The sequence below is a fragment of the Mytilus trossulus genome, chromosome 14 (assembly GCF_036588685.1).
Source record: "Mytilus trossulus isolate FHL-02 chromosome 14, PNRI_Mtr1.1.1.hap1, whole genome shotgun sequence".
Taxonomy (NCBI): domain Eukaryota; kingdom Metazoa; phylum Mollusca; class Bivalvia; order Mytilida; family Mytilidae; genus Mytilus; species Mytilus trossulus.
In genome coordinates this window covers 58229316-58301404 of record NC_086386.1, presented here as the reverse complement: position 1 = coordinate 58301404, position 72089 = coordinate 58229316, and the positions used below count along the sequence as shown (strand labels likewise).

The 72089-nt window shown below is 30.3% G+C and overlaps 1 protein-coding gene across 1 annotated transcript; it reads right to left on the bottom strand.

Annotated features, from left to right (window-relative positions):
* Positions 1 to 18284: 18284 nt before the first annotated feature.
* LOC134697071 (transmembrane protein 272-like) lies at positions 18285 to 61514 on the bottom strand. The gene is made up of 4 exons (XM_063559103.1): positions 61299 to 61514; positions 21086 to 21260; positions 19860 to 19919; positions 18285 to 19539 (listed from the first exon to the last, which is right to left on the bottom strand). Exons 1-4 carry the CDS (start codon positions 61512 to 61514, stop codon positions 19100 to 19102), a joined length of 891 nt encoding a protein of 296 aa, XP_063415173.1. The 3' UTR covers positions 18285 to 19099.
* Between the last annotated feature and the right edge of the window lie 10575 nt (positions 61515 to 72089).

The window sequence follows — 72089 nt, the reverse complement described above, 5'->3', positions numbered from 1 at the left end:
GAATATTAGACTACCTTTTCAGCTTTCCGGATGTCTTAGTTTATACTTTTTTTGTAAAGAAATATAGATAAAGACATAGAGCAATGATCAGTCAATTATTGTAAATTAACTAACAATTTTCGAAACGTTGAGTGTATTTGTTATGAACCATACTTCTCTGTTTAATAAAGGTTTTTTTATGAGGCATTGTTGTTTACGGGTTTGATACATTCAATTAGTGAAATGTTTGAAGAAAAAAGCTGACTTTTATTATCAAACATCTCTATTTCTAGACCCAAAATAACATTGATTACTACATACATTGTACATGCACTTGCATATCAATGTAAATTTTTTAGTTCGTTTGCCTTATTGTGTAATTCCCAGAAATCATTTATCAAATGATCACGTTTTACTGTCTTTCATCAGATTGCATCATATTTAATTTCAATTGCAAACAATATTTGTTACTTGAACTTTCTGTATGGTATCAAAGCCCTCTTCATAAAAGCCGAGATGTTATTACCTGTGTAATTATGTGTTTTCCGCGAACGACTTTTGAAAGTAATCTTCATTTCAAAGGTCAACGTCTGAATCGTACTGATATGATGAAAAGTGCGACTTTTGATGATTTAAATCCGAATGTAATTGTTTATTCTTAATAATTGGAACTGTTATGGCCCATTTCTTGCTGATCTGTTGTCTGACCTTTTTGAATAATCGCCTGTCGTGGTGTCATTTATTATGTCAGTTCTAATGATATTAAAATTGATTTAAGAAAGTGTAAAGATATCAGATTTAATTGATTATAAAAAAAAAGTATATCGAACTTTGTCTTTTCATTTTCTGCTTGCTTGTTAATCAACTAATTGTATTGTTCAATATACATACATTGCATGTTAAATTACCATGAATAGATATGTCGTGACAAAGAAGGACGTTATGTGATTTCTAATGTGAAATTATATCTATCCCTACATACATGTATATATGAAACATAATATGTTCGCGACATTGTCAGTTTTGAAAGAGCAATTGAAGTGTTTTTTTTTTTAAATCAGAGTTATTGGCTTTGTGTTTAAAAAACTGAATATTTAACATGTTTAAAAATCATTGATTTCTTCTTTACAGATTCCTATTACATGTATAACATTGATTTAAAAAAACATACATAACTCCAGGTAAAATCCGTAAAGGAATGTCATTTGTTAGACTGTCAAAAACCAAATTTCAATAACATCGTATGAATTAAAATTATTTCTGGCTTGGAACAGACATTTCATTATGTAGAAAATTAATTTTTAATAGATTAAACATGTTATACAATCATATAAAAAAGTACAATTAATCAAATAATAATGCAAACTATTCGTTTTTTTTTTAAATTTCTAATCATGTACATTGTATTCAATATTTTTCTTAGGGGATGTGGTGGTAAGTTAACCTACTACACACAGAAAATTTTACCTACAAGAAATATAATACAAATTTTATATACATGATTGAAATGCCATTAACTCTTCCTGATAAACAAATTATCGAAAGCAGCAAAATAGATTGTTTGTCGAGTATATCATTGAATATAGCATTCGCCTTTTCCATGTTTAAAGAAAACTTTTTTTTTATACGGAGAAACAGTTTCGGTGTATACTAAACTTGTACCCGCTCTTTATTTAGAAGGGTGACTTGTCGTATACGTCAAACATTAATAGCATTAAGATGAAAGACATAACAATAAACAAGTCCTAAGGTAAAGCTTCATCATATTATATAACATTCATAAAATGTTCCATTATAGTTGAACATTTTGAAGTTTGTTCAAAATCAACGAAAACCTGAGATTCCAAAGGGTTTCACCCAGCTTATTTAAAGTAATATGTTCCTGCGATAGAGAATGCCTGAAACATGCGTCAGTGTGTAGTATTGTAACTTACCTTCTCTGTTTGAATAACTAATAAACGGTATATTTTTTTTCTTCAACTTAATAGCATGTAGCAAAAGGGTTAGTTACAAATGTATAATTATGAGTAAATGCAAAAACATCAGTATTCATCAAAGTTGATATTTCACAACATAATTGAATAGTATACGTTGGTTTGTAATAATATGTTTATGCAAATGTTTAATTAGTTTTAACCCATTAAACACGTTATAGCGGTAACTGATTGTACTATGGTTGGATTTATGTAGAATATACTTTTCGTATTTGTAATACAGGTTGTAAAATTTGATTAATCAGGAAACATAATGCCCTATTGCATCCCTACAATCCGCTCATCTGATGACAACGACAGAATATTACAGTACATAACCCATATAGGCAAGTTTTATCGCAAATTAAATTGGATTGTCATCCATTTGTCATTAAAATAACAATGTTTACTAGAAAATACAACAATACAATGCTCTTTCCAATGTCATATAACAGTAAGAACTGATTTTTTTATCATAAAATGTTGACTTTTGAGTTCAGATCTCGAATTTGATCAAATTGTATTAGAATGACAATGAAAAGGAATACCATGTATATACGGAAACACATATTTTTTTTAAGACAAATAATGTAAGTTGCAGAAGAAAGACCATCTACTTAACAAAAGGAAAGAAAGCATTTCAGATAAGCCATGACTTTTGTAAGACATGTATTAAGAAATACATGGCAGGATATCTTCGAATGAGACAATACAGTTAACACGGGAACTATATATATATATATATAAACATGTGATGAAGAATGGGAATTATCTTAATTTGCAATACTGTGGATTCATTAATGTTCGTTGGATATTAATTTTCGTGGATTTTGTTGTTAAAGGGAAATCACGGATTTAAATGTTCAACGAAATACAATTTTTCTAAAGAATTGTATGCAGACTTTGCTGACACCACGAAATTTGATATCCGCGAATATTCAAGATTTCCTAAAAATCCACGAAAATAAGTACCCACGAAAATAAAGGTCAAATTCCAGGCTACAAAATGATCTTCATTGGTATTGGATATACACGTCGATCTTTATATATGTTGATTGACCTTTTTATATCAATGTTGCTTCAAATCTCTTACGTTTTTATTCATTTTAATTAAATGCAGATATATTAGCAGGGCAATGTATGGTTATTTTTTTTAATTTGATAACATATTAAAATTTCAAGTCAGACATATAATAAGAAGGGAAACATTGGATCAATCATATTATACGACAGAAGACGGAAGCTATCAAATTTCAGCTGAGACAGTATTTAACCAATTCCACCATTTCGCGTTTTTATCTTTTTAAGAAAGACATAGTTTTCAGTTATAGATTAAGTTGGGCAGATAATTGAACAACGCAATGTGAATAAAAACGTATCTAAATTAAGAATCAGTTTCCGAAATAAGACTTCCTTAATGATATACAAAGTAATAAAACTATGTATGTGCCTTACAGTTACGCAATGACCAAAATAAAATGAAAAAGAAAATCATTAAAGCATTACAAAACCGAAAGGTTTACACATACCTCTGAATTATAAATATTTATATCCAAATATATAAGATTAGTAACACAATCAAAATATATGTTACAGTTTAAGGTATATAGTGTTAGTGATAAAATACAATTCAGTATTTAAAAAGACCCGATTGGCAACAGACAATGACAACAGAAAGTGTGCATTGCCCATGCCGTTGGTGTATTTGTGTTAGTAAACGATTACGATGGTAATGCTTGTTGTCTCAATTTTTTAAACCAATTGTAGACAAGTTAAACCTTTTTGGGTTGGTTGTACCATGATTTGTTTAGTCAGTCGATTGATAAAATTTGAGTGCTAGTGCAATGATATTGTAATAATTATGCCAAAACAGTGACCGAGTTGAGATACGCATTGCGTTGTTCTGTTTCATATTAAAGAGACATTAAAATATAATGAGGGTGGGTAGGAGGGGTCCTGATCCCGAATTCCCGGGCTTAAAAACACGAAATCCCGATATCCCGAAATCCCTCAATTAAAATCACGAAATGCCGAGATCCCGATAAAGGTCCTTTCCCCCTTCTATAATGTATGTTTAAACACTTCATCAGATTCATATGTATCTCTAAATGCACATTACATGGACATATGAAGCGGTTCATGTTCAGTATATACTAATAAATTGATGTTCGCCTTTTATGTGAACTTGAATGCTTTCCAAATCTCGCTTTTCTGGAGATTTTGCATAATCATATGTTTTAACACGTTTGTATTTTTTTTAATTTAATAGCTTATCTTCGTTTATGAATTTATATCGCAACTTTTTTATATCCTTTGTACATGTATATACTTTTCTATATTTTTTTTTAGATAAATATTATTTAAAATTGAAACTATTTTTTACACAAAGTGAAACAATATGACTGACCAGGTACATAATAATATTGACGATTACACGAGGGATGTTTATTTTGGAGCATACTACAGCATGTATTTATCATATAATTACAGAATAGCAAGACAAAAGAATGCATTAACATTGAACATTTTTTTAATTCATGCACCTTAAACATATTACAATGAAAACAAACGCATCTCACTTCGAAACATTTGAACATGTTAAAAGGACAAAACCCATTTTTGAATGTTAAGTGCACCTTACTACTCGACACTTTTAACAAATACAGCGGAAGTGTGAAATCACGCTACATATCATATTATACCTTTCATAACTAAAAATATTCACAACTGTAATTGCTGTTTAAGTGGTACAGAACGCAGTTTTAATCCATTTCATAAAGAATAAAAAGTATATTTTCCAAGGAGACCATACAGTTAACATTGGAAATGTATATGCACACGTGATGAATATGGGGAATGACTATGTTTCAACCTTTTTAATTTGCAATAGTTCTAACTGTGCATGTGTACATTCTCTTAGAGGAGTATAGTGAATAAAACATTTTTTCTTGTCTATAGGCTAACATTGCTTTTGAGTTTTGTTTTTAGATATAGGTCCTACAACTATACCATGATGCAGTATGTTTCTTTTAATACAAATAAACTGGGTAGTTGTATATCAAATTTGAAAACAAAACTATACAATAAATGATCTAAAAAATGTAGGGTCCAACTCCCGTTGACAAGAATGATCTTCCGTGGAATTGGATATTCATGTCAATCTGGATATATATGTCGATTACCATTTTTATATCAGCGTTATTTTAAATGTGTTATATCTTTGAATATTTCTAAATCAGATGCAGATATATAAGCAGGCAATGTATAATTAATGTTGTCATTTGATAAAATATTAAAATTCAGAGCCAGAAACATAATTATATATGAAACATAGGATCGATCATATTATATGACAGAAAACGGGGACTATCATATTTCAAACTAAATAAGCTAAGACAGTATTAAACCAATTCCACCATTTCGCGTTTTTTTTATCCACTTAAAGCCAACATAGTTTTCACTTATATATTAAGTTGGTCAAATAATTGGACAATGAAATGTGCATACAAAGTATTTTTTTAATTAAGAATCAGTTTCCGAAATAAGAATTCCTTAATTGTTAATTATATCTAAAGTAAGAAAACTATATAATTTGTTTTTATGTGTTTTCCGAATTTCTAACAGTTACAGTTAAACAATGACGAAAGAAAATCACCAATATAATTTCCTAATTTGTATCACCAATGCATTACAAAACCGTACCGTTTACACATACTCCTGAATTATAAATACTTGTATCCAAATGTATAAGATGAGTAACACAATCAAAATATATATTACAGTATGAAAGAGGGACGAAAGATACCAAAGGGACAGTCAAACTCATAAACCTAAAACGAACTGACAACGTCATGGCTAAAAATGAAAAAAACAAAAAGACAAACAATAGTACACATGACACAACATAGAAAACTTAAGAATAAACAATACGAACCCCACCAAACACTAGGGGTGATCGCAGGTGTTCCGGAAGGGTAAGCAAATCCTGCTCCACATCTGGCATCCGTTGTGTTGATTATGTGATAACATATCCGGTATAAAGTATAATTCGATAGGTCACATTCATGAAAGGGAAGGGGATTGTAGTTTCGACGTAAGGAACATATCCGATATCATTTTTGAAACGGTTATTCCATAACAGTCGACCAACTCGTGATGGCGTCCGTAAAATTTACGAAGGGATGATTTCAATTTTACCATTTGGAACTCTTGGTTTAATAGCTTCCTAGTGAGCAGCAACCCTCTATCAAGAAAATCATGATAGGAAATGCAAGCACGGGATTAGCATATCAACTGGGAGATATATACCTCGTATGCAGGTGCTGCTGGAATGTTGCTACTTAGAAATGGAAAGTTCACAATTGGAAAGCTGAAATCATCTCTTTTGTCGTAAGGTTTAGTTTCCAATCGACCCTCATTGTCAGTTTCTAGATGTAAGTCAAGATATTAAGCCGACTTAACTGTATCTGTAGTATCCTTTATCTTCAGTTCTATGGGATAGGTGCGTTTCACATTGTCACCAAATTTTGAATTATTTAGTGAAAGAACATCATCTATATAGCGGACAGTAGAGTTAAAGGATACTGCTAACCTCTTATCTTTCTTCCCAAGAATTTCCTGCATAAAGTCAGCCTCATAATAATAAAGACATACGTCGGTGAGTAGATGAGCACAGTTTGTTCCATTGCAATGCCGACAGTCTGTTGAAAAACACGTTCTCTGAACGTAATAAATATGTTGTCACTCAAGAAATCAAGCATCTTGATAATATCAGTTTCAGAGAATTTTTTGTTTGAATCAGAGAGGTACTTTACAAAGTAGGACTTTATTAGGTGTATATTGTTTGTGGTAGAATTCAATTTGTACTGAGCAGTAAACAAACAGACCCGACTGGCAACAAACAACGACAACATAACGTGTGCATTTCTCACAAGGTTTGTGCATTTGTGTAAGTAAACGTTTACGGTGACAATGCATGTGTTCTCAATTTTTTTTTCAACCGATTGTAGACCATGTTTTACCATTGATTGATGCGTCAGGCGATTGATAAAATTTGAGTACCTGTGCACAGCTGTTGTCAATGATTGTACTTAGTATGCCAAAGCAGTGAACGAATTCAGGTTAGCACTATGTAGTCCTTTAATCTTATTAAAGAGAAGTTAAGATATAATGTAAACTTAAACACATCTCCCGCAGCATCTGTATATCTAAATGCACATTACTTGAACATATAAAACGGTTCATGCTCGTAATATGCTTGGAAATTTAACTACTTCTTTTATGTTTTCTTATTTTCGCTTTTCTCTGATTTTTTATAATCGTATGTGTCGAAACTTTTCTTTTTTTAGAAACTTGTCCTCGTTAATGAAGACTATGATAATTGTTTTCGACTTATTTGACGTATGCATGGTGATTGTTCAAGTTATTTTTAAACATTTTTGTATACATGTATATAATTTTCAATATTGTTTTTTTAGACGTATATGATTTAAAATTGAAACAAGTTTTACACTAATTGAAACAATATAACTCCCTTTGTACATGATAATGTAAAAGGTAACACGAGAGATGCTTATTTTGGAGCATACAGCGTGTATCATTACAGAACAGCAAGACACAAAAGTAAAATCACAATAAAACTGAACTTAGAGGAATACATTTGGAAAGTCCATAATCACATGGTGAAATCTAATAACAAAACGCATCAAAAACGAATTGACAAGAACTGTAATATTACTGACTTGGTACAGGCATTTTTAAATGTAGAAAAAAGAATGCATTTACATGGAACAACTTTTGATTCCATGCACGTTAAACACGTTTGAATTAAAACAAACTTATTTCACTTCGAAAACTTTGAACATGCTAAAAATCACATAACCCGTTTATCAATGTTAAGTGCACTTTACTACTCGACATTTTTAACAAATACACCGGAAGTGTGAGTTCACGCTTAATATCATATTATACAATTTCATAACTATAAATATTCATAACTGTTGTTGCTGTTAAAGTGGTAAAACGCGGGTTTAATTCATTTGCAAAGAATAATAGAGAAATGATTATGTTGAATTCAACACATTAACACGTTTAAATCTTTTCTCATTGGTGATTAATGGAGATTTTATGATTAAATCAAATGACAAACTCTTATAATCAGATTTTGTTTCCGTGTGCGGATTGACATCACAGCATCACAAATGTAAATGACAGATTATATAACGAGATAAACATGGAAATATAATTTTAGAAAATCTTTACTCGAATATTTTGAAATAAATAATTTTAATTGCATTGAATTTTCACGAAGAATATGCATAGTTGTGTTTTAACCATTCATTTGAAGTGTGTTGCAGTCACATAAAAAGTGATAGGCCTCAAGCTTAAGTACAAGTGCCATATATAGTTTATTCATATGTTTTACTGTCATGCCACCGTCGAAGATCGAGGGGATGAGAAACACGTGTCATTCCTCCATCTCCTTTAATTTACCTTCATATTTCACTAGCCAGTAGTTCAGTAGTTGTCGTTGGTTTATCGATTAGCTATAGGAAGATGTAATGTGAGTGCCAATGAGACAACTCTCCATCCAAATAAGTTTTAGAAAGGTTTGTTTAGTTTTCAATCGACCCTCGTTGTCAGTTTCTAGATGTAAGTCAAGATATTAAGCCGACTTAACTGTATCTGTAGTATCCTTTATCTTCAGTTCTATGGGATAGATGCGTTTCACATTGTCACCAAATTTTGAATTATTTAGTGAAAGAACATCATCTATATAGCGGAAAGTAGAGTTAAAGGATATTGCTAACTTCTTATCTTTCTTCCCAAGAATTTCCTGCATAAAGTCAGCCTCATAATAATAAAGAACTACGTCGTCAAGTAGGGGAGCACAGATTGTTCCATTGCAATGCCGACAGTCTGTTGAAAAACACGTCCTCTGAACGTAATAAATATGTTGTCACTCAAGAAATCAAGCATCTTGATAATATCAGTTTCAGATAATTTTTTGTTTGAATCAGAGAGGTACTTTACAAAGTAGGATTTTATTAGGTATATATTGTTTGTGGTAGAATTCAATTTGTACTGAGCAGTAAACAAACAGACCCGACTGGCAACAAACAACGACAACATAACGTGTGCATTTCTCACACTTTTTGTGCATTTGTGTAAGTAAACGTTTACGGTGACAATGCATGTGTTCTCAATTTTTTTTTCAACCGATTGTAGACCATGTTTTACCATTGTTTGATGCGTCAGTCGATTGATAAAATTTAAGTACCTGTGCACAGCTGTTGTCAATGATTGTATTTATTATGCCAAAGCAGTGGACGAATTCAGGTTAGCACTATGTAGTTCTTTAATCATATTAAAGAGAAGTTAAGATATAATGTAGACTTAAACACATCTCCCACAGCATCTGTATATCTAAATGCTCATTACTTGAACATATAAAACGGTTCATGTTCGTAATATGCTTGGAAATTTAACTACTTCTTTTATGTTTTCTTATTTTCGCTTTTCTCTGATTTTGTATAATCGTAACTTTTCTTTTTTTAGAAACTTGTCCTCGTTAATGAAGCCTATGATAATTTTATTCGACTTATTTGACGTATGCATGGTGATTGTTCAAGTTCTTTTCAACATTTTTGTATACTTGGTACATGTATATGTTACAGGCATTTTCTAAATTTAGGCATTTTGAAAAATGACTGAATTTTTATGCATTTTCTAAAATGCCTAAAGTTGACAGGCATTTTATAAAATGCCTAAAAAAACCTAGTCATTTTGTAAAATGCCTGAAATTTTTAATGAAAATTTTACATATTGCCTGGTCTGTTTCAGGCAAATTATGTAAATATAAAATACATGAAATAGATGATAAAAACTATATTGTAAAGATACAAAAAGGGTTGAGTTAAATAAATTTAAGATTATTCTTTAAAAATGTAACAAGTGTTAATAAGAAAATCTGTAGGCTTCAAGGTGCCTGAATTGCTCATCTTGCAAAATATTGAAAATAAAAGTATGATACACTCAAAGAATATTTTAACAATTGGTCAAGTTAAAAAAAAAAGACATAATGACATATGAAGATTGAGTTAACGACTTCTGTTACCATTAAGTTGCCTCATAGGCCTATTGAATATGCATGAAATATTTGCCACTTAAAAAGCATGCACCATTCAATGTCTGATACTATTACTTGTCATCTGTCTTCAAAAAAGGAGGTTATCAAAAATGATGAAAGAAGGCATGCATCAGACTCAATGTCAAAACAAGCTGTCAGGTTAGAAATCTAACGGAAAGAGTTTTGACAGAGGTAGATATTGGAGTGAATGTATTAGTCACAATTCCCCATGTTGATGGAGGGAAAGGAGACCTGTGTAACCTTATGGATGTTGTTACCGGAAAGGAAGAGCATGGTTATCAACTGGGAATTAAAGATGGAATACTACGTGGACTATACATCAGGAATCAGTTTGAACGGTCTGACAATAACTTTATTGCTATTCAATCCGTAAATTATGATAATGAAGTATCCTTCATTAAATCTGTCAGTAAAGTTTCTTTGTGCGAAGGTCAGGGTTACACAAAATGTGGCCGTAGTGCTAGTGGTAAGACTGGCTGTAACACTTAATGTTGTCTTTGCAAAAGACAGAAAAAATGTGTAACAGTTGCTGTCATCCAATCATTACATGTAGCAGAAATAATTGTCATATTCAGTGTTAATGTAAATGATTTAATTACAATTATAAAACTGTAACTGTTTAAATTGCTTGCTATATTTAGTGATAGAATAAAATCATCTCTTTGATATTTCCAGTCGTTAAATTTTGAGTACATTCCGTTTAGTTTTAGTCTTTTAGGCATCTTGTAAAATGCCTTACGATTTTTTCAGGCATTTTATAAAAATGCCTGAAAAAATTAGTCAATTTGTAAAATGCCTAAATCAAGCAGGCATTTTAGATAATGCTTAAAAATTTCAGTCATTTTACAAAATGCCTAAATTTAAAATGCCTGTAACATATATACTTTTCAATATTGTTTTTTAGACGTATATAATTTAAAATTGAAACAAGTTTTACACTAATTGAAACAATATGACTCCCTAGGTACATGATAATGTTAAAGGTAACACGAGAGATGCTTATTTTGGAGCATGCAGCGTGTATCATTACAGAACAGCAAGACAAAAAAGTAAAATCACAATAAAACTGAACTTAGAGGAATAAATTCGGAAAGTCCATAATCACATGGCGAAATCAAATAACAAAACGCATCAAAAACGAATTGACAAGCACTGTCATATTACTGACTTGGTACAGGCATTTTCAAATATAGAAAAAACAATGCATTTACATGGAACAACTTTTGATTTCATTGACGTTAAACACGTTTCAATTAAAACAAACTTATCTCACTTCGAAAACTTTGAACATGTTAAAAATCACATAACCCGTTTATGAATGTTAAGGGCACTTTACTACTCGACATTTTTAACAAATACACCGGAAGTGTGAGTTCACGCTTAATATCATATTATACCATTTCATAACTATAAATATTCATAACTGTTGTTGCTGTTTAAGTGGTAAAAACGCGGTTTTAATCCATTTTTCAAAGAATAATAGAGAAATGATTATGTTGAATTCAACACATTAACACGTTTAAATCTTTTCTCATTGGTGATTAATGGAGATTTTATGATTAAATGAAATGACAAAATCTTATAATCAGATTTTGTTTCCGTGTGCGGATTGACATCACAGCATCACAAATGTAAATGACAGATTATATAACGAGATAAACATGGAAATATAATTTTAGAAAATCTTTACTCGAATATTTTGAAATAAATAATATTAAATTGCATTGAATTTTCACGAAGAATATGCATAGTTGTGTTTTAACCATTCATTTGAAGTGTGTTGCAGTCACAGAAAAAGTGATAGGCCTCAAGCTTAAGTACAAGTGCCATATATAGTTTATTCATATGTTTTACTGTCATGCCACCGTCGAAGATCGAAGGGATGAGAAACACGTGTCATTCCTCCATCTCCTTTAATTTACCTTCATATTTCACTAGCCAGTAGTTCAGTAGTTGTCGTTGGTTTATCGATTAGCTATAGGAAGATGTAATGTGAGTGCCAATGAGACAACTCTCCATCCAAATAACAATTTAAAAAAGTAAACCATTATAGGTTAACGCAGTCCTTTAACACGGAGCCTTGGCTCACACCGAACAACAAGCTATAAAGGGACCCAAAATTACTAGTGTTAAACCATTCAAACGGGAAAACCAACGGGCTTATCTATATTAAAAAAGAACGAGAAACGAGAAACGCGTAGTATAAAAATCATAAACAAACGACAACTACAATACATCAGATTCCTGACTTAGGACTGGTGCAAACATTCTGGTATGTTGTTTTTTTGTTAATTTTTCGTTACAAATCAGGCTGTTAAGCGCGATGGCGAAATAGGGAAAAAACGAATTTCACTTCATAATATGCGGGTAAATTTTGCACAGTCCTAAACAAAACGATTTAATTTGAATTTAAGATTGGTCATTAAAATCTCAATTTGTGCGTTATATTATTTATTTTAGTTTAGCGTTTATACAGCTAATTAGACCAAATCGTGATTTAAATTATTTTCCAATCGTTGTATTTTTCAAAAAGATTTGAATATGTTTTATTAATGTTACATTTATACAACAATGAACTTATTTGCACGACTAAAGGGTTACATACCATGTTAACATCGAATGAGCACGAACGACGTGAATAACTATTTACAACACTTATATAAAAGAGAAAACGAATATACATGTAATAATGTGTATTACAAAAGAGAGTAATAATAATCCTCAATATATGTGTTCGTTATACTTCACAAACATAGAAAGCTTTTCGATCCTTTACTTTGTATTTATCTATGATTTTAGTTAAGACTTACTGATAACTCGTCAAACACAAACATTTTATTTTACATGTTGTGGACGTTTTTTTAACACATTGCCAAACTATCATTTGAAAATATCAAAATGTTTGTATTCTTGATCCAAACCTTGTTCCTAAAAACAACGTACATATATCTAAAATATAAGATATTAATTTTAATATGTGTATCATATATTTTTCAATTATTTTAAATATTAGTAGGTATACTGAACGGCTTTAGAAACGCAACACTAGATAATTTTTGTGATATTTTTGAATGAATTTGTCAAAGTCAGAAGCGATGACTGCCTGTTACTAACGCCAAAATGATTGTCAGAAAGGTCGACAAATTCTGTCTGACATTTTTTGGGTTCTGTTTTACACGTTCTGATTTTGCATTTGTTCAACCCATTAATTGGTTTAGAGGGCTTTACATGTTTTCCTTCAGTCAATTCTTTGGCAATGTAGTTCATGGTTAACATTTATGGCATGAATCTGAACTCAATGGCACTTGGCAATTTGGTTATCAGTTAACGTTGTAATATCACAGCAACAGTATGCGTAAATATTTTTCAGAAAAGAGAGTTTTTTCATTGGCATATTGAAATGTTTCATAACGTTAAAGTAAGATGTTTTGTATTTTACATCTGACAAATACCGGCTAAATGTTATACTCTGACAAACATGCACACTTTTTTAAATAATCTTACTGATAATATATCATGTATATTCAACATCTTTGTTTAACATTCCACAGATAATTTGTTTTTGTATAAGGTGATTGTTTGTTTAATTTACCCCCTGTAAACTTTTAAAAGCTTGATTGTATCTCATTTTTAATGCAGTCGGGTCTTAGTTTTTAAAACATAAAACAAACAAAAACAGACATTTTTCTTTAATGTTCTTTCAATTCGTTAGAGTATATTTTAGAAATTACGAAATGAAAAATGTCTATGAAATTTAATTGTCCTCTTTCAGATCTTTAATTCAATATGCGTGTCATTATGCTATAACGAAAAACCAACATTTTGCAAAACTGACGCAGAAAGCGACTGTTATGTTTTGTCACAAGTGAATATCAGGAACCAGTTTGCAGATCTAGAATTTAAATAAAACACATTATTTAGTAAAAAAGGTTGAAATCCTCAGATGAAACATGTGCATTTCTTTTGCTTTTCGATCGTAATAGAAATTACTACATCTGTTCCCATATGTGCAGGTTAAAAAGAAGAGCCCCTTGAAAAAATAGTTTATGCATGTATCTCTCATTTAGCTTTATAAAAGGTTCGGCATCTACAACACCAATAAATTTGTACATGTATATACAAAACAAGAGATGTGGAAGTGTTTGACTGACAAATAATGAAACTTACAGCTATCAATCATTTTTCAAATGACTTCGAAATACGACTTTATAGTTCACTGTACGGCCTTAAAAAATGAGAAAACCGATATCGTAATCTCAAATTTGACAGGACTTGACAAGCAAAATTTGTTCTAACACACTAGAAAAAACACCTTAATTTTTAACAATACATATTATGAAAGAACAAATATGTCTCAAACAGAAACCAGCAACCATCTGTTACAAAAGGCATAATGCACCATATTATTTACAGTCAGAAACAACAATTATTATTCACACTAGGCACTAGATAAGTAATTGTGTTTTCTTTCCTGTATTTTAACGAACAAATAAATACATTAATAATTTTTCACCAATCATTGTTGTGCCAATTGTAAACATAATTTCTCATAGTGTATTTTACATTAACTTAAGGAGGTACCCCTAGGTTAAGGGAACTAACTCTTAAAATCATCAGTACGTTTGTGTCAACAACTTTCATTAATATATTCTAAGCTTTTATGTTACATAGATTATTTCCACTCTGTTTTAGGTAAATGCTTAACATACATTGATGATACTTAAATTTTACAAACGCCTAAATGATTTAAAGAGTTATCTCCCTGAACCAAGGTCTTCCCCCTTAAGGTTCATCAACAAAGGGAATTGAAAAACACGAGTAGTGTTATCATTGCAAACATGTACTTTGAATAACACACTTATTCATCTAGGAAAAGGACAAGGCATTGGATACCTAGATATTGAAAAGTTACAAAAGTTTAAATTTGGTGAAAATTAAATTCTGAAATTAATTTTATTGTGTGGAAGTTAGTATATTAACAAAGGCAGTTTTATTTGATACTGTCTACACAGTTACACAGATACAATCAATTACTATTGAAACATGTATATAGTCCATCCTTTCTCTAGTTCAATGGCCGTGCTTTGAGCTATAATGATTTACTTTTACACATTGCAAAATTGTCCGTGTATGATTAAGGTTTCTATTATATGAAATTGAAATTCCAAACCCAAATACAATTGAGAATGAAACATCGTATCAGTTATATTATAAGACAAAATAAACACAATATCCAATCCCAAAATGAAATAAACTGAGACAGTATTTATCTAATTTCTTTATTTGTGGTTTTCATCTAATAAAGACAGACATAGTTTTCAGTGTATAGATCACGTTGAGAAAAAATAAGATGACTAATTTGTACACAAATATTTTACAATATGAAACAGTTGCAATGCTGCATTGTCTCTTATTAATTCTTATGTATTTCATTTATGGTTATGTTGTGAGTTCTCAACAGTTCAGTTTTTTTCGCTGTCGATGATCTATGTCTTTATTTTCGTTCGTTGAGATCATCTAAATCTTTTTTGGGTAAATGTTATCTTGATTTTTGTGTTTAAAATTGTAAGATAGAAATTGATTATTGGTACATTCGTATTGCATTAAAATTGAACGAGTTGTGGTATGCATTTCGTGGTACTTTGTTTCTTTTTGTTTCTTAGACGAATCATGTTAATCATGTTAATGTTAAGAAGTACATGAATGATTTTTATTATCGACAGTTTTCAGCGTGTATCAATAAACAAATTCATGCACATGGAACATATCAATAGAAATGAAATTCAAACACATTTTAAATGGACAAAAATCATGAACGCTCATAACCGATTTTAGAATTTTAAGTATAACCATACAACTCTTCAGCTTTTACAAACATAGCAGAAATGTTAAATCGCGCTTAATATTGTATTATATCTATTTATGATTATACATATGCATAACTGTTGTTACATGTACTGCTAATGTGGTTGAATACGCGGGTTTCCTACAAAGAATAAAAGAAAAATGATTAGATTGAATTCAACACATTAACAAGTTAAAACTGTTATTTTGTCATTGATAACTCGAAAAAGTTTTTATAATGAAATGAAACGACGAATTGTGAAAATCAGGTTCGTATTTTCAGTACAGCAGAATTAAATGTAAATTAGAGACATAAGAAAATATGAAAACTCAGAGAAATTAAATTATAAACAAATTTTCACAATTTTAAGAATGTTGAACTTGAATAAATTGCATTCACTTTATACTAGGGGTTACCTATAACTATGATATATACATTTTAAATCAAGTGTATTTGAGTCGCAGATCAGTGTATATGCTTTTGTAATTTACTGTTGTATTTCGTTCTCGTGTTCTGCTGTTACGATGTTATTGGAAATTGACAGACATGATTATTTCCAACAATCTAGTGTGCCTGACATGTGCATGCATTTCAGTAGTTTTCGTTGGTACATTGCCTGGTATTTTTTGTTTGTGTAAAGTTTTCGGGTTGAAATTAAGCCGTGATGTTTTAAGTTTAACTGTTTAATATATTTCACTTCGAGGTCTTTCATGATGAATTATACGAGACGGGCTCTTCTTCTTGTTACATGATAATGAAGTGAGTGTCATTAATACACGTACTTGAAATCCACTGGACGTTCCGATATCGGAAATGAGGACAAAAAACATGGTCCTTCTTCTGAAGAAAAAACTCTTAGTGGAATTTGATATTCACGTCGCTATTTATATTTTGTCGCTTGTTGGTTTGAATCAGAAGTGATTCTCGTGTTTCTTAAATTACATCTATGGTTCTGTGTTTGATTGGTTTACCATAAGAAATGTTTGGGGCACTGTATAGTTTTATAATCGGTGTGACCCATGGCTCCGTGTTGAAGTACGCACTTTGACTTACAAATGTTCACTTTACAAATTTTGTCTCGTTGCATTCATACAACATCTTCGTATATCTATTAGTTTCAACGATATTTTGAATTGATTATAGATCTGTTAAGAAAGAGGATCTAGTTATATCAGCAATTAAATTGGCCGTGTATGATTTAGGTTTTTACTCGATAACATATTGAAATTCCAACCACAAATCGTATTTAGAATGAAACATTGTATCAATCATATTATGCGACAAAACAAGCAAACTGTCCAATCTCAGAATGTAATAAGCTGAGACATTATTTATCCAATTACTTCATTCTCGCTTTTTGTTTATCTATTTAAAACATATATGGTTTTCAGTTTATATGCCAAATTAAGCAAATAAGATTAGAAGTACTCAATGTGTACCAAACTCTTTTAACAAAGGAACCAATCAATAACCTATGTCGTCGGTAACTATTTTCAACGTTTAACAACTATATAGGTGCGCTTCGATGTTAAAATAGTTACAGGACAGGAGTTATTTCGTAACCACGAAACATATTAGAAACGCATGGGAACAAATCAAAACTGTATCGTTGACAACTGTTTGTAAATGTTACATACTTATTCCCAAATTGATACGACGAACAACTAAACCAAAGCTACATGTTTTTTACAATTAATGCTGTGTATTGTCTGTCAACTACAAAATGATCACTGTATTAACAAACGACACTGTCATCGAGTTGAGTGAGTTGGTGTTCCTTTGTGATAAATCTGTGTATAAATCAAGGATGCATCTATGCTGCTTCTGTGTAGGTCTTAAATACTATTTTTTTCTCAATTAAATGATAATGTTATCTAATATTTGCTTGATATTTTTTCATGCGTTTATGAGGAAGACATTTGAAAAACATCAAAATTGACGTGTTGTTTTAAATTTTTAAGATAGAATCATATTTTGCTTTTTGTCCTTTTTGGATTTTTTTAATTTATTTTAAGTCTTTATAACATATTCTTTAACATTTTTTTCAGCCACATTCTTGACTTGGAACAAATATTTTCTTAGATAGAAAATGGTGGATAACACCTGCTTCTATAGCTAGTTAAATCTCTCACTAGTATAAAAGTCGCAGCAAAATATATGTCGATGCAAACAAATTAGCAAGAAATTATTTGCATCTATAATCCCTTCAAATACATAAAGATACACACTCATCATTGATTTATTTATTTGACATAGATGTATAAATTAGACAATGAAATAATAAATTATACAACAATGCCATATTTGTATAATATATAAGGTGTGTTTTTGGTTTTGATAGACTGTTTTCTGTAAAAATAGATAAATGTATATTGGTTGATAAAAAACCAGGAGCTCGTTTGGATTTAGCAATAATAAAATATATCAGTACAATGTATGATATACACATGATATATGATATTAGACAAAAAACACATTCAATATAAGTAGGGTGTACACGTCCGAATGTTAAGCCACAGCAAATTGGTCAAACTAACACATCAGAAATATATCTATCACATATATATATACAATCGTTGTACAATTCGTAACGGGAACCATTCATACATTCAAGTATAACAGTGATGTATCAGATTCAAAAAAAATGTCAACTCGACTTACCGCCAGAATACAAATACATGTATATGACAATTGTGTTAATGTTTCACTTAAAGTTGACTTGCCACTCTACACATGTATTCTTTTAATTTCTGACAACCGTAACTTGCATTTGGAAAACAAAGTTTTAAGTGACTGGCGTGATTCTGATCTTGTTTGTCTATTTGTTTAATGTTTATACTGCGACTAGTATGAACTATTATTTTTAAGAATAAAATAACAAACTTAACCTAAAATATCGCAAATTGTCACCTTGATACATTGTACCTTGTCATGCTTTGATATTTTTTGTGTACTTGCTCTTTTTTGTTTTTGATAGAAGTTGATAACAGTTTTAATATAGAGTAAGTAGTAAACATATTTGTTTATGAAAAATTAAAATCTGCCCAAGTTACTAAAACGTAAAGTTTTTCACAACCATGTTGAACATTATACAATTCCATGTACTATTATATATAAATATAGCAAAAACATGAACAAATGAATTTGCTCATTTCACGAATGATCAAAAATATTTGTAAATTTGTAACAAGAAGCCAATACACACATTGTTAATAGTAGAAACGCTAGAAAAGCATAGCAACCAATTATCTGATATACAGCAAACATGTACACGTGTTTATCACACCAATTGCTTGGTTCATGTAGCAACTGTTTATAATGGGGCTGCCATATTTCAAAAACCCAGTATGTACCAGCTATTAGCCATGCTAATAAAAAAGTTGAAATTATCATATCCATCATGTGATATGTTTTTGCTGCAAATGCTCCATCGCCACCATGGCCGTCATAAAAGCTATCCATGTCATCATAGCGACGGTATCGAATATTTCGCCATATTGTTCCGAGTACCTTTAGCATCCCAAAGCAGCCTCCAACTAGTAAGTATACTGGAACTTTCTTCTGTTTTGGACATTCATTCAGGTATTTGACACCTTAAACGTAAACAAGAAAATTTTTAAATACTAGCTATCAACCATTGTTAGTCATAAGTACATTCATTGCCAAATTTTACATGTATATTCGGGCTACAATGGACATATGAATTATTTGTGTATGCCAATGACAGAGTCACTCAACAACAAGACATGCATGCAATATGTTGTATCAGTTTCCACACGAGGTGTAATATACTAGTTCGTGAATTCATTTGTTAGCAGAAAAAAAAACAACAATTAATTAATAATTTCTGGTAATATTCTACATTTTTAATTATATTGCTCTCACTATTGATAATTGATCCAGATTTACCTACCTACTGACATCATGGTAATCGGTAAGGCCATTGATAAACCAACAATCACTGTAACAAGGACTAAAACAGAAATGAAATGTGATACAAATCAATCAATACGAATAAAATAAGACGTTCTGTCTAGTCATCCGCGTCCTCATACATTCAATATCCAACAAACAAGCTACACAAATCAGTTTTTATTAAAATAAAAGTATTTCATAAGATCTGCATTGATCAATTCTTTACAATAGTCGTGATCATCGACCAAAGTATAATGTATCATATAGCCAAGGTTGTCTGCAATTATTTTTTAAGTGAATTCCATAGCAATAAATAAGCGTGTTGGCTTTCTCTTTTAAAGTATTTTCCAACTTTATAGAAGTCTTAAGTATTATCAAAATGGTTCATCATGCAGGAGGAAACGACAGCCTGATGTTTTATGCTAACATAATTATCTCAGCATTGAATTTTATAGTCAAAGAAGTTCAGAAGGTACAGAAAGAATACCATTACATAAAACACTTTGGTACGTACATGTATATTATGACAAATATTTGTATTATTTACAGTGCTACGATTTCAATTTTCATAGGGGATCAGTATTCTTGTTATTCTAAGTTTAAGAATGAAAACAAAACATAGCCTGTTTACCGTTCACATGAAATTTATACCTCATGCATTTAGTTTTGCGTACATGTAGCAACAGACTGTTTCAATGAAGAGAACTGAAAGTTAAAGTATTAGCCTGCCGTCCAGCGAAATCAATACACACAACATATCAAGCCGGATATAAACAATCTTAAATAATAGAAAAGGTTCCATATAGAAAATTCATATGATTCATATTAACATTAAAGATGGCAGAACGTTATATCGATTATGACAATTACAAATTAGCCGTGTTTATGTTGGACAGGATCCACGAAGTCTGAAGTACATGTATCGTATTGATATGAAATCATATTAGCTGGAAAATTGTTTCACACACATATATAGTTAATAACATGTAACCTGATATTAAATGTGTTGTCTCAATCTTAAAATCCTCGTTCAGTCAGTATATCATGTAGAATAAGCTGCATATGCGTTGTAAATAGTGCAAGTTGTTTTACTAACAAGACTAAGATTGGTTGCACTGCAAACTTTTGAATTGAATTTGCTTTGGAAAGAATAGACATGACAACTCTGTGTTAGCGAGGCATATTAAAAACGTTTGTAGGAATTGTAAAACATAATTTATTCACCTGTATGACACATTATTTTACTACTTCTGCAAATGAAATCACATGTGTTTTCAGCCTCTTTGTTTGCCTCCTGGATTTGTATCATAATTGCTTCATATTGGGGCTCTTGGTCACATTGTTTGTTTTTTCTCCAATCAATTGATGTTTTACACAACTGCTTTTCATCGTCAAATGACTGAAAATTAAAAGAAAAGGCCGATATAATATCACCAAAAATAACACTAGCGAAAACTGTTTTCATTACTACTTCAAAAAGCTACTAGGAGTCGCCGATTGAGTTGAGTATTTTGAATGTCACTTACATTACAACTACATATAAATATCATTGTACATTCCAACAATTACATGTAAGTTATATTCGTCACGATTTGAAAGGTGTCATATATTTGTTAATGTCATAACTGCGTTTCAGGAATCATTGCTTGTCAATTTATAGCTTTCCAGTTGACCACTTTTTGTGTCCACTCATAGTAAGTATTGCACCTTTTTTTATTACTCTCTAACATTTTTGTAGTCGAACATAAAATGTAATTGAATAGGTATTAGGAAGAATAGCTGCCACAAACGTTGTATACATTTCACGTTAATATTTTTTTACAATACACTTTAATTTAGTGTGGCTTTCTATACTAATCAAACATGCATTCACCTTTTATTTTTACATATAGCCTTATATAAGTATCGTGGATTTAATTATGTCTATTAAAAGACAACGTGATGTATACGTAAATGAGACACGTTTGAGTAAGATAAAATTGAGAATGAAAATGGGGAAGGTGTCAAAGAGACAATAACCCGACCATAGAGCTGACAACAGCAGAAGTTCACCATCAAGTCTTCAATGCAGCGAGAAATTCCAGCACCCGGAAGCGGTCTTCAGCTGGTACCCCTTAACAAATATATTTATTATACTTCACGTTAAAATGCCATATTTTGATTGGCTAAGACGAGTGTGTCAATTTACTCTATCACATGGCTGAGCCGGGACAATTTGTTTTAATGTGACCCTCTCGTCTACACTAATCAGAAATCGATAATTCAAAGAATTGAATTTACATCAAGGAATTACATAGAATGCTTAAGTTCTTCGTTTTGGCTCAGATTTTAATATCGACTGTTAGAATAAATAAAATAAAACATCTTGCTTGACTTTTATTGGGTTTTTTTTCTAATGCCCGTAATGTTGTTATAAACGTGACGTCATAGAAAATACTTTTGAAATAAAAGTAATCCGTAAAAGTCAATAATGATAGGACATTCAGTATAATAAATTAAATAACACATAGCTGAGAGGGTGATAGAGCAGATTCGAACCCCTCGAAAAGGCATTGTCAACCTTGGCTGCGCCGCGGTTGACAATGTTTTCTCGGGGTACCGATCTGTTCTATCACCCTCTCAGCTATGTGTTATTTATATAATATACTAGTTCAGTCATAATGAACGCCATACTAAACTCCAAATTACAAAATATAAAAAAGGCTAGAGGCACCTGCTTTGGGACAGGCCCAAAAATGCGGCGGGGTTAAACATGTTTATGAGATCTCAACCCTCCCCCTATACCTCTTACTAATGCAGAAACGTAAACGTATAACAATACGCACATTGAACTTCAGTTTAAGAGAAGACCGATTCTGATGTCAGAAGAAGCAACCAAAGAAAATAAACAAAATGCCAATAATATATAATTAAAAAAGACTACTAGCAGTTAACTGACTTGCCGGCTCGTGACTTCAATTAAACTGATTGAAAGAGTATGTCTTCATCATATGAATGTCAGGCACGATCCTTCCGTGAAGGGTTCAGTATTATACCATCATAACATGCATGATAGGAAAATAACCCGTGTCATGCCAACAACTGGTTTTTAAATAAATGTGTTTAGTTCCGATGCAAAGACCCTATAAGTAAATCAATACTAACGCCAAAATATACAATCTTTAATGTTCTGACTACAGTACCGTAACTATATCCCTTCTTAATAAGTCTATTTAAAGGTTGTTTTAGCCTCTTAGGTGAATACTAATATTTTTGTGCTTTTAAAAGAATATGTCCATAAAATATTGGATGTGAAGTACCTGAACCTTTTAGAAGTCTGCAGGTTGAGCTATATTTACGAATGATGTTCTTATACCGATGATAACATTTAGTAATTTGTTTGACTAGTTTGTGATATCGAAAACTCTGGTGTAATATTTTTACAAATCTAAAACATTGTTACATATACGAGCGAATCGTACAAGTTGAAATATATAAACACCGTAAATGGTGACAAGAGAAAGTCACTATCTAAAAATGGATAATTAACGATAGGAAATGAGAAATTATGTCTTTTATCATAAATTTTAGTATGAAGCTTTCCGTTAATGATACAGATATCAAGATCGTGGAAAGGGCAGTGGTCATTGTTAGTTTTAGCTTTATTTAAAGTAAGTTAAACAGGGCACATTTCTTAGTATACATACCAAAGTCGGAACTATTGAGAGTCAAATGATCATCCAATATCGGAAAGTATGATTAAATTTGTGTATCAGATGTTGTTTCGATGGGGCTTTGCTGATTTTTGTCATAAATTGTAACTCATAGCAATACAAAAACAGGTCCGCAATAAGTGGTGCACAGTTAGTCCCTATAAAAATTCCGATAACCTGACGATATCCGGATATCCGAAAAATATTATCTAGTAACAATCCAAGGGCAGATATAGTATCAAAGCATGTCTAATTAACATAGTTTTTTTTGCTTATTGCTACTTAAAATGACCTTAAAGAATTTGAACATATATATTCACATTCTGACTTTTTAAATGCGCATCTAATTAGGTGTGTGAATTTTTCTTTATGAGAATATGAGGCAATGTGGTATAAAGGTTAGAAAAATCAATACTTTGAACAGATTCAAAATCCCTAATATATGCATGCCATTTATAAAATACTTCCAACGAGTTCTTGAAACTCCAAATTAACTAATTCCATTGTATTCGAAGGCCTTGTTTGAACATTTTGTTATCAGGTTTTTGATTGTACCAAGTGTACTGGTACGAATAATAGATAAGTTAGTAGTGGAACAATGGCTTGATGAGGAAATAAATCTATATTTGTAAGTTGTTTTATGTAGTCTCGAAAGCCAATACATATTTGGTACTTTCAATGTTTTTGTTTCTGCTTGTAAAGCGGTAGATACAAGTTTATTGTCCGGTCATATATGTTAGCAACCTCACAAAATGTATCCATTCTATTAACGGCTAACGTGTACAATTGTTCAGAGTGGTTACATACCAGAAACCATATCACAACTCATGAGTCGAGGGAGAAGAATACAGTAAGGGCAATGAGCGGAAGAAAAAACATGACAAATCAGAGTATATTTCTTTGTTTCTAATAAATAGGATTGATATAATATAGACAACCAAAATATACATGTACCGTATACAGCTCCATTAGTCGTATACGTTTTCATGTTTCTATTAAGATATATTGTAGACCCATAATGAACTGATTTACAGATTAACTTAAACATGTTAAACATACAACTAATATCTCTTATTCTAACACATGTTGCAATTGTGATAAAAATACGCAACACTATAGTAGTCTCGTCTTTTTGTTAAAATTACACTTTTAAATAGTATCTTCTACAACCGTTGATCAGTCATATTAAAGCTGGAACATTTGAAGCGTCTTCTGAAGATTGTTTTGATGTGCAATAATTTATTCATCAAAGTTTACTGCGAATTTCTGATCAAATCAAATTAATTTGCTAGGAATGCAATCCTTTATATTACAAAATGGCTCAACAGATAAGTTAAGTAATTGTTAATTTTTATCTTTAAAAAGCGACTTTCAACATGTTTTATATGTATCACATTCTGTGTTATTGACTTTCTAAAAAAAGTAACAGGAAGCCACGTCACATTGTAGGTGTGTATAATTGAACCTGACGAAATATGGATGATACAAAAACATCATGCATATGTGACGTATGATAAAATTTGACATACTACAATATATGACGTGCACAACCCTATGACGTGCGATAACATATGACACGACGGCATGCAGCTTGAAACTGTATGTCTACAATATAATCTACAAAAAATCGATCAACATCTTGCATTTTATTTATGTTTGTTTCTTGTTATATTTTCATGAAAAAATCATTGACATCTATACATTTAGAACTTTTAAGTTGTTTTTAAGTAATGGCGATTGGAAATATTGGGTATGGTTGGTGAAACCTTGAAGGACGCATTTCTTTAAGATGAACAAATTGAAGAAAAAAGAAGTAAGAAATCAACACGTCATACTGAGTTATAAATACTAACAATTATACCGATAAAGTATCTGAAAGTGAGTGTAAACACGAATGTGATGTGTGTAGTAAATGAAAGTTATTTTTTCTTTGTTTCGTTTCTGTGTTTGAAAATATATAATTTGCTAAAATCAACAGCCATTAACGAAAAGTCGGGGGAAAAAGAGGGGGGGGGGGGAATATCGTGTGAAGTTATATTGTGTAATGCCTTATTTAGAGTAACGTATAACAAAGATAACAAATCAAATCGTATGCTTCTATTTCGCACAGTATTCAATAATGCTCAATACGTTTTCTTAATTAAATTAATTACTCCTCAAAATATTAAATAACAAATACAATCATTAAACTATTTCTTTCTCTACAATACACACTATAAATTTATCATATATATCACGTTTATATGTCGGTTTTCCATTTTACCAATATGTAACCAACACGTAAATGTACATCATTCAGACACTATAACACTTAGTATTCTTGAACCGTAGTATGTTATTATTGAATAAACAATTATTATGAAAATCTCGTTGAAGGAAATCCTTATAAATATACATTGTAAGATTTTAAGTCTTGATTGATTCTTTTCTGTCATATTGTCAATCAACAATCAATTTAGGAAGCTTATTAGATAAAGCTGTTTATTTGTAACATTAGAATTTTCAAACAATATGGTGCATGAAATAGATTTATATCGTAAATCGGCTTCAAGTGCTTGATATATTTTCCCATAAAAATAAATCTTTATTTTGTTTAACAGTGCATATTTTGGTTTTAGGAGGCATTTCGGACTTACATGCCATTTTAAGATTATGTTGATTTTTTTTTTATATAAAACGAAGCGTTTGTTTAACAAATTAAAAGACTTTTAACATCATTTTGCATGTTGTGGGGATCACACATTGCTGCTTTTGATATTACTAATACATTTGTTAAAACGGTATCATATTCCTGCTCACAAATATCAGAGTCTCGTATTGGCTCGTTTGCCGCATTTATAAAAACTAAATAATGAAGATCCATCTATAAAGGAATTATCATTCAGTAAATTGTAAAAGTGAATATTTTGTTTAATAAAATGTTAGCTACACCTTTACCGTTTCTGATCTGATCGTATATACTTTGGATAAATCGAAACATTTCCAAATGAGTCAATATACTAATTTGACGTATTTGTACGTATACGATATCTTTTGCTATAATGGTTAAGTTAACACAATGATGTGAAATGCATACTTATCATCTGATGCTGTAATTAATATTCGAGTAAAATTATATCGCAAATTTAAAAATCGGCGAAAACATCATAATTTTAATTTTTCAAAATCGAGACAAATGCGTTACTTAGAGTGATAACTTCTATCATAATTCTTCTTCTTAAAGTTTACAACTAGCAGAATAGTTCAGAGAAAAATTGTATCTCAAATTTTTAAAACATCATGATTATAGCAATGCATATATTATACGATAAATAGACGTTATAGGAGGCAAGTTTTCTTCAACTTGAAAAGTATGGAAAAAACAGAAATAATTGATTATTGTTGTCATTATGTACGTATTTACTGACTTTAGTGAAACTTACATATGATGAATTTGGTTTGAATTTATAGGCTTCTTTTTGTCATATAATTCCAAAAATGTCTTCATCCTTTGTTTTTAATGTCTATGTTTTGCTTGTCTGTATTCATCATGCATTAAGCTACCAATAAAATTCATTTTTATTTTTAATCTTAAAGAATCTAACTTATATGCTGTTAAGGGTTTTCGAACGGTTTATCTACTAATTAGAAAACTTCTAGTGCACGTTAATAACAATTTTATTTATTGCTTTTATATATCATCAAAGGCTATTCTTAATTACCAAGAAAATGTTCTTTAGATATGTCGAACGGCTACTTCTCGAACAAAAGAAATAAAGAAAATCGGACACTTACCCCCTTTTTTCCAAAACAGGTCATTTTCACCTTGCAACTTTCCAACACGATATTGTAATGTATAGTAAAGTTGTAAATTATAAAATATTGAACTGTGTTAATCTTGATCGAATGTGTAACAGTTGTTTCCTTACACCTGGTACATTTGAATGTACAACACTTTTGTAAAGAGTTTAATTCTATTTTCTATATAAGAAACAGAATATAAGAATATAGTTAAAAACAAACTGGAGAAAAGAAGAAAAAAACACTGATCAAGGATTACATTTGTTAGACCATTGTGAACAAACCTAAGTTTATTGCATTATAGTTTTTACGTGTATTCTTTTTTTTCGATATGGGGATTGTCATAATTTGTTCATTTATTTTGACGGACTGTATTTCAATTATGTATCGATTAACATAGTTTTCCTAGTTAGTAACTGACAAAAAGATGTTGTGGGAAAATATTTGTTAAAAGGGAATATAGATAGATATATACATGGATGTAATATAGAAAGAGGTACATAGTAGATACCTTTAGGACACAAAAGTGCAATTCAAGGACATAATTTGAATTGTGATATACATTTTAAAGTGATATTAAACTTAAATTATTTTTTTTTTTTAGTATTGTTCACATAATCGAATAGCTAAATTTAACTCAACTAAAGTAAACGTAACCTCGTTTTAAACAAAAATCCTTTTTTTTAATTCATCAAAGTATTCATAATGTACCATCATTAAGTCATTGGCCTGCCAGACTCTTATTCGTCAGTTTCTTTCCGTATGTTCTGACCTCAACTACGAGACCTTTCATTATACGTTCGAAATAACATATCGCAAATGCGAGGATAAAACCTGAAGATAATGTAAACGCGCGTGCTCTAGGAGGTAAGTATTAATAGTAGATTCTTTTATTTACCTTAAATGAAACTGTACTCGCTACAGTTTTTATAATAGTCTAGACTCATTTACTTTCAATAGAACCGGGGTACATGTAATATTTTTTTTTTGCAACTTGTCCCCGTGTTACTTAATTAACATTTAACTTAATTTAAAAAAAAAAAAAAATTATCTACATGTGAAGCATGTATGTACCGAATTGCGTAAATCGACTGCTTAATGACCAATATAGTACAGTTTTATTCCGTTTGCTATACATAAATGAAATTTTTGTTTTATATTCTACAGATCTCATTTAAAAAAAAAATATTTCAACTGAATGTAGCAATTATCTTTGAGACAGTAAAGTGTTGCCTGAAAACAACATCAAGATGTTCATATTTCAAGGATAGACTTTTAATAACATAATGAAATTCGATGCCACCAATGACAGTGGTTTTATCATTATTGATTTCAACAGATCATTTGGGAGAACAAATCAATGATAGGTTCAACATGTAGCTGTTCATTTCATAGATTGTGGTAAACTGATTTTTAATATGAAAATCATGAGAGACTCATGACGGAATTACGTGAATGTATTGAGTAGTGTGATTGGCGAGCATTGTCTTGTCTTGTTTTATTTATATTTGCATCATTATATATGTCCACATATGTAACGATCATACATGATCTTAAAATGTAAGACGACACATGCAACGAATATGTCGTCTTGGATCTTAATATTCAATACATTTTTAGATATTACGAAAAAAAACAGACCTTATGATTACAATCTGTGTTTCAAAGTTACTGAGAGTACATTGAAATGGCATGATACTCTTAAAATGTCATTACATATTTGTAAAAAAGATGATTTGATTGATAATATTGAAAACCCTTACATTATTTTGCAAAGATGGCGTTTCAGAGTATTGTATGTTGTTGATTGTTTTAGTAGTATATATCAGGTTTTTTTTAGAGAAATGTTTTTAGTTAAAATAATTTCTCGGTTAATGAAAAAGTAGTTCCGGCACTTAAAACATACCTCGTTTCAGAAGGCTATTGACATACAAGTAAAATGTTTAGCTAAGTGTAAACCCAGTTTTATTCCACCATTTTCTAAATGCCTGTACCAAGTCCGGAATATGAAAGTTGTTATCAGTTCGATTGATGTTTTTTAGTCTCTAATTTTGTCATTTGCCATTTGCTTATAAACTTTCCATGCAGAATTCTTCTAGGAATTTTTCTTTTTTTTTTACTTCTCTTTTTATAAGTTCTTAGAAAATTGTTAATCTAACTATATAAAATTCGTTACCGATGCACGTTTGATTTTTTGATAACGATAAATACAGTTGTAAAATTATTGTATACTTGATTTTAATAGTTAGATAATGGTTAAGCAATATTCATGTCCTCCAACAGTTTCAATAGAATATATACCGATTACAGTAAAAGCACATACATCAATGCTAGCTCAACTATATTTTTTTTCGCTTGATATATTTTGATGAACTTAAACATTATTAGTAATGAACTATATTACACACACTTAAGCACAATAGCAAGTCTTATGTGTAAAAATAATGTAGTTTTATCTTTAAACAAGTTTATAGTTATATCAGTCCCTATCCATGACTGCTCAATATTAAATAACCAATATGCGTTCATGTAATTTGTAAACCACAACTCCCGCGTGTGCCTTCATTTAACAAAGTGTTGTTTAAATCAGTTTTCCTATTGATGTATTATTACATATCAACTATTTTTACAAATACCTTTTATATAAAATTGACATGGTCTGCTTTGACACCAATGCTATATGAAGCAATATAACTGTAATATTCTGAATATATCATTGTTCAAGTTTTAGTTATAGACACATGTTTGTGTTCTACGCTGAGGAATAATTCAATCATGAGCATAAACACATATTTAAGCAATAAAATTTAAGAACTTCACCAAGTTTTGAATTCATCCATACTGACTACATGTATGTTTGTATAATACACATAAGAAATACTAGTGAATTTATAGAATGAATTAAAAAAAAAAAGATTTTATAAGATTTATCGCATGGACATAACTTTGGAGCGAGTTTGTGTAAATGCAATTGTACAAATAAAACATTGTTTGTGCAGACATCGTATATACAAATATTTCTAACCCATGATATTACATTAAATATCAACATGTTTATAATCTTAAAAAAATCAAAATCAAATAATGTATATTGATCTTCACATAGTTTGTACTTTTTATTTTAAAGAATCTAAATTATCGGTTTTTATTCTCGATGATTATCAAACACTTTTTTTATATTACTTAGTAATTGTATTGGTCGTTATGGACAAGTTAAATTGGTAAAATTAATTGAGTTACGTTCTAGTCTTAGATACCATGATAGATTATCAAGATTAAGCAAGAAAAACATCCTCAAATTATACTGGAAAAGTGAAAAAAAATCCTATCTTCTTAGCCACCATAAAAAGTAATGAAAAATATAAACTTACCCCCTTTTTACAAAACCATGTCATTTTCACATTGCCAGTGTCCGACATGATATCGTAACTTGTAGTAAAGTTGTAATTGATAAAATATTAACTATGTTACTCTGGATCGAATGTGAAACATGTGGTAACTAACATCTGGTGCATTTGAATGTACAACACGTTTGTATCGAGTGTTACTTGATTGTATCTTTTGAAAAAAAAATACAGTTGCAATCACAATAGTGATCACCCATGATAAAATACAGATAACGAACTTTATTTGAAGAAATAAAGTAACCTTATCTGTATTGAAATAATATTTAAATTTCCACGTGTATTTTTTCAGATAAAAGGGATGTAATTCTTTCTTCATTTATGTTGACAGACTGTATATCAATCACGTGAGAGATCAATGAATGGTTTATTACTTTTTAAAGTTATGTTGTGGGAAAAAAATTGATGAAACAGAATATGGACAGATTTAATATAAATAACAATATCGATCCGTTTTTTTATAATAATAAAAATATGAATATTGTAGATATATTCATTATGCAAAAACAAATGAAAGAAACATATACATGTAATATTGTATTATTCATGTTATTTACGTGAAAAAAAATAAAAAAATAAATAGCAAAACATTATTCTTTTAGATTTGTTAATAGAAAAATAATCATACTGATACATTGTAATACTCCGATTTACATTGTTATATTTGTTCATAACGAATGCGCTAAGAAGTAATAAATACCGCATACATGTTATACCTGATTATATACCCCATAACAATTAATGTAAAGTGTATAGTCTTTATATAGCAATGCTAAGTTTTCCATAAAAAATACTTCAGAAAAAAGCAAAAGAAAATAGTTGCAGTTGCACCTTATTATACATTTTGTATACTGATTAATTTCACACAACTTCATCTTTTTAAAGATTTCTTGCATATTTTGCTGTTACCATTTACATGACTTACTATTCATTAAAAAACTACCAAGACTGATAACAGAAAGACGACTTCAAATAAAATTGAGAAAGAAAATGGTGAATGTGTCAAAGCGGCAACAACCCGACTATAGATCAGACAACAGCCGAAAGCCACCAAAGGATCTTCAATGTAGAGAGAAACGCCCGCGCTCGTAGGCGTTCTTCAGCTGGCCCCTTAAAATATGTTTACTAGTACAGTGATAATGGACGTCACACTAAACTCCGAATTATACACAAGCAACTAAAATCAAAAATCATACAAGACTAACATAGGCCAGCGGCTCCTGACTTGGGACAACTCACAATTGTGGTGGGGTTAATCATGTTTATAACATCTCAACCCTCCCCTTTACCTCTGGCCAATGTTGAAAAGTAAACGCATAACTAAAGTCCGTTTTATGACAAATGCATGATTTGTAATAAATGGAACTATTTTAGTTTAACTTACTTCGACAAAAGATACAATGTTTGGGGTTTGAAGACACAACTGAATGTACTTTATACGATAAGATGTATTTTAAGAAGTTAGTCTATTAGTTTATGACCCCATAACCATCACGTCTTCAATTAAGCAGATGTTTTAAATTGTCAATTAATTAATTTTATGTAATCTTTAATCTCCAAATATCGAAATTTATGTACCCACTTGCGTAAATGAACAATCTGTATGACAACTATCATTTAGTATTATTTAATTTTCTATATAGAATTGAATATTTGTGATTAACATTCAAAAAGTTCACATATCAAGAAGTAATGTCAGCTCAAAGAAGCAATTATTATTGATTAGCAACATTTTCCCCTGAAGGAAACATCAAGGAGTTCATATTTTAAAGATTACATTCTTATTACACCAAACAATTTTTTTAATGATTACAGTTGTTTTTTGTAAATGGATTTCATAATATTATTTTACAAAATAATTAGTTATGCAACTTAGACAGCAGTGGTTTTCATTTGTTTTACACTTGAACATTCAATTTCAAGAACCAATCATAAGTACGGAAACCAGGAAGATAATACTTGCTATCTATATTTATAAATGTGAATATATAATAGCATCATAGTTCATTTAAATTCATATATAAAAAAAGAGTAACGATGAAGATTATTGTATTCTTTATACTTGAATTTAAGAATATTATAATATTGTCTTTAGTTTTATTGTCGTGACTAGATGTGTCGCATGGGTTTATATATGTATCTATACATGTACATTATATGCTTTTTTAGTTTAGCTACACGTATGTATAATGATTGAAACCTACAGCGATAATAAATTAATACTTATTACAATTCTTGTCAAATAACATACGCTGCCATCAAGCTCATTGTCAAAACTAAGAAAAAAGGGGAACAATCAATTTCGAATATGTGTATTATACGGGCGTTATTAAATTTGATAACATGTAATGAAGAAATGTATATCATTAATTTCAGATCAGTGAATTGAATTGTAGTATAATATTATTGAACATTGTATTAAATTGTTATAGTCTAATATAAAATATAAGAAAATACTTATCTATCTGAAACCTTGTTCGTATAGATACTAACCATTTCAGGGTACTTTACAGTTAAAAGGCATAAACACCACAATAAAAACTGCTATCAATATTCAAAACGTAGTACTATCAATTTCCTCAAGAAGTTTTTTTGTGTTCTCGCTTATTTTTTCTTTCAATTGTTTATCTTTATCTAATATTTCTTCTTTAACTTTGTCATAAACTGAAGTGTTAAATTTGTCGAGACTTGTCTCATGAGCAGTTAATTCACACACTTTCTGATTTATACTATTTTCCTTTGTTTTGAGAATTTTAATTTTTCATGAAAAGCTTCAGTTATTCCTGTCATGCTATGGTTCTTATGAAATCTAGAAATGCAACTTTGACAAACAAGTTCATTACACATGACACAAAATGACCAACACCACTGTCCTAAGTGTTTGACACATTGGATCTTTGTCATGTCTGTGTTTTGTTCTTGATCGGTTTGGTGCTTTAAAAAGTCATTTATGTCTACAATTAGGAGATAACTGTATTGTATTTTAAGCTCCGACATCATCAATTGGGGATTTGATGGTCGCAAATTGATTTCAATGTAAAATAGCAGAACAAGGATCATGCACGTACCTAACGTTAGATAGTTCAAGGAATGTATGTAGTACGCCTTTTGTCTTTCTACTGTTATATAACACCAGTTTGATTAAAACATTTAGATTCAAATGGCGTTCACTTTAACTAAATATATGAAATGGCATGTAAAAGTTAAGATAACTTTCATAATTTGAAATTTATTGACGGAAATCTGCAATATGCATCACTTTTCTCTTAATCAAGTCTATGACATGATGGCGTGTTTTGAATTGGAAAACATAAAGTTGCTGTTATGTTTGACAATTGTCATTTTGGTCAATAAAACAGATTTCAGAAATAGTCATTTATTTCATTTTCAAGAAATATTTACTCTTGAATTGATGCATTTATTAACCAACCTGCCTCAATGAACAAATATCATTTAGTGTTATTCCCTTGACTATACAGATTAAAATTTGTGTTAAAATTCTAAAAGATTACAATGATTACAGTCAAGAAGTTTTGTTTACTAAAATTAATAATTATCTTTGATACACGACAGTTTTCCCTGAAGGAAACATCAAGAAATTCATATTTCAAGGATCGACTTTTAATTACATCAAAAAAGATATCGAAGGGGATGTCAAAATATAATTTTACAATATAATTGATGAATTGTCAACAATTAGAAAATGACTCCACTAAGAACCAGCAAACATTGGTCTTAAACAAGGTTAAGGTATTTACCAATTGGCGGCAAATGACCTGATGATTTCAACTCCAGATGGTCAATTAATTTAGATTAGATTTTACTAATCATATTACGCATGATCAATGTTCATTTCCTTAAATCGCTGAAATAAAATGCATATTAGCAAGATTGAAAACACATATAACATAAGACAATAGTAAATTACCAATTTCCTTTTCTTATGTCAAACGAATATGAAGATCTTGCTTACAGGAAAAGGTTGTATATGTCAGCTCCCTTCCGGGCTTACTTAATACACATTTCAAAAACAAACGATCAATCCATCAATTAAGAAGACTCGCGGGTATAAGATTTTCAGAAAAAAAATTAAACATTATTTTTTTCATTACAAATTTTATTTATAACCTTAAGTAGTTGTTACTTTATCATATGGTACAAAAATGATTCCAAAAAATCAATTCGTGTTGGCCCAAAGGGACTTTTAAAACGTATATATCATTGTGAAAGCTCCAAATTATCTCATTTTGGTGCAAAAATGGGTTTATTTTTGCATTAAACAAACTTATCATTGATACCAGGACTAAATTTAGTATACATACGCCAGACGCGCGTTTCGTCTACAAAAGACTCATCAATGACGCTCGAATCCAAAGAAGTTAAAAATGCCAAATTAAGTACGAAGTTGAAGGGCATTGAGAACCAAAATTCACAAAAGTGTTGCCAAATACAGCCTAGCTAATATATGCCTGAGGTAGAAAAGCCTTAGTATTTCAAAAAAATCAAAAAATTGTAAACAGTAAATTTATAAACATAACCATATCAATGACAATTCATGTCAGCACAAACAGTACTGACTACTTTTACATTGTTTTTTTTTTAAATCATCGGTGACCTATTTTTTTTTTGCAATATGAGCCGCAACCCTCTATCAAGAAAATCAATGTTATTGGTACTGATATATGACATGATTATTGGGCAATTGGTATTTTGTGATAAAAATCTGATATACAGCAGTGTTAATTCTAGGGTAGTATTTTCAAGGTCATTGACCTAGCGTTCGGTTAATTGTTAATCTTGTATTTTCAAGAACTTATTTATCTTATTCAAAATAGTGTCTAAGTGACAAAATATTGAATCGTGAACAAATTTCAGTAGTTTCCATACCTCAATATAGGAACTAACAAGGAAAAGTTCAGATAACTCTTGACGGGAATCTGCAATATGCATCAGTTTTCTTTCTATCAAGTCTATGACATGTTGGAGTGTTTTGAAATAGAAAACACAATTATGTTATTTTGTTGGACAATTGTCCTTGTGGTCAATAAAGCAGATGTCAGAAATAGTCATTTAATTCATTTGAAGTAATATGTACACTTACATTGATGCATTTATTTACCCACTTGCATAAAAGGACAAATATCATTTAGTTTTATTCCCGTAACTATATCGAATTCATATATGTGTTTCAAATTCTAAAAGATCACATTCAGGAAATTATGTTTACTAAGAGTAGCAATTATCTTTGATACACGACAGCTTTCCCTGAAGGAAACATCAAGAAATTCATATTTCAAGGATCGACTTTTAATAACATAAAAGAAGATAAAAATGACAGAAACCTTATCGAAATGGATTTCAAAATATCATTTGACAATGTAATTGGTGAAGTGATGTCATTGGTAGTGACACCATTAAGGGCATGCGATACAGTTACAGGGGAGGTTATGACGTTGCTAACGTTAAATGTTATTTCCGCGACGTCAAACTGTGATATATCGGGAAAAGATGCATTTTTCGACTGGTTTTTATCATTCAAACTGATTTAATTTGAAAACGAGTTCATAAACCCCCATTTTTCAAAACAGCAATTTGTTTCATTTTGCAGGGACATTACATGATCCAAATTTTATAAAACTGTAAATAGAGGGTTTTTTTTTAATTTTGATAAATATGCTTATTTTCCTCAATTCATGAACATTTGATAAATATGAGTTATTTTTGAATAAACAATGCATGATTTTTAAAGATACTTATGAAAAACAGAAATTACTGATTATTTTACAAAAAACAATATGTGTTTATCTTTTATAACAAATCTGAATTTTTAGCAAATATACAAAATTTCGACCTCGTTTTACTCAAAAAGTAGCACATGAAGGTATATTTTTTATTACATAAAAAATTATTTGATTTAATCAGGTAAAAAATAGCCTATATGCAAATGTTCACGAACTTGTAAATACAGGATCAAAATTGTATCGTATGCCCTTAAGTGTTAAAATGTTCAAACTTTCAGATTCAATAAAAATGCGATACAGACATTTTATTATCCGTAAAATTGCATTTAAGACCATCATATTATCTTATAATTCAAAACATTGAATTAATGTGTCACATGGATAAACACATGTTTGTATTCGGGTCTAATACATTGCCAAATACCACAAAACATGGACACGTTTACTACTGATACATGAAATGACTTAAACAAAACATGGAAACAAAGTATTTTGGCATGGGTCTGCTTGAAAGTTGTATACAATGTTTTAAAATGCTTGTAAAATAGCATATGACCTAATAAAACATATTGTCAACACTTAGAAATGGCTCGACCATGTACCAGCAATTATTGGTCTTAAACAAGTTAAAGTGTTAACCAATTGTTGGCCAATGACCTGATGATTACAACTCCAGATAGTTTATTGATTTAGATTAGATTTTAATTATCATATAACGCACAATCAATGTTCATTTTCTCTAACAGCTGAAATAAAAATTAATATCAGCCCAAACAAAAACACATAAAATAAGACAATAGTATTGAAACGATTTTCTTTACTAATTTCAATTTTAATATTTAGATCCTGCTTACAGGAAAAGGTTTCATATAGCAGTTCCTATCCGGGTTTACTTTTTACGATATACTAAAAAAAACCCGATCGATTCATCAGTTAAAATCGTCAATATTTTGGCAATTAGACACTATTTGGAATAAGATTAATTAGTTCTTAAGAATGCAAGGTAAACAAGTAACCGAACTGTGGGTCAATGACCTGCTAATTACTTCTCTAGACGTTACACTGATGAATATTATATTATAATCATGAAATACCGTTTGGTCAATTCTGTGGATTCATTTATTTTCGTGGGTACCAATGTTCGTGGATTAAGGAAAACTTGCATGTTCGTGGATATTTAATTTCGTGGTTTTGCCTAAGTTTGCATACACCCCTATGGAAAATTTGTCATTCGTTGAACATTAAATTTCGGGCTAAACATATAACCATGAAATCCACGAAAATTAGTATACAACGAATAATAAAGAATCTACAGTATTCAGGGCCAGTTTAAATAAAATGCATATCTGCTACAATACCTTTGAAAAAAATATTGCAACGATTTTTTTAAAATTCCTATTGAGTTTCACATTGGTACTTACAAATACATAATAGAGAGTTAATTTAGCTAAAAGAATATACTTGTATTACTCGATTTATTTCATTTGAGTTTAACCGATTCGCTCACAATAAACCAGTTCATGTATAGATATGTGTTTATGATTATAAACTCATCAATGAAGTGTCCATTCATTGTTTTGTAAAATCCTTTGGTGACATTAGAAAACAATAATGATTATAACGGCAATAATCCTTATCACATACGTACTGAAATAAACTGTACTTATGCAAATTAAAACGTAAGATGAAATAGCATTGGTAATATCTTTAAACAAATGGAAATATGGTAAAATATTTCCAGGGATTTTGATTACATATTGTTAACAAACAAACAGCCTAAATATGATCAGGATTTTTTTCAATCAGATGTTTTCTTATTAAGATAAATAATTATATTGACAATACATCATATGGTCTTGTTCTATGATGTTTCCTCATTGTCACATTATAACTGATAACTGTTTGAAATCATTTAAGGGGCTCGCGGGTTTGAATCATTTTTTTTTTATTTAATATAAGATTTCCCTATATTTTTTTTATAAATGAACTTAAGCTTATACCTAAATAAAAAAAATTGGTCACCGTTCATTTATTCTCATATTTTGTCTTCGAAAGAAGCATACATTTTTGTAAATGTCCTTTTTTTCTGTTGAATTAATAGTAGACATAGTGGTACTATCGAAAGAAAAAAGAACTAAATTACAGAAATCGCTTAATTTAACAATTATGTAGTTTATGTACAGCTTTTTCGAAAACAACAATAAAAATATAGGTCACCGATGAGTTAAAAGATATTTCAATTTTAATGCCAAAAGATGGCATTTTTCCATCAAAGGGAGATAATTTGAAGCTATTTTATTGGTATCTACATTTTTAAAGTCACCTGGTGCCAATACGAATTGATTTTTTGGAATGATTAGTGTACCATACGATAAAGTAATAACTACTAAAGGTAAAAAATAGAATTTGTAATGAAAGATTAAAGTTTATTTTTTTCTTCTGAAAATCTTATACCAGCGAGCCTCCTTAACACGGAATGGACATGAGCTTCTGAAACAAACACCAGTAGTCCATGTTGTAATGGAGACAAATTTTCTCAAATTACTCTGGCTAGACACACAGAATACAATTATCTATCGTGGAAACATCGGATAGACATTCATATTACTGACTTTGACTACAAACATATAAAGCATAAACAGTACAAACAGACATTACAAATGTTAAATAATGGATTAAGTTTCAAACACGGAGACAAAACAAACCAAAGTATCTTACAAGAAAACCAGTATTTCGAAGTCCTTTATACCTGTCACTTATAGTTGTTTAATCACCATATATTTTTTTAATAATTACAATCATATAGTTTTCAACATGTCAAAGATTTAATCAGATTAAATCAAATCTGTCATATACATTTTTAAATGAAATGCTTAACTGAGCAAGCTCAAAATATGTTAAAGGAAGGTAATTGCTAACATTTTTATGGATGCATATAAAACATTACATCCAGCCGTACAATAGTTATCAAAGGTACCAGGATTATAATTTAGTACGCCAGACGCGCGTTTTCTCTACATAAGACTCATCAGTGACGCTCAAATCAAAAATATTTATAAACCCAAACAAGTACAAAGTTGAAGAGCATTGAGGATCCAAAATTCCAAAAAGTTGTGCCAAATACGTCTAAGGTAATCTATACCTGGGATAAGAAAATCCTTAGTTTTACAAGGTTTACAAAACCGGCTTCATTGGCGGGTTTCTCTCACTGTACAAGTGTCTACTGTGTTCTTTCATACTTGGTATAGTCATCATTTATTAAAAGATTATAAATGTACGTATCTGTTTTCTTCCAACGATTTATACAATGTGAGCTTTTTTGAAATAATTTGGAAAACATGAAAAATAAAGCTGCAAATTCAATTATTTTTTCTGATTCAATCAGTCTTTTAGATCGTTGGAAGTCATATATGAATGCAAGAATCTACAATGAGCAATACTTCAATACGCCATTACGGTTCACCAGTCGCACAGTACGTTTTTAGATGAATTTTAAATCATCTTTGAACGTAATTATAACATTTCTGTCTGAAAAAGTTCTATAAAAGACTAATAAATTGACAAGAAGAGCGCAAAAATGAAAACATATGTTCTTTAAAATCTATACTGATTACACTTTGATGTTTGATCAATATTGCAAAATGCATTGAGGTAAAGTTGAACGCATTTAAGAACTCGAAATAGAATTGAAGTATGTGAAACTATCGGCTCTGTTAATATATATTATTGTGGTTTGAAAACCAAAAGACATTTTAACTGATTGAAGTTATGATCTATTGATCAATTATCGATAAAGTATCATTTCAATTCACTGAGCTGTACTTTGATAGATAATTATAATCTATGATTTATGATATTTAATGTTAAAGGCTTTTAAATTACGATATGTGATATGCAAAATTAGGCGTTACGTTTAATTCAATAGGTAAAAAAACTATAAATGTTGGAAATTCAATTCAACGAGTATCTGATAGTGTTTGTGCAAGCTTATACAATATGGTTATTATTTTTCTTATTTAAAAAATAGATAATATTTTAATTGGTGCAGGTTTAAGACTAGCAGAAAAATATCATATACAACTGGTAAAAAAATCATCATAAATACCAGGATCGCAATTTTATATTTGCGTCAGTCTGACAAAGACTCATCAGTGACGCCCGAATCCAAAAATTTAAAAAAGTCAAATACAGTACAAAGTTGAAGAGCATTGAGGACCAAAAATTCCAAAACGTTATGCAAAAAAACATCTGAGGTAATATATTCCTGAGGTAGAAAAGCCTTAGCATTTCAAAATTTTACATTCACCTTTTCTTCATTTTAATTGTCATTTTGATATATCTAATTTTCAGTTTGACATTTCTGAAATTGATAACTCGTTGATTAGTTCCAAATAAATAAATGTGTACGTAAAAGTTGACAGTTATTTCGTCATTATGTCACAATATCATGTTGTCGGTACCTTGAACTTGAAATAGAGGAACGTTAACTTAAAGCTAAGAAATATCAATTTGAAATTAAAAAGGATCCAACAAGGTTGTATAGAGAAAAACAGCAAATTCTGAATTTTGAGCAGAATTCAAAACAAAACGTCGGTACTCATTTGGCTGAATAAAAAGCTCATAAATATCATTCGAATTGATGACAACTAGTATATTTTTAACTTTGTACATACATGAAACTTCTTAAAAAGTAGATCTAAATTCCTCTACTCTTACTTAGTTTAGTTACCAGTACATACAATCATACTTTTTTCAAAAACAATGCAAACCATTAATGTTTCCTTGTGGATAATGTTGTGCACAGATGTTAGACATGCTGTGATTTAAAAGATTGACGAAAGCACAAAGTATTTCAATGTTTCGATTAACACCTGCGCACATTCCGGCAATTATAGTACTGTGTGAGATAGCTTTCTGATAAATACAGTATGTTTTATAAAATTAATAGTTTACCACATGTATGTAAAGAATACAATAACAGAATGCAAATAAACATAAACCACACAATATGCCTTCAAATATAATAGGTTTGAAACTACCACTACATTTTATGAAATAATTGGATAGATGGTTAAAAGGGCCATCTGTTCATAATAAAAGATTATTGTGTGTAGTTTGTTATTTTGTTTTTATAAAAAAAAAATATATGAATTTGCATTCATCGAACTCTACAATGAATATCACAATCCATTACTAAATTACATACAATTTCACGACTTTATATATAGTTTTAGCCGCATTTACACTGGCCATGAGTAATATTGGCATATATATTTAGAGGAAACTCGTGATTTCATGAGAGTTCGTAATTGACATGTTGACTGCAGTACATTATGGCGGTTCGATTTAACGACAATCTTAAAAGTACTAAGACAACGTATTTATAAGCATTAACGTAAATGTAAGACTTCTTGATTCTGATTAATCATCACAACATTTACGACATAGAAATATTATTTAATAACGAGGACTCACGAACCCATGGCAAAACATAAACGGTTGAAATATTTGGCTTTATTTTAACATGCGTTACCATTTCGGGCTACTAAATTAATTATTTTGTTCATACTGAACACCATTAAATCTTTCATAGTCCTTTTATCTAAGATTAATTATGAGTTTTAGCAGTTTGATATTTTATAAATCATGAATTAATGTTATTATACTTTGATTAATTACGAAACGCATTCAATCCGTCCCGACATCAGGCTGGACTTTAGGCTATAACTTTACGGTAGTGTATAATACGTTATACATTTTAGTTAACATGTATATTTGAAACACGTGACAATTAAAAGGTCGCTATATACTTAATGTGTCCAAAAATACCTTGTTGCATTCAATGCACAGCAATTAATGGCCTAATAATTGCGTTGAAAATCTGTCAAGTTCAATGAGAAAGTCAAAAGGAAGTTTTGTTCGGTAACTAGATGCTTACAATTATAAATAATAATGTTGTTAATTTTCAAAACGTAATGTTTTCTAAGGAATGACTTATATATTTTTTCTGTCTATTCGAAATAACATATCAAAAATGTGGTGCACACTGAATAACCTGCGTACGTTTTATTTAGAAGTTATTTCGAATAGACAGAAACAGTATTACAGTTATTTCTTATAATTTAATTATAAATTCTATTTTAAACCATGACAAAACGTTAATGACGTCACAGTCACATGACAAAATTATGTCTACGAGCTGATAAAAAAAAAATGTCAGCCCATCAGGAGACGCGTTACTTCCAAAATTCAATTATAAAGATCTGAAACAAAATGATTTTTACAATTTTCCAAATCATAATAATATCAATATTCATCATTTGATGCTACCAATACCATAAAAATAAACGCTGTTAAAATTCAAAACTTAATGCTATCAAAATTCAAAATGGCAGAAAAGGGATTGCCAAATACAAAATGTTAGATAGCTCTAAACTAAGAAACGGATCAGAACACATATTAATGCAGATATACCAACCATTTTCTCTAAATTACGCAAAGATGTCACCGGTTTGATTTGAACAAACTTTTAAATTCAAAAAGCGTACACATTTACTCAATGAAGAAAGGTATATTGAAAATAATCTTAATTATCTCATTTGAATTTTATTAACCGGAATCTGCAATATGTATCACTTTTGGAGATTGATGTAAATTGAATTTGAAATCAAAACGGGTATTTTTAATTTTTAAATTGTCTCCGTAGTCAATTTTGCAAATGTTGGATCTGTCATTTACTTCATTTGAAGTAATTTGTAATCTCCAAAAGAGGCCTTTGTTTACCCACTTACGTAAATGGGCGATCTTTATGACAAATATAGTTTAGTTGTATTCCATTTGCTTTGAAGAATTAAAAGGGGTATTTTAAATTCTAAAAAATCACATATCAGGAAAAAATATCAACAGAAGATAGTAATTATCTTTGAAACACGGTAGCTTTCCCTGGAGAAACCATCAAGAAATTCATATTTCAAAGATTGATTTTTAACATAAAACAAAGATAAAAATGACACAAACATTATCAAAAGGGATTTAAAAATATACTTTTACAATATATTTGGTGAAGTTTCGTCAGATATACCATCAATCTTATTAAGGCAATTGTAGTTTTCATTTGTTCAACACTAGTAAATTAATTTTAAAGATGCAAATTTTTAAGGAACCTATCCTGGTGGAATTGTCTCGACTCCATAATTACTTATACCAGGAAGTGTAAACATGGTCAACATATCTTTCTATATATATCTTCTTAATTCATCATATTTCTGACCAATCCGGTATAAACAAAATAACGATACATGCATTTCATAATCCGTTCATTTGAATTTAAGACGACCATCATATTGTCTGAGCATTCGAAGCTATGATTATATTTGTCAAATAAGTAACTACATATCTTATAAATGTCCAATACATGATTTGAAAACACAACATGCATACATTTTATTTACATCTTCTCTTATATTTGATGTGTTTCCCTCAGTTTTAGTTTGAAACCCGGGTTGTTTTTTTCTCTCAATCGATTTGTGAATTTCGAACAGCGGTATACGACTGTTGCCTTTATTTCAGACATAGAAGTGAGTGAAAATACAGGTATATCTTATTGTTGAATATCCTGAAACAAAAATACATTTTTATTTGCGTGAGAGTGCTGGATTCTGTATATCAAATTTTTAAATGCTGGTAAAATAACAAATGATCTCATAAACATATATCGTCAACATTAAGACAATGACTAAACTAAGTACATGCAAACATTGGTCTAAAACAAGATTAACGTAATTACCAACAGGTGGTCAATGTCCAAATGAGTACAACTCCAGAACTTTAACCGATTTATATTATATTTTGATTATAAATTAACGCATAATCAATGTCCATTTCCTTCATTAGATGGAAAAAAATGCATATCGGCAATAACAATTACCCATATAATAAGACAATAGCAAAGCAACGATTTCCTTTTCTTATTGAACTTTAAATATCTGGATCTTGTTTAAAAAACAAATTTCATATATCAGCTCCTGTCCGATTTTATTTATTACACCATATAAGAAAATAAACGATTAAGGATACATAGGATTTCGGTATGTTTTTCCATAAATAAACTGTATTCCTTTTAAAATTGTTATACGATGATGACTGGTGTACCCATATTTTGACTATTTTATTAATTGTGACTGTTTATTTAACGCATCATGTAAATAAAGCGGAATTTGATGAGACTGTTATTAAAGTGAGAGGGTTAGCGCTTTAGAACCAGGTTTAATCCACCATTTTCTACATTTGAAAATGCCTGTACCAAGTCAGGAATATGACAGTTCTTGTCCATTCGTTTTTGATGCGTTTTGTTTTTTGATTTTGCCATGTGATTATGGACTTTCCAAATTGATTTTCCTCTGAGTTCAGTATTTTTGTGATTTTACTTGTTTCTATACATATAATGGAAAACTAAAATGAAAATATGGCGATACCTTTTGAAAGAAGCGTGTATTTCAATTAAGGTACTTTTTTTTCTGTTGAACTAATTGGAAAAATAAAAGTAATATCGAAATAAAAAAAAAAGTAAACTAAAGAAATCGCTTCTATTTTACAATGGCTAAGTTTAAGTATAGTTTATTTGAAAAACATATTACAAAATGTAGTTCATCAATGAGTTAAAACAGGTCAATTCAATTTTAATGCAAACAAATGTTCTTTTTTCACCAAAGGGAGATAATTTGCAACTTTTTCAATGATATAAATATTTTAAAAGTCATCTGGTGCCAATACATATATATTTTTTGGTTGATTTTTGTACCATATCATAAAGTAACAACTTAAAGAATAATGAATACAAATTGTAATGGAAAAAAAAATGCTTCAAATTTTGCATATTTGTATTTACCATGGAGCCTCATTTATTAACAGAGCAGCATTTCTACACGTAAAGCAGGATCTGCCTACCCTTTCGGAGCACCTGCATACCCCCAGTTTGAGTGCGGTTCGTGTTGCTCATTCGGTTGTTTTCTATTTTGCTTATTATGTTCTATTTTTTGTCTCGCGTTTTTTAGTTTATTTTGATTTATTAGTTTCAAAGTTCCTCGGTTTTTTTTCGCCCCTATTTTAGACACGCTGAATTAGTTTTCAAAATGCAAGGTGAAATTGAAAGTTCGGCAAATAACCTGATAAGTACAACTCCTAAAGTAAAACTGCTGTATTTTAGATTTTTATTGTAAAATAATGATAGATCAATAGATATAGGAAGATGTGGTGTGAGTGCCAATGAGACAACTCTCCATCCAAATAACAATTTAAAAAAAGTAAACCATTATAGGTCAATGTGCGGCCTTCTACACGGAGCCTTGGCTCACACCGATCAACAAGCTATAAAGAGCCCCAAAATTACTAGTGTAAAACCATTCAAACGGGAAAACCAACTGTCTAATCTATATACATAAACGAGAGACGAGAAACACATATATATTACATAATAAAAACGACAACTAATGTACATCAGATTCCTGACTAAGGACAGGTGAAAACATTTGCAGCGGGATTAAACGTTTAATGGATCCAAACTTTCTCCCTTTTTCTGATATAATAGCATAACATCACAAAATAGAAAAATACATGATAAAATATCAATTGGTCGACTTAACTCAATTAAAAAAAAAACGTAAATAAAACACAATAAACTAATAAAATTGATCTGCGATATCTGAATGCAATGCAATGTCCCTTTTCTATAACAGTTGCAATACAATGCATATATGCTTCATATAAAAATTAGAGTCCCTCAAAAGGGAGAAAACTTTTATAGGGATCTCTAATAAAAGGGTCAATTACCGGAATTGGCAAATAGCCTATTCGTATATAAATGTAAGTTTCTAACAATTAGAAATACGGCAATATGCCCTCACGGTTCAGTAATAGTAACTGCATTCAGATGGAATTTGAACATCTTTGATCGTAATTATAACATTTCTGTCTGAGAAATCTCTATAAAAGACTAATAAATTGACAATAAGACAGCAACAACAACAAAATCTTTGGAATCAAAAACCAAATGACTTTGATGTTTGATCAATATTTCTGAGGTAAAGTTGAATTCATAGCATGAAAGCTAACGGAATGAAATAAAATTATTTGCAAATGTTTGTTGTGAGTTATATTTATCATTGTTTCTTGAAACCAAAAGAAATGTTCACTGATTGAAGCTCTGATCTTATAATTATTTGTTGATAATGTATAACATCAAAAGAATGTTTTTTTGTATTTCTACAAAATATTATTATACAAAATATGTAATGCACCAAGACAACTACAGTTTATTGACATAAGCATATGTGGTATAAGTGTCGAATAGATAACTCTCTATCGAAGTCAAAATTTGGAAATTAAACCATTATAGGTTAAATACAGTTTTCAACACGGAGTCTGGATCACACCGAACAGCAAGCTATAAAGGGTCCCAGCATTACTAGTATGAAAGCATTCAAATGGAAAAACTAACAGTCTAATCTATATACAAAAAGGAAAGAGAAACAATGCAGGTTCCCATATATAAATGTATACTATCTTAATTGCTACCCATCTAATAAAAAACAAAGAACCATGAAACATGCGCATTAGTGAACAAAATTCTGGTGAAAGCTCTGCAACAACAGAAACAATCGTTTTCATTTGGTGATATCAAGATCAGGACGAATTGCAGACTATCACTGATTGAGAGTTTGTATGTATCACTTTGTTCAACAGTATTAACAGTACTTACTTAAGATAAAACTTTTTCCTACGCGTGCATTTTAAACGAAATCCTGTGAAGTATTTTAGAAACAAGGCAAAATGCAAAAGCGAGCTATGTAATTGCTTCAAAAGCAAATGAGCAGATAATTGTTTCGATTGACTGAGCTACACATTGATATATCATGATAATATATTATTCATAATCTTTTATGCTAAAGGCTTTTAAATTGCAATATGGATTATGAAAAATTATGTTTTACTTTAAATTCGGTAATTCAACAATAAATTTCTGAAAAATAATTCCACGAATGGTAATCTGATAGTGTTTGTGCAAAGTCCCACACTATGGTTATTATTTTATCATTAAAAAAAGATAACATTTAAATTCGTTCATTTGTATGATAACTAGCAGAAAAGTATTATGAAAACATTCATCTTTTTTCATTTTATATTGGCATTTTGACATTTCGAACTTAAATTTGACATTTCTCAGCTTTAAATACACGTTTATCAGTTTCAAGTTGATAAATTTGCAAAACAAGGTTGACACTATCAGTTCCATATGATTTTACAATTTCTTGTTATCGTTGCCTTTTTCTTGAAACTGAGAAATTGGTCACTTAAATCTAAGAATGGTCAGCATGATATAAATATTTTCCGAACTATATTTCATTTAGATTTATTAAAATAGTTATGAATTGTACTTACTAGACATGCTAGAGTCATTCAACTATTTTTTATCAGTTAATATATAAAACACATACATTTAACATATGTTTCATTTGGTGTTTAAATATTGATATAAATTTACACAAGGTAAATTGTATGTTTGAATTTTACAATAGTGTATACGCCCGTTTCCTTACCGCTCAAAAACATAAAATAGCATGATTGTACAGCTACAAATCTCACCACTGAATTAAAAAGTTTACACATTTATCCGCAACAACTTTATAATGTTACTGATCTCAGTAAGCTCCACGTTGAGAGATTGTAGTTGAAGCGGAACACAATTCGGAGCATCCAAAACGGAAGGCATATTTCCGTCTAGTGTAAGGAATCTTTCTTAATTATTTACCAGTACATATAATAATAACACAATTACAGAAAGAAGTGATTGTATGTCAATTCATTTTTGCCTGACATTCAAGTTATGTTGTTACGGTTTCCAGTGCATACTTATATGTGTTAGTTAAACTTATAACCTAATGTTTTATATTTTGTTTACAATATGAACAATTGTATAGTGTTGAATTTCTTGTTTTGCAATCTTTGGTCGTTTGGAGTATGCATCGAACATAATTTAGATACAAATTGGATATAATTGTTATGTCAGATTATCAAAACAGCAGCTAACCAGTCATTAATGCATCCTTTTAAATATGTTTAAGGGCTGATATGGGTTGTCGTTTCAATTCTTGATTCAATAAATGCATTTAACAGGATACGTGAATACATGTTTCCGTTTGCATGTTCAGATAAATTGAGAATTAAAACACTTGTTTATACTTGTTCAAATCGTTTCATGGAATTTCATCGACAGTGTAAATTTCAATTTGTCACTAATTAGAACTTTTAGTTATCAATAATCAAATCCTACCCCGTCTTTTCAACAACATTGGATAGCATCAGTACACTGCTATTGATTGTGAACAGAGTATTACAATGTTGGAATTTAAATACAAAGTGTAAATACAGCAAAAGGTGTAGCATGTGTAATCCGACTATCACCTGATCACACGTGTACCTCCAGCTCCGGTTGTTATCAATAGATTTAATACATTTCAATCATATTGAATTACCATTTATCCACATCAGTTAAGTCGAATTACAGATTGATTGATTTCCAATAATATCTAAATTCGTACAAAGCTATATCAGCTTATGAGAATGCAGATACTTATTAATCTGTACAATTGACATTTCGTCAATCGTATTATCGTTTGAGATAGCTCAATGATTTGTACAGTATGTTTGAAATGAATTATATGTTATCAACTGTATGCATTGATCGTATCCTGTAATGGAGATCAAAACCCTACATCACACAACATACAATTGAACGAATTAATATATGTTGCCGCAATGACATTGGCCATGACTATCACTTATATATATTGCTGGCATGTCAGTTAGCTCCAAGTAGTCTGTTGTTATATATATATTATTGTCTTTTTGTTTATTTTCTTTGGTTACATCTTCTGACATCAGACTCAGACTTCTCGTCAACTGAATTGAAATGTGTGTATTGTTATGCGTTTACTTTTCTACATTGGCTAGAGGTCCCAAGTCGGAAGCCTCTGGCCTTTGTTATTCTTGTATTATTTTAATTTTAGTTCCTTATGTACAATTTGGAAATTAGTATGGCGTTCATTATCACTGAACTAGCATATATTTGTTTAGGAGCCAGCTGAAGGACGCCTCTGGGTGCGGGAATTTCTCGCCACATTGAAGACCTGTTGGTGACTTTCTGCTGTTGTTTTTTTTTATGGTCGGGTTGATGTCTCTTTGACACACTCCCTATTTCCATTCTCAATTTTATCTAACGGAGACTAGTGAATTCATGAGAGTTTGCAATTGAAAAGCTGACTGCAGTACATTATATATCGTTTGCATTAATGAACAACTTAAAAGTAATTAGAAAACGTAGACATCAGCATTAACGTCTATGTAAGGCTTCCGGATTCTTAAAAAATCATTATAAAATAGGGTTTATCTTAAATACAAGGTAGCACTTACTCATGGCATAACACAAGCGTTTTTGATTTCGCTTAATTTTACCATATTTAGACATTTCGATAACCTAGATTATTGTTTTTGTTTATACTATACATCATATCGATGATTCTAAGATTGTTTACGTATTAAAGATCTACATTGAAAAGTGCAAGATTTTTTAAATCATTAAAATTATGTTATCAAACTATGTTTTATTACGATACGCATGCAATCAGTCATAACACCAAGCAGGACTATAGCATATTTCTGTTATGTAGTATATTATGATTTCTACATTGCAGCTAACTTTAACATGTTGAAGACGTTACAATTAGAAGACTGTCATATACCTAGTGTGTCCAAAAAGACATTGTTGTATACAATGCACAGCAAACAATAAATGGTATAATGATTGCGTTTAAATACGATGAGCCGAGCATTTAGAATGTTAAACGTAGATTAGGTGTGGTAATTTGATGCTACTTATATTAATAAAAAAATAATGTTGTAAATCTTAAAAACTTAATGTAATCAACGTTTATAAAAACCTAATTATATTATTTGTCAGATCCTAAAGCTATCAATATTCATTATTGTATGATATTGCTATTCAAAACTTAACTCCATCAATATTCAAAACTAAATTCAAAAATGTTCAAAAAGTAATAATAGCAATACTAAAAATTTGATACTATCAATATTCAAAATAACAGATTAGGAAACATTAAAGAACCTGTTGTAAGATATTACAAAACTAAGGGACGAATGAAGTACATCTTTTTATTAAGATATACAAGCCATATTTTTCATAATTGCGTAATTGCAACATCGAATTGATGTGAACAAACTTTTAAATTCAATTAGTGGTCACAGTTTCTCAATAAATAAAGGTATATTGAAAATAAGTCTGATTGTTTCATTTGAAGTTTATAAACAGGAATCTGCAATATGCATAATTTTTCTTTTCTTTTTTTTCAACTTTAAATATTTTATTTCATTCCTGGTTGTGAACAATGTCCTTTAGTGCTACAACAATGACGCTAAGGTTCCCCCTGTGTTGTTAATTGCTTATAAAACCAGGGAATTTGATTAGCAAAATATACTTTATATTTATATCTTTTGATAGTTGCATTTTACTTAAATACTGACTGAAGTATTTATATTAGATCTAATTCTCCTAAAAAATAGATATAATAAAAGTTTGGATATTTTCCTCTGTATTTTTTTTCAAAAATAGACTATCTGGATGATATAACATTTGTATAATTTTTCTAGAACATAATGGCGTGAATTGAATTTGAAAACACAATGTTGTTGGGTTTTTATAAATCATCCACGTGATCAATTAAGCCGATGTCGTAAATTGTGATTTATTTCATCTGAAATAATACTTAATGATCAATTGATGCATTGATATACCTATCTGTGTAATGGATTATCTGTATGACAAATATCGTTTGTTTTATTTCATTTGCTGTAAAGAATTTAAATTCAAATTCTTAAAGATTACACATCAGGAAGTTATGTTAACAGTAAGTAGCACTTATTTTTGTTACATGGCAGTTTTCCCTGAAGGGAACATCAAGAAGTTCATTTTTCAGGGATTGACTTTTAATAACACAAAAACAATTTCTCCAAGGAGTGTTTGGCAAAAGAAGAGGGTTATGTTTTTTTTTCTTCTTTTCTAACTATATTTTAACGGACCTGAGATACTGCACAAACAAACATTTGCCTCACTCTTTTTCAGTAATGCATTTATGAGTGAATTGTTGTTTGAGTAAAGAAAAGTGGCAAATATTTATGTCAGTGAGTACGTCAAGTCGATTCGGGAAGACCTTTTCAAATGAATTATATGTTCGGCAATGATGATGGATGAGTCTTGTCTGTCTTGATAAGGGGTTAATAAGGCTACGTAGAGTGTTTTTATAACAAATAAGTATATCAAGTTTAGACGAATATTTCTGCAAAGAACTTTATTAATAAGTGTTATAAGTATTAACTTTATATAAACATCGCTTCTTTTTTAAATATACATTGGAAACTTAAAGTTTCGAATGCCTATTTTTATGTACACTTAACCTACACAAGGCCTACATCGACTATCGACTGCATGTATAAAAAACATGATTTACACTACATGTAAACATTGAGTTTTATCAATGAGAACGTAATTATGTTTAGTTTATGTGTGAGTTATACTAACACAACACAGAGTTTAGGTCAATGTGAAGACGGCCTTAGTTCCAAAAAATGCAATGTAAACAAATTCATCAAAAGTTTAGCCTAAGACCTGATAGTAACATCTCCAGAAGAAATACTGCTGTATATAAAATTGTAATTATCAAAATACTATTGACAATAATTGGTCAATGTCCATTTTCTATAACAGTTGCAATAAAATGCAAAACTGTCACAATACAAATTTTCTGATTGAAATAAATACTGATGCTCATCTGGTCTTGTTCTAAGATATTTCCTCATGGTTTCTTATTGACGTATAACTGTCATTTTTGACATTTTGTGCAAAAGAAACAGTGCTCTTTGTTGCTAGATTAACGGATAATTTCCAGAAAAAAATAATGACAACAGTGCTTATGACTTGTAATGTAGCAATATGAAAATATCTTTTTAATATACATATTAATTTGATATCAACAAAAACTCCCTACTTCAGGCAATACTTTTCAGCAATATTTCTCCCCTGCAAATGGTGTATGTGTATGGTACTATATTTTTGCATGATAATATACAATTTCCAAAAAAAAAATCAAGGTTAATTCTTTAGCTTGGAATATCTGTACCTGTAAACTATAAAAAGTTGACATGTTTTTTGAAATACGGCAAAAATAAGTGAATTTACAAAACATTGCAAAATTCAAACCTGTTAAGAAGGGAACATAATACAATTCAAAATATGTATTAAAGGAAATAAAGACACTTCACAGCACCATTTCAATGTGAGCATGCTAGTTTAGCACATTGAAACAGTAAATTATAACCATGCAAACCGATAAACGGATTCTTGCCGCTAAAAAAGGAAGATATGTCAACATGCAGGATTGTTGGGGTAACTAGTTATACAAACGAAACGACTAACATTAGATGTATTTGGTGTACCGGAATGTAAACCTCACACTTGTCTTAACTTTTACCGCTATACCTCTAATTAATTTTCTACTTAAGACGTTTCGTTGATTAGGTGATCACGGCTATTTCAGATCTACTGACTATTTCTACGCCTCGGTTTGTAATCGAAATAGACCTTCTGACATGCTGCGTACATCTTATATTCTAATATTGCGTTCTTCTTTCGTTTTTTGAAAGTTATGTTTCAATTGATACAAAACGTAAGCTGCACATGCTTTAAGTCACAATTGAAATTGCGAATTGTAAATTGCTTAGACAAGAAAGGAATTTTTAAGGGAGCACTATATTTTGAAAGACAAATTTCGCTCTCTGTCATTTTTAGATCAAAATTGTATTTGTGAAATGGTTCTTAAGTTATTGCTACTTGGTTTGGTTTGCAAATAGAATATCAATAAACGTTTCTGACAATGAGCAATACACTTATATGCAATTGAGGTTCATTCATGCCACAAGTACATGTATAAGATGAAATGGAATCATTTTTGAAATCGATTATAACATTTCCGTTTGAGAAATCTCTACCACAGACTAATAAATTGACAAGAAGACCGAAAAAAAGAAAACACGCTTTTTTTTAATCAAAAATGAAATGGCTTTGATGTTACATCAATATTGCAAACAGCTCTGAGGTAAATTTAAACTCATAAGATTAAAGCCATCGGAATGAAAAAAAGAAATGAAAATTTCCACTCTGTTTAGTATGTATTATTGTTTTTTGTTGAAAACCAAAGAAATGTTCACCGATAGAAGTGTTGATCTAACGATTTTTTGTCGATAATGTCTATTATCAAAAGTCGGTTTCTGAATTATAATAAAACAGCAATATACAAAATATTTCATGCATCATACATACACAAAGACAACAACACTTCAAAGACATATGAAGATGTGGCATGAGTGTCAATGAGACACTTCTCCATCCAAGTCCTATTTTGTAAAAGAAAACCATTATAGATCAAATAAGGCAACAGTAGTATATCGCTGTTCGGAATGTATCAATCGATTGAGAAAAAAACAAGCCCGGGTTACACAATAAAACTGAGGGAAACACATAAGATATAAGAGGAGAAATACGACACAACAGAAACACAACATTAAAATGCAACACACACACAGAATCGAACTTTTATATAGCAATGGTAATTTTCCTGACTTTGTACTGGACACTTTAAGAAAAATTGAAATAACTTGATTTTGTCCAAGCGGAGTATTAGCCTACTGTTAACAGCAATGTATGAAAGATCTAAAATAATGACTAAATGAATGTAAAACCATTGAAACTAGAAAACCAACGGTATAATCTATATAAAACACAAGAAACGAGACACACTTATGAACCACATTAACTAACGACAGATTCAGAACATCAGGTATTATGATTTAGTATTATATTATCATATTATAGTCTTATAATATCTTGATAACAGAACTATAATCATGAAAAAAAGGTTTGGCCGACCAAATAATAACGTTTTATCTTAAATGAGCATAAACGACAAAATTTGATGTCTTTAAGGGCATTTAAAGTTATTTGAACAGAATAATAACATTCGTGTGCAGAATATAAAGCTCGAGTATTTGTTTACTGTTTGTTGTTTTGTTGACAATTATATGAATGACATTAGTATACTGTTTTTTTAACCAACCCTGAGTCAAAAGTATATACCATGTTTATATCTAAGTTGTTTGAAAAGGGTATGCTCATCGTTTTTTTTAACTAGTTAAAACAATTAAATGAACATGCAATGCCTAGTCTTTGTCTCGACAACATTATTTTGTAATACTTACACGATAGGATAATTGAAAAAACAAACAAAAAAAATGAAATGAATATGGTTATTTAATGCTTTTCCCTCAGTTTTAGTTCGTAACCCTCTTTTTTTCTATTGATTTATGAGTTTCGAAAAGGGTTTACTACTGTTGCCTTTATTTATCAATTCAATGGATTAAACATACACAGAGCTGAATTTAGAACTAGACACCTGTCTTTTGTTGAGCACTACATAATACATCATGAAATGATAAAGTTGCAGAAAACAATATGTTTACATTTAGGGCTATACTAACCCAACGGCATACTTTTGACACATACGAAATCCTGACATGTAGTTTAGTGACATGCCATTCTGCATATAAAACAAGTTTTATACATTATAAGCAAATTGTTCATTTCCTGTGATATTACGTTCATGACTTTATGAACAATACTATGTTTTTGCTGTACAAATAAAATATTACTTTTGCAGGCTTTGTCAATTTGATTAATTTTATAAATTGATATGCAAGAAATTAGCTGAAAGTTGTTTCAATTTACCGAGCTGTACATTGAAAGATCGTTATAATCTATAACGTATATTCTTTAAAGCTAAAGCTTTTTAATTTACAAAATGCATTATGCAAAATTGGGTGTTACGTTAAATTGCACAAGTAAAAAAACTACAAGTTTCTGAAAATTAAATCCATGATTGGTAATTTAACCGTGTTTGTACAAGCTAATACATTATGTTTTTAATTGTTCCTATTACAAATGATTACATTTTAATAGGTTCATTTGTAAGATAACTAGCAGAACAATATTATGAAAAAGGGGTTAAACGTTCATCTTTTCTTCGTTTCTCATTGCCATTTTGACATTTATCAACTTTCAATACACGTTAAACAGTCAAATATTGATAAATGTGTAAGCAAAAGTTAACATTTATCAGTTTTTCATAATTCGCAATTTCTTGTTGCCGTTTACTTGAAATGAACAACAATAGCTTGAATCAAAGAAAAGTCACATTAGAATTTCAGATTCCCCAACAGTATTGTTTGCGACAACATCGTACATAAACAATAAATGTGTTTATCTCTATAAAAAAACATAACTGACAGTATATCATTATTAATTTCAAAGACTAATAGATTATCTAATTTGCATAGTTGTCGTTTGTTAGTGTAGTTTAGAAGTGTTTCTGGTTCTCGTTTATTATATAGATTATTATGTTGGTTTTCCCGTTAGAATCGTGTTTCATAAGTCGTTGTTTGTGCCATTTATAGCTTGCTATTCGATGTGATCCAAGACTCCGTGTTGAAGACCGTACTTTGACCAAAAAAAAATCTTTCTTTTACAAACAGTAGGTTGGATGGAGAGTTGTTTCTTTGGCACTCATACAATATCTTCGTATATATCTATCATATATGTTTATACCAATAATTCAGTTAAAATCCTACCGTTTATCAGCAAAATTATATTATAAAATGTCAGCTTCTTGGAACAAAATTTAACTTTTTTTAGCGTGAGCTGCATACTGTGTCTTGTAGGTGGTATTTTACAATATCAATAAGCTGACAACTATACACTTGCGCTATTGAGTTGGTTTTGTCTATGATAGAAACAAAGTGTGTCTTTGTTTTATCAGCAAACCAAATGACGTCTTTATATGATCTGGTCAAACTTATGGAAGCATATTTCCTGCTGGTGTGAGCAATGTTTGTTAATAATTTACAAATAAAAATAATCTTGAAAAAAACAAATAAATGAATGCGGTGATTCTATAACATTCTATGTTTGCCCGACATTAGAATTATACTGTTCCTTTTTCAACTGCATACTTTATTTTGTGTATTGAAATTTCACTATTTTTTTGTGTTAACAAAATGAACAATTTGAAGTGTTGCATTTCTTATTTTGCGTTTTTTGAATCGAACATGATGTAGGAACAAATTGGACATAATTGTTATTCAAGATTATGGAAACACCAGCAAAAAAGTCATCAATGCATCATTTCAAATATGTTAAGAGGTCGATATGGGTTTTCGTTTAATTTTTTGATTCAATTAGTTCGTTTTACATGATACATAAATGCATGTTTCCATTTTCATGTCCAGGTAAATTGGGAATCAAGGCACTAATATATACTATATAAAGGCATTCAAATTGTTTCAGGGATTTTCTTCGTAAAGTAAAATTTAAATGTGTCAATAATTAGTACGTTTAGTTATCAATACATTCAATCATGCTCCGTCTTGTCAACAACACCATTAGATACCATTAGTCTTTAAGAGATAATCATTTTGTGAGGATTTAGTCATGATCTGATTTAAAACGAAATGGCCGATAAAAGCGCAAAGTATTGCATGTATAATACCACTAACACCTGAGCACACTGGTACTTTATGCTTAGGTTGCTATTACTAGACTGTATTGTTAATCATACTCAATTATGAATCCGCATTCGTTTAATCTAATTTATCCTTAGATTTCTTGCTTCCCAATTATTAAGTAAAAGCATGATTAAAGATATTAGCTGATGATGACGATATCAATTCGACTGTACCATGGGCATTTGGTAAACCATACTATTTTTTGTAATAACTAAATGTTGAATATATATTTTTTGATGAAATATATTTATTACCGTCTGTATGTAACAGCGTAACCATATAACGCAAATGTAAGAAACCCCAAAAATTCCCACAAATCTAAAAGTTTGAAACTACAACTGAATGTTTTTAATTAATTGGATATATTCGTTTGTAGGCCATCTATTCAAAATATAGAATTACTAGGTGTTGTTTGTAATGTGTTGTTTCAATAAGAACTATATGAATTTGCAATGTGTATACCCTGCAATAAACTTAGCAACCCTTTAAACACAATTTGATAATAAATATGTAAGACTAAAATTTATGATTGGTTCCAGATCTGTTGCCGATTCCTAATCTATGGTAAATATGAATTGTGAAATCCTAATTTATGGGGATTTTTTTATGTTTTTAAATCTATTTCAGACTTATTCAGACTAGTCAAAACATATCTCACCAAAATTGCTTTAAACAACTCAACATGTCCCAATATAGCAACTGCACTGCATTTTAGTAAAAGCCTGCATTATAAAAACTAATCTTTATTTGAGCGTTACTTAGTCCATTTTTATCCCATGCCGATTTTAACTAAAGTCCTGTTATGAACAATAAATTGCCCAAATTCGTTTCTTTCTTACAAAATCGTGATGTGTTCAACAGTATGGTTATTCGACCTAAATAGACCTGAACACATTGTATGTTGTTATTAAAAAGGAGATTATTTTAATTTCCAACTCCTACGAAATTTTATACTACAATATTAAAGTTATATTGCTTGCAGAATGCTATTGATTATTTTAAAAGAAAATTTAAGAGTATCAGAGTGATAAAAAAAATACGGACACGAAAATAATCACCAAAAACACTAAAAGCACTATTTTATTCATTTTAGTTCATTATTATAAACAAATAAACAGACACTAATTTTTAAAATTACCAAAATCAAAAGAATGATTTCATATTTTTTTCTTGATACTGACTTCATCACCTTGTGTTCTCGTTTGTTATTATTGCTGATAAAGTCAGTATCATAAAACAAAAAAAAGCCATTACGTTATATATTGCCCAAATTACACTGACCAGGATATTATTGATATAACGAAAACAAGTTATTTCATGAGAGTTCGTAATTGACAGACTGGTTGCAGTACATCATACCGGTCTTCATTAACGAGCAACTTAAAAGTACCAAGAATACGGATGTATTACCATTAACGTGTTATGTAATACTTCCATATTCTGATTTATCATTACACAACGGAATGTTTATTAATCACAAGAAAGAACGACATCGTTGCATTACAAATAAAAGACAAAATAAATGTTTGAAATTTTTGCTTTTTTTTAACATGTTTAGATATTAAACGTATCTTTTTTTTTCGTTTATACTAATTATCATGTCACTTGTTTTGCAAGCATCTGTGTTCTTCAACTCCACATCTAAACGAAAAAACGTGTAAATAGCAAATATTGAAACAATCATACATTGATTCATTACAATGCACATACAATCGGCCAAGACATATGAGGGACTTCTGCCAATTACTTTTTGGTACTCAATTATTAGTGTTGCATTGCAGTGAACTCGGACACGTTGAAGATGTGACATTTAAAGATGTTATATGCATAATATCTCCCAAAAGACATTGTTGCATACAATGCAGAGCTGTTGATGTCTAACGTTGGTCGTTAAATACAGCTAACTTGGCATTAAATGTAATTAGCTGAACTGATAATGTAATTTATACAATCGAAAACAGCGTTGATATGTCTGTTATTTGAATTCATCGGTTAGCATTCATGTTATTACTTGTTTTATTCGATTAAATAAAGTTTAACGTGTTTCAGAAAATGACTATATGTATTACTCTTAGACTATATTAGTTTAAGTGCAAACACAATACCAACTGTATATAGTTATAAAAAAGCTGCCGTTTATTTACATAAACTCTTCCGATCAACATAAGAGCTGTTACAAATGTTGGGCGTCTTTGTAGCTGTGTGGTGTATATGAATCAATGGATTCCTTTAGTCAAGAAGGCCACGTTTGCTGTGCATCTAATTTACCTTGCAACGCCATTTCAGTTATTCATTTCAGTGCCTTATTCACTAGAATCTTAATTTTCAACTGCATTCTCCAAGGTTTATGACCGACTCAGCTAATAAGTAGTATACAGGGATCGCCTTTAGTGTTCACACGTCTTTTTTTTGTTTATTTATACGAAAAGTAGAAATGAAATGTAAAACCATATACTGCTTCAGGATCTATATTTCTTCAAAAACATTTTATATTATTTTTAACATTGCTTTAATATGATACATTTATAATCAGATAGGTATAAAACATTGTTTCATTGAAATAAAATGATATCAGAAATATTAATGTTAGTGACATGAAAAAAAAATTTCAAATAGTTCACGTTCAATATTAATTTAATCAATCTGTTTTCATCACTGTTATTGTGAGATCATTACACAAATAAATAACATTGATTGTAACTAATATTCATAACCTTTGAAGGATACTTTTAAGCTTTTTGGTGAGTAAAAGCATTGCTCGTCAGGTATCATTGGTTGAATTAATTTATACTCGATTTATCAGTATTTACACATTTACACAAAGTTACCTTATTCATTTAGAGATAGAGAAATTGACATGAGTAGTGTTTTCTCATCGAATATGTTAGCGCAATGTATAAAAAAAGTCCGTCCATCTTACATGAAACTATGAAAATAATGTATTCAGATATGATTGCAATCCAGCCATACCAATTGAACTAACTAATGCATAATTATACAAAACAAACATGAAACCCAAAATTGCCCTCTGTGGTGGGAAAAAAACCAACAAATATCTATTATATTGCATACAAACAATTGTTCACAACACTATGAACAACTATCGGAACATCGAGCTGTTCATCAGTTTATTTTTTTAATTTTAAGTATTCATATGGGACACCTGTCTGTGCAAAAATGTATGTGTATCAGAAAGGCAATTTCGTTCATTTTAATTGCAAAAGTACTTGGTTAACTATTTCAACATCACATTCATTTTTTTTTTCAATGCTATTTATTTGTTTTTTAAATGAGAAATGGATATCGTGTAGAATGTGTAGTAATTGGAACATGGGATAATTCATTCACATAACACGTTTACTGTCTTTGTAAAAGAATAAAATGAAAGAAAGGCCACTTTTGAAGGGAAATTCAAATGTACCATTGCCCTCTTTGAAGTCATTTCGATGTTATATTTTATTGCTTTATAAATATGTCAAAGAATAAACATGACAGACTGAAATACCAAACTATAGGAACGAAACGAGAACTAATCTTGTTATCGTTTAAAATTGGTCATGCAAGCAAAACATGAAAATGTTAAATGCAAACATGAAAAAGAATAAAAGAAAAAATTGCATATTATTTTAATGATATTTAACATTGAAACCATTTCAATCTATTTCAGAAATACAAGAAAAAGAATTTACGCGGAAAGTTGGCAATTGAATCGAACTAGATTATCAGCAGTTCATTAAATTTTTAATATGAAAATCATCAGGATCGAGGCCTAGTTGGTCGACTGTTTCATGTCTAACATCGTAAACCTACTACATGTGTTATCTGTTGAAATCGTATGTAAACTTTCAGCCGCGTTTGGTGTACTATATTATAATTCTGGTACCTTTGATAACTAATTAAACTGAAATGTTTTTCACTTTTTTTCATGTGTCAAACGTTACGACTTCGTACATTTGAAAACACAGTTAAATTAAAAGGAAGAATAACATAAGTGATTAGTACTTGCAAAATTTTTACTGATGAAGACAGTGCGCTGATGATAGTTTCCTACGAAAACAATGCTGGAAAAGTAAATACTTACTACAATAGTGCTTGCAACACTCCTTGTCGGCGATGACTGGGGATATTGAAATTCCTGTTGCTTGACAGCAATGACACGAGGAGATTCTGGCATTTCCGATGTTGTTTTTTGTTGTTTCCTTGTTATGGATCCGTTCCCTTGTCTCCGAACCGATTGTCGTTTTAAAGACCCTCGGTTCTTACGAACCATCGTTCCCTTCCTGGTCAACATTGACATCTCCTAGTGCATCACACAAATATGAAATGTCGTTTATCAAATCAAATGTATGTGTTGTTAAATAAACTCACAATTATATTAAAAAGTAGAGCTGCATTAACATCTGTATTTATCAATTGAGCTGCATTTACATCTGTATTTAACGAATGAGCTGCATTAACAACACTGTCATTTCAACTAATCCAGTTTTGGCATATTTGCATTTAATTGATCTCCAGATAAATCAGTGCTTATGTATATCCAGATACTGTTTTTCATTATTGAAAAAAAAAATGTTCCCAGGTAAACGACTTAACTTTGTCATTTCTTACTATGATGAATATCCAACGGCTTAATCACCAATACTGAGAGTTTAACGATCTTACTGGCAGAAAATGTCAACGATGTAAATGTCTTTTCATAAAATATCAGGGAATTATCTTAGAATTTCCGATATATTCTGATACAGTATAATGATCCATTACCTTGTGCTGGTAAACACAGAGCTACTTTTTTTAATGACATAATCATCTTTTTTTAAGCTAATCTATTGACGAAGAAAACAAATTGAAAAGGATTATTTCCAATTAGACGTTTTGCCATATTAAAGTCAGTTCCGATCAGCTGGTGCGACCGGAACATTCATGTAAATGAACATCTTTTAAGAGTTGAATGACTAGTAAATCTAAGCGTATTATCACGTATATCTTCGGGAGTCAACATTTCCCCGACTGAAACAAATAACTGTCAATGTTCAGTACAGCGCTTTTGATCGATCCCTTGAAGCAATTTAACAGCATTATTTCAAATAATGGCCAATTTATTAAAATATAGATTTGGACTTATTCATTAAAACGGTGTCTTGTGGTTTTGTATATATGTTTTGTCTGGTAATATCGCTTCGGTTTTATTCGGAACTCGTTATTTGTTTTCACGCTTGAGTGAATATATGAGTTTTTAATCGTGTGATCAAATTGAATATCTGATGCTGTGAAAACATGAAAAGGAATAAAATCCAGCATCATTTCCATGAATTGTTTGAAACATATTATTCGTTTGTTCCTTTTGATAAAAAACAGATTTATTATATGTTTTGAATGTCACAATTCAGCATGCACAAATGAGCAAATACCTGCGTGAAGGGTTAAATACTCATAAAAATGTATAATAAATATTCTCTTTTACTGCGGGGAAAATATAAAGATAGTTCAATTGTTTCAACATATTCATATGATACACAGCAGGTTGTGAATTGTTTTAAAAAATGAATTTTATTAATATGATTAAAGACAATACAAAACAGATTATAGTATACCCACTTAATATAGTGTGTGCTGGTGGTGTTGCCACAGGTTTGTGTATGCGCCTAGTGCAGTTGGGAGTCATAGACTCTTAAACTGCCGCTGGATAGCTTATATTCATAGGGGAAAAGAAAGCCGAGCGAGTGCGTAAGTCTGTCCTGCCGGTACATAGCCTCTACACTAACACGACTTCTACAGTGCCTCCCCGCGACAGCACACGGTGACTAGGACCTTGTGTCCTAGGCCTTACTGTAGAGGATCTCGGAGTTTATTTAAGGTGGTACCTAACACTACAGGGAGATAACTCTGTAAAGTCAGCTAAACGTTTTAATTACGTTGTGTTGTAAAGGGAATATTAAGCTTTTCAATGATCAAAATTGGTGTTTGTCAAATTGCTATATAACCAGTGTATTTTTTCTGACAAAACGGTTGGTTCAAAATTTTTGAATTTTTTATATTTTTGTTAAAGGGTCAAAGTAAATACATTGTCAAAATTTTATGAAAATTAAACGAACCAAATTAATTTTAGTGAAAGTGTTGGGTACCACCTTAAAGTACAAGTCAATGATATAAGATCCGGTTGAGTTAGCAACATACTTTTAAACAATGAACAAAAGGTGCACATCAGAAAATGTTTCAACAGAAAATTCAAAAAAATTATAGCCCCCCCCCCCTAAATACAAGATAATAATGAGGTGCAAAAATGTAACAAATAAATAATACTTTTAAAAAAAAAAAGGATTAAAAGAACTAGCCCCAATAAATGCTGATCGTGAATATCTAGTGGTTTGAAAAAATGGCACACCATGTATATTTTATTTCAATATTCAGATTAATTTATTAGTTTGACTATCACTGGTTATAACTTACCTTAAGGCGAACAACGTACTTTGATATTGACATCTAATTCGTTGATTGTATGTTCCTTGTATAACCATACATGTTGATCGATTACCTCCTTCGTTCATTAAATGTGACGGTGTCAATATGAAGAGATATAGTCCCAAGTCTGTGATTCTTTTAAAAGGTAGGTAATTCATTAACCTGTTTTATTGACTATTCGTGGTTTTCTACCGTGATGCCAAAACTCAAAGTCCTTATTATTTATATCTTAAGAGTTAAAGTCTTAACAAAGCTGCCTTTTATTTACATAAACTCTTCCGAGCAACATAAGAGCCGTTACAAATGTTAGGCGTCTTTGTAGCTGTGTGGTGTATATAAATCAACAAATTCCTTTTGGTCAAGAAGGCCACGTTTGCTGTTCATCTAATATACCTTGCAATGACATGTTTGTTGTTACATTTACTCTCCGAGACATTCAGGAAAGGCACCAAATCAGCCTATAAGTAAGTACCGACGTCTTGTCATTTATCTAGCGTTGATCTGAGCGATAAACTTAGGTGATTGTTATCATGCAACAACTTTATCTTACTTATACAACTGGCTGAAGTAATCAAGTACTCAAAGGACAAATGAACACAACAATAATTTGACAAGGATCATGTTAAAAAAGGAACAAACTGTCACTTTTCCGTACAGAAGTACGCAGAAAAATCCAAGAATATAATGCGGTAGTGCACTCCCCTTCAAAATCAGATTTTTTTACGCGTATATGCATTATTTGGGGTTTAAAATGTGTAAACCCTTTCGAAAATCCTAGAATTGATAAAACATGGCAATTTATTTGACTTAGCTCGGCTGGGGGTCTGATTAAAGGACATGCTGAGGCAATAACCAATGAATAAACGTATGCATGCATGTGACAAATGAAATCAGACTCAATTTCACATCTCTTTTAAGGATGTACTTAGGTGAGGTTCTGGAATTTGTGTCAAATGTTCGAACTCCTTGGTGTTTTTCCATACAATACAATGTAAAATATTTTGCCCCTTAACACCCATTTATTTTTTCATATAAGATTTAATAGCTCATGAATTTTAGAAGATTCTTGATTTTCTTTCTTTTGTTTTGAGACCCTAAGAATACCAATGCAAATATAAGGTGAAAGTAAGAGTCAGCCTTTTCCCGCCATATTTTAAATCTCAAATATCTCGAAAAGGAGGTCCATGACCTTCCAATATGTTCAGCTTATTTTTGTCGTTAATTGAAGATCTACCAGCTTATAGTATCAATTTTAATTTCTTAATTTCTTAAATTTTACCTAACCTCACCTAAGTACATCCTCAAACAATTTGATTTGATAATTACTTGTCCTTGATTTGATGTCATTAAGACACAATTTTTTTTTTTTTTTCTTATTGTGTCCCTCTCATAATTACGTAATTTGATTTGGACACAAAGAGGAAGATTTGTCAATTTAAGCAAACAAAATATTAAGTGCGGGGAAACTGAAAAGTGTAGACAAATGTTAAGTATTTCAACATGTTCAATGACATTAAGTACCCTCTAGACACATTATAACCATGTTAATATTTACTCGACAACAACGTAGTTTTAATTTTTGGGTTTGTTTATGATTACATTTGTAGATGAATAATATCAATTTCTAATCGAGTACTAATTCTTGTAAATAAAAACTATGTACTGGTTATTGAACATTTTTCAAAAGAAATTTTTTTTCGATCAAATTATTGTGGAAATTTGACTCCGTTTAATCTTTATTCACCAAAACTCAGAGACAGTCGCAATGTGAATTACAATGACACATTTCAGGATTTAATTTTCCGTTTTTTCAATTATATTAATTAGAATCAACAAGTTGTTTTAAATGTAAACACAATGACTTTAAAATTAATACTTCAACATGGAAGAGTTACATTCTTTTTTCTGGAACAATGGATTGTATTTTCAATCAAAGAATAAATGCCAAACTACTTGACGTGAATTTGTGATTATGTTGTTAAATAAATAAGCATGTTTGCAGAGTTTTTATGTAACAGCAGAAAAAAAACACAGAGAGAAGCAATAATTTGACACGAATAAATAAAAATCTAACTGTTGGGTTGCTATAATTGCTGTATTCAGTGTAAATCACAAACATGGTGTGTTTAACATTAAACTAGTAGCATTAAAAAGCCATGCAAGAAAACATAAACAACAAAATATCATCAATTGATTATTAAGCAATTAATACGTAATAAGCCAAGAAATGTACAGAATTGACAAAAAAAAACATAAATAATAAACCACTAAAAACAATATACAAAAAAAGAACTATGACAGTGCGCTGGTGTCACTATTCTTCGATCGAAGTTTGCAGACATACACAGCAAAATATTGAAACATGATTGTTTTACGATTTACTTTTAATACGCTTAGTTTAAGTTGAAGTAATTTAAAGGCATATTTGCTTATACTCATGTCTAAAATGTATTAGTATAAACTAGCAAAATGTAATGCGAGTGTTATACAAGTTAGTGGTTGACCTGGCTATAAAAACATTTTCTTCAAAATTCAAAACAGGGTGTGACATTTAAATACAAAATGTGATAAGGAAACTCTATACAATTCTGAATATTTATTTTACGATTGGTGGTCAAATATTGCTTATGCACACTCATATAAGATCAACAAAGATGTTTATGATTTTAAAAATAAAAAGGATTCAATTTTGAGTTGGTTCAATTGACAAACAACAAATATTGCATTGCCCTAAACTAGTATGTCACATATTATGTTTTGTTCGTAGTCGCATTGAATAGCAGCACAGCAACATATATGTTGTGCTATTTTACATGCACACATTGTAGCAATGAAATATATTACGAACGCAACATGGCATAATTACACAAATTTATGAAAGAGTTGACCTCATTTTTACATATTTATACATAATTCATTTCAATGAATCAACTGGGTGTGTATGTTCATACATGACATCATTTAATCTTGCTATATTTCAATATCAAGTGTATAAAGATCACATTTGTACTTAAAAATGAGCATATAAAAGTGCAAGCAGCTATCAGTCTGGGAAATTTTTAATCATGGCTGTGATTCATTACGATAAGCATGCAATCAGTCAAGACGTGAAGAAAGAGGACTGATCATTACGCTTTGATAGTATTTAAGTAGTTCTGCATTGCATTCAATTCGAGGACGTGACAATTAAAATGTCGTTATGTAAGCTATCTTGATCAAAAAGACGATGTTGCATATAATTCGCCCCAATGCATGGCTAAATAATTACGTTTAAGGTTGATAATTTTAGTATGGTCTTTATAAACACATGGTTTACAAGAAATCGACTTGTTTAATATAAGAATCATCGGTTACTATCTCTTTCTCATTATGTTTGAATTCAAAGATAAGAATTGACAAATAGATAAAAAAAAAAAACATTACTCATGAGTATGTTAAGATAAAGTAAGGTGCAAATAACCGACCAATTTTATATAGCATCGACACAGCTTACTGTGGTTTGTGTAATGATACTTTACGTTTATATACATTTTTATTAATGTTAAAGTATTATTACATTTGTAGTATGTTATCAGTATTTAAATGTACAAAAGTCTTTCAATTCTAGATACATACAATCGAGATTGTGATCAATTACAAAAGTCAGAATACAAAAAAGACAGACATCGCACTACTTCTTGGTATATATGTATTGGTTCTATATTAATTTCATCTTTAGGTCGTGAAAATACAAATTTATATAAATCTATGTATTCATAAAATGTACAGCAATAAGGAACTTTCTTATTATTATCTCAAAGAACTAATACAGAAGGCGTATGAGTGGATCCACACGACATGTCAGCCACATTGTTTTATATTTTGCATTCACATTAAGATAGCCAACAGAAAAGAAAAATTAATATTTCAAGATGTATCTGATTCAATTTTGTAATTTGCAGTGCCAGTTTTAGTGCAAACAAAAAAACTTCCTTTGGTGCCGTGATTTGCAAACCGATCCCAGTACAATAAGGCAGTATCAATTTATAAGCTACTCTAAAGATCTAGGAATACATTTGACATAAACACGTGTGTAAAACCTCTAAACTCTGGATTGTTTTTTCAACATAGATATACATGTTGATAACGAATTATCGGTTTAATATGAGAGACGAACTTCAATTATATAAAACTACATTAAGATTAAGGTCGTTGTGTATGATTTTAGTCGGACTGCCAATGAGTTACAAAAAAAAGAATGGTTTCACATATATTTTGCTATTCACAATGAAAGTACATAGAAAACAACTGAGCGAGCAAATGACATGCTTATAATATACCAGCTTAAGATAATCCGCTCAATTCTAATCTGGCTTAGTATGATGCAAATCTGTGAGATGCGACTGACGTCTATCAGATAAATGTCATGATATAAAAAGCGTTATTAAACATGTTCGTATATGTTGGTGCAACAAACAAGCAATACACATCATATTTATCCATGTTTAAACTTTATTAGTAAGGGTTTATGTATACATGTATTTAAAATTAAAATTAAATTAAAAAAACATATATAATATATAATCATATGTTATAAAGAGAACATTCAATAATAATAAATGACACAAATGATTGTATTTATGATTAAACAATTGCTGATGTTGTTGAACACACAAAGTACTTCCTCCAAACAATAATTAATCAGAGATCATGTGCAAGAAGGATCAATAGTGTTTCGAATTGAGACTATTAAATACTAAAATATTACATTAACTACAAGTGCTTTTGTATCTGCGTGTATTGATAATAAGAGTCTAACTGTTTTGTTGTATTTCCGCTGAGACGTTAGATGTATATCCATTTAATAAATATATCTACAAATTATATATACGTTATACTCATTCAATTTCAAAATATAATACGGAGAGTGAGAAATGGTTTTTAGACTGACACACAATAGATAAGCACGAGAACATCGACAAAAAAATGAATATATATAACTAATATCGTAAATGAAACTATACTGATTTGTATTTTAATTTCCAATAATGTGTTGCTATTATATATCTACATTAAATTTGATAATAACGTATGTTATATAGAAGCAAAATTGTATATTTTATGTGTTTTGTTAGCTCAAAATAGTATTTTTTCAATTAGTTCTAAAGAGATTGGATGACAAATCGTGAGGTCTGGTCATTCACTTAAAGGTTTGGTATCTTTAATCACTCATTACATGATATAAACATTAACTTCATTAAACATATATAACTAACTGCTTTATTCGAAAAAAACGGTTTTCAACTGATAAACTTATTTAACAATTAGAACATTGTAACGTTATGTCAGCATTCCTTGCATAAAAATCAAATATAACAGTGGAAATCATTGCAACAGAGAACGATCACGGAAATGTTATCAACTGTAATGTGTTTACCACATTAACGACAGGAAACAAAAACATAAAGATCACCAGTTTTAGTGGTTCGTATCAGATAGTAAAAGCCATCTTGTCTGTTGACAAAACTGAATTTAAAAAAAACATATACACATGATACACTAGTAAAACGCATATATATATATATATAATCAAGGACATGAATACAGATCAACCGAGAAAATAAATGAATAGAACGATTTAGTTTAATTTACAATTTAACATATATCAGTTGTATGACTTCGAATTCAAACTCCATACAAAATACACGTATTCGATTGCATTACTTGTAAAATAACAGGTATATCTCAACCTATGAGAAGTTTAAAGGATCTTTTACTAAACATGAAAAATTTATCCGAACTTAAAGGGAAACTTCGCAAAAAAATTAAGAATTGATATTATGTCCATTCTGTATAAAATTGCTCAAATTCATAAATATTAAAGATTTCTCTGCGTGCCGCCGTTTTGGCATCTCCTCCGATTAGAAGCCACGATATGTCTATAAACCACAAAGGACCAAAACAACAGTAACCTAATGAAGTCGTAATGAAGTGTCGATATTTTGTCAATGATATCGTACTGTTGTTTTATCCGACTAACTAACTTGATACGGAAATGTTATTATTTTTAAATAACCGTGGTCTGTCGTTTTAAAACTGTTTATATAGGAATAAGTTTAAAAGTCAAAATTCAAAGTCATAAATGCTCTTAAATAAGTGTTCCGTGAAAATTGTTTTCGAAAATCTAATTTGTTCATAATTCTTTTATGTAATCAACTTATTTAAATAAATTCGGACCTTCCCTTATCTGATCATCCGCATGGCTAAAGGTATTACTCCCAAAGGTAGTGTGAGGTGACACGTCCAGGTATTCAAGCGATTTCCTGTCGGGCTTGTAAGTTCAGGGTGCGTCTTAACACTGCTAAGGAGTCCTTAGTGCACTAAGGCCATATAACATGCCACTAAGGACTAGATGGGATGCTGTAATTTCTTTCCATATAATGTTAGATATTGATATTTAATGGAAAAAAATTCAAATTTTATAGAAAAATAATCATAAATAAACCAGATATTCAACATTATTTAGACACGTGTCTGGTTTTTTATATGTGCCGAAAATCAATGAAAAAAAAATCACAAAAATACTGAACTCAGAGGAAAATTCCATCGAAAAGTCCATAATCACGTGGCAAAATCAAATGAAACACACATCAAAAACCAATGGACAAGAACTGTCATATTCCTGACTTGGTACATGCATTTTCAAATGTAGAAAATGGTGGATTGAACCGTTCGACACGTGTCAAATTACATAACTGATTACACGGGAACCCTTCTATCTGTTGTGTTTATTCGACAAGATTGGCAAAGTTGGATACTTATAAATGATTTGTTGTTGAAATTTTATTAAGGTTTTATTTTCAGAATGAAGAAGTATTTTCTCAAGTGTATTTTGTAATTATTTCTTGTAAGTTATAAATTTGTCACCAGGTGTAACACCACTAATTCGGGCCCCGCCAGAAAACACATACCAGAAAGTAGTACATATTTAACGCAAAATAGTTCCTACGCATGAGAGTAACTTATAAAATATGTAGGATGTTTAGATATTTTTGGCATCAAATGAAAGCTGAAGGACTGGTGATCATTGTAGAACACTTTTGGACTTTTAATTTTAAATATTAAAAAAACTGCACCAAATTTTAAAAAGAGGGTACATTTTGTCTGTTTGTAAGATCTGAAGTACCTGTTTTGGTACATCCAAAGTTCCGGGAACCAGTTCTTTCTTATATGCGATTAAAGGTATGTTGATTTTATCAGTAGAAGACACCATAAAGTGTTGGTTTGACATGCAATGATTGCCACTTTATTTGAACTTAAAATGAAAGAGGTGTGCCTGGTTGAAATTGAGGAATATAACATAGAAAGTAATGGGAACATGAATTAGTGGCGTACTTCCACCAGAGCAATATATAAATTATGTCGTTTTTTTAAATTAATTTTTATATCAATAAATGACTGAATATATATTTTTTATAAATATTTGAAAACGTTTGAGCAATACATTTCAGGACAAAAAACGAATTCCATATGATAACAAATATTTACTACGTGTAAAGCAAATTTATTTAATGTAAGCTACATGTGAACAGACGTATTTAGACAGAACTAATATCTTTTGCGTTTGCTATGGTTCATTTTCATAATTTATTATCATATGAAGAACATATTTGAGCAATAAGTTTCTGGACAAAAACGAGTTCAATATGATAATAAAGTTTTACTGCATGCAACCAATATAAAAAAGAAGATGTGGTATGATTGGCGATGAGACAACTCTTCACAAGAGACAAAATAACACAGAAATTAATAACCATAATTCACCATACGGCCTTCAACAGAGAGTCAAGCACATACCACATAGTTATACTATTTCATCAATTATTTCATACAATATGTTAAACAGACAATTTATATACTTGTTCTTCTTAAGGAAAAATAGATTTAAAGAAATAGTATTTGATAAAATTGAGAATGGAAATGGTGAATGTGTCAAAGAGACAACAACCCGACCAAATAAAAAAACAACAGCAGAAGGTCACCAACATGTCTTCAATGTAGCGAGAAATTCCCGCACCCGGAGACGTCCTTCAGCTGGCCCCATAACAAATATATACTAGTCCAGTGATAATGAACGCCATACTAATTTCCAAATTTTACACAAGAAACTAAAATTAAAATAATACAAGACTTACAAAGGCCAGAGTCTCCTGACTTGGGACAGGCGCAAAAATGCGGCGGGGTTAAACATGTTTGTGAGATCTCAACTCTCCCCCTATATCTCTAACCAATGAAGAAAAGTTAACGCATAATAATACGCACATTAGCATTCAGTTCAAGAGAAGTCCGAGTCTGGTGTCAGAAGATGTAACCAAAGAAAATAAACAAAATGATTGAATGTTTCTGTCGGCTTTTTTTCATTTTTTCACGTGAT

Bases quoted from the DNA above. Each gene is read 5' to 3' on its own strand.
- LOC134697071 (XM_063559103.1), bottom strand. From the start codon at position 61,514: ATGTCAATGTTGACCAGGAAGGGAACGATGGTTCGTAAGAACCGAGGG. The intron at 19,920-21,085 runs GTGAATAAATTA...TTTCTGTTTTAG, and splicing joins TAAAATAATGTGTCATACAG to TCCTTGTTACAGTGATTGTT. The intron at 19,540-19,859 runs GTAGGTAAATCT...TTTACGTTTAAG, and splicing joins GATTACCATGATGTCAGTAG to GTGTCAAATACCTGAATGAA.